This window comes from Peromyscus maniculatus, chromosome 18 (genome assembly GCF_049852395.1).
Source record: "Peromyscus maniculatus bairdii isolate BWxNUB_F1_BW_parent chromosome 18, HU_Pman_BW_mat_3.1, whole genome shotgun sequence".
NCBI classification, from domain to species: Eukaryota; Metazoa; Chordata; class Mammalia; order Rodentia; family Cricetidae; genus Peromyscus; species Peromyscus maniculatus.
This window is the reverse complement of record NC_134869.1, coordinates 2,151,020-2,220,480: the sequence shown is the minus strand read 5'-3', so window position 1 is coordinate 2,220,480 and position 69,461 is coordinate 2,151,020. Positions and strand designations below refer to the sequence as shown.

Genomic DNA, 69,461 nt, shown 5'->3' with positions numbered 1-69,461 from the left:
CTGATAATAAAGGACTATGATCTGCAAAGATGGAATGTTTCCTAAAGACCTACAGAAATAAAGGCAGTTTGTGAACAGGATCTTCTTAAAACTTCCAGTTACATGGCAGTTCAGGAATTGCTATAGCCAATGTTTTGGGTGATGCTTTACAAACATGGTATTTGGATGCAGACAGAACAGTAGAATTCAACTAGGATTTAATCAACTAAGACTGAAAACGGAGTGTCTAGGTTTTGTCATCTCAGTTTGCTCAGTCTCTGCAGGGTAGGCCAAGACTTGAACAACTTTGGTGGGTTATGCTTAGGCACACTCAAGTGTGAGTGCAGTGAGTTACACCTAGGGAGCACTGTTCTACTGTATATTGTTGGGGGACAACCTAGATTACTGCGGCAGGGATCCCATGCCACTTCTCCAGAGCTGGGATTACAAGTGAGTGTCATCACATTGGCATTTTTTATATGAGTTCTCAGAATCAAAACTAACTTAGTTCTCATGTCCCAAACGCTTTGCTGACTGGTCTGTGTCCTGACCCCTCCTCTCCATCCCTATCAACCCTCTCCACACAGCCTTCTTGCTTCCCTGCCCCACCAGTCACTGTGGATAAGGTCAACAGTGATTGCCCTTTCCCAGGTTCATTAGTCACTTCTCTACATCTTAGTTGCCTCTTTGTGGCAATCTTATCTACAGCCATAGCTTTAAGGGCTACAGTAATGCAAGTGGTGCTAATGTTGATCTCCACTTCCGACTTCTCACAGCTCCATACTCGGTCATTTGCCTGTTACTAACCACCCCACAGTTGATAGGTAACTATAGAGGACCACATAGCCTGTAATGCATTCCAAACCTGCTTTGAGAGCAGGCGAGTGCATGCACTACTGTTGATTGCCAGGACAATGCTCTAGAGGTTCCCCACCACACGTAGAATGAACTCCAGCTCTTTAGATGGATCAGTGGTGCTGTTCATTTGTGCTACACTGAATGAAGCCTGTGCTGTCTCTCACGCGTATTTTCAAGTACACACTTGGGACTGAATCTGAGGTGAAGCACGCACTCTGGCATTAAGCTGCCTCTGGTCTTTTTTCTTGGCAGTCCTAAGTGCTTTGGGTAAGTGCTGTACCTTGAGTTTCACTGTAGAACATTAAGTATTCTTAACTTCTTGAGCACTTGTTGCTACTCAATATCCCAACTAAGGAACTGAACAGATTTAGATAGTGAGATAGACTTGCATTTGCTAAGAGAATAGACAAAGGATACTGGCCGCATTTTCATTGTATTTCAGAAGCTGTGCATACTGCATAGTCAACTGGGTGTGCATTACAACCAGTGAGTGTTGCAGCTGTTACAAACTGTACCACTCAAAGTGAGCCAGTCTTGATTTGGGTAATGTTTATCTTGGCACAAGATTTGGAAATGGAAATGGAAACACTACAACTAAAAGTGTATCACCTGAAGTAGATTTTCAAGCTTTCTAGGAAGCTGTGTTCAAGTGCCTGAATGAAGTTTGAATTACAGTTTCCATACCCCTCCCCCAGTCTGTTTGCATTCCTTCCTTGTGCTGTGCAGGGAAAGGTGGGAATCTTTTCTGTTCCCGAGGCTCACCAGAACTGAGATCTTAATACATCTGGACGCTCATGAACCTCAGGTTCATAACGAATATGTGCATTCCTTAAGAGATTTCAAACTGACCACAGAAGTAGCCGGACGGTGGTGGCGCACGTTTTTAATCCCAGCACTCGGGAGGCAGAGGCAGGCGGATCTCTGTGAGTTCGAGGCCAGCCTGGGCTACCAAGTGAGTCCCAGGAAAGGCGCAAAGCTACACAGAGAAACCCTGTCTCGAAAAACCAAAAAAACAAACAAACAAACTGACCACAGAAGTAAGCTCTTAACTAGTCCCTGAGGATGGGTGACACTTGTCAAAGTTAGTTCTCTCTAAAGGAATGTGCTGTTGGCCTCTTAGTGACTCAGGGCTGGTGGTGAGGAATTACACTTTGCTAGCGGCTCTAGGAACAAAAATGTTCATGTACCCCCATCAAGAGTGTGTACTTTGCAGTTCCTTCAAAACTGTCCATGTGAACTATCACACTATATGATGTTTTGGAGTAATAGTTCAATATCAAAGTTACTGATGTTATTTAAACACAATTTATATTTATTTTATATTTTAAAATACAGCAAGAGTCAGAGGCCATCGATTATGAGGTACTTGAACACCACTCAGAAGCTCAGTAGGTCCTGATTGATACTCACTAGTGCTTACAAGCTGAGTTGCTTAAGTCTTTGTGAATTGGTCACTTTGCCTGCTAGAAATAAGCTCCACATCACTCTTCCACACTTAATGACGCCACAGGGTTAAATAGTGGCCTTCCCTGCTTGGCTTGCATTTTGCTTAAGTTAGCCTCAAACTCTTTTTTTGTTCCATTTAGACTTGCTAGATGCCCATCCTTTATTCTGTAGCCTAAAGAGTTCAGCTTTCTTATCCTGTATTGGACTATCTGTGGTGTTAACTCCAGGACCATTGGTGACTCTCTTAGCTGAGCCATGGAGATTCCTTCCTTCAGCAGCGCCTGGATCCTCTCTTCTAGGACTGGGGCAGGGTAATACAGCAGCACAGGACAGTTCACAACCAACTGCCGCAGCTCATCATCTGTGCACTCAAAAGTAGTCTTAGTGAAGGAAATACTGTTCTGGATGCTTTCTGGCTGAAGCTGAAAAAGAAAGCCTTTAAGTTTGGACAGAAGCTGAAGAACTTGAGAGTTTGTGAAACCTTGTCCTTGAAGACATTTTAGTATTTGGTCTACAGCTGTGGGAGAACTTAACACAGCAAATGGATTCTGGCTTAATAACTTGAGTAGCCACACTTTGGCGTTGGCCTGAGAGCCACCTAAGCTTAGGTAGCTGTCCTGGAGAACCCCTATCATTCGCTTGTTGTTCTCTACAGGATTATGGAAAATGCTAGAGGCAGTCGTCAGAAACCTGCTAATCACCACATTTTTTAGTCCCAGCTCTTGAAAGAATTGAACATTCAGCTTCTGGTTCTCCTGGTCCTTGACAGTAAAGAAAGGTTCTGGAAACTGCTCTATTAATTGGATTAGGTGGGCCTCATTTTTGCAGACCGTCTGCCAAAGTTTCCTTTTGGCATTAACAGCAGCAGGGCTGCAGACAATCGCTTCTGGACAGCGTTCTAAAATACTGGCTATCACAGTTTTGTTGGCGCCTAGTTCTTTCAGAATATTTGCAATCTCTTCAACGTAGGTGTCATCCTCTAGAAGCACCCATGCTTTCAGTCTGCGGATCTTCCTGATGTCAACTGAACATGCCTGGAGCCTTTCCACTGTTCTCATGTTTTCCTTGTTGGACTGGCTGTCCGTTTCATAGCTGACACGTGCTGAAGGTTTGCTTTTCAGAGCTGGTTGCGGCTTCCTGAAAAGACACAGCCTGCAGAGCTGGTGTCCTGTCAGCAACCTCCACGACATGCTGCAGCACTGGCTGATCCCACATCCTAAACTGAGAATGTCACACTGTGCCTGCAAGGAAGATGAGGACTTTAGGGAACATTGACTTAGAACAGATACTTAGAAACCTGAGTTCTAAGCAGTAAGAAAAATTGAAGCTAGCAAGGAAAACTACCCCGCTATAATGGACAGCAGTGATTGGAGCGCTACCTCACAGTTCACCCACACACCCTTGCCACCTCCATCTGTTAGGAGAGGCCGCACTGTCTGAAGCACTGTCTGCCTGAGTGAGGGGCTACAACACTTCATGCAATAAAGCAACATAGAATGGTCAACAGGAGAACATGCAGATTTATCCCATACAAGTTGTACATGTCACGGAAACCATTACAAGGAAGACAAGACCCAGAGCAGGGCAGGCTGCGCTGAAGTGGACAAACAGTAAGATTCGAGGAAGCAACTCCACTACGTGAGGAACTTAAAAGCTGAGGTATTTCAGTAAGCCTTGGTCTAGTTATCTTTAAGAAGGGTGGTACTCCTCCAAGTACAGCGAGGGTGCTTTCCCTTAACAATTTCACCTGCTCTGGAACAGAAGAGTCAGGATGACCCAGCACCTATTTTCAAGCGGCTTTAATTCAAAATAGTTAGTCTATGTGCCATGGTATTAAGTATTAATACACCACCTCCTTCACCACTGTGTCTTGTTTCTGGCAATATGCACATGGCTTAGGGTTTGGTAAAATTTTAGTTCCTTGGAGTGTTGGTGTGTCAGCCCTGCTACACAGAGTTTAGTCCTTTGCAGCTTCCTGTGTGTGTAGATTTGACAGGGTCAATGCAAAGACAGCCATTTCCAATCGCTGCCACTACCAATGCCCTTGCCATATAGGCTGATGACAGTTTAAAGAGCTGTCCTATGCAGACGGTCACTCTGGAAGGACTGTTGACTGGTGGTGGTTGCTCACTGCTGGTGCCTATGGAGGCTAACGCTGTCGACACAGTGTGCTTTACTCACACTTTAGTTTTCTTTAGATTATTCCCTGCCATAAGGCAAGATAAAGATATATTTTAAACAGCTTCAATGAGGGCTTTCAGGTTTAATGGAAAGAGGCGTAAGTATGACTGAGCCCAGGCAGATCTGGGTTGGGGCCTACTCCCTTCTCACTGTTGTTACTCGACAGGTTCAGGCCTCTCCAAATCTAGACCACATGCTGGGGAAGGGGCAAGGTTCTGTAGCTGAACTGCCTGTGCCCAGCCCTGGCTTGAACTTATGCAGTGATCTTGAAGTTTGTTAGCTTCAGACTCAGCATAATTCAAACATGCCTCAAGGGAAACTTGTCGGTGAGCATTAAAAAGAGCAGTGCTCTCTAAATGAGAACATCACCACACCTTACAGGGCGCCGCCAGAGTCAAATGCACTGCAAGTACTCTGATACAGCCTGGCACCCAGTAAGTGTCTCATCCTAATAAATGGTAGTTATCACTGGGAATTGCAGGGAGCCAGAGTCTCGTGGTGAAACAACTTTAAACTGAATTTGAATTTGGAGGGGGTGGATCTGGAGAAGGAGTTAGGGTAAGGAGTCGGGTGAATATGACCAAAACACATTGTATATGTGCATGAGCTTCTCAAAGAATAAAACTTGACTTAAAACTGGCTTTGGCGAGATTGCTGTCCTTTCACTGTGAGACACATAAAAGATGCCATCTGTGCGGGCACCTTCGTCTTGGCCCCGCAGCCTCCAGAACATATGAGTAAGAAGCCTGGACTTGTGATGGACCAGTCTAAGCTGCTCTCTTGTAACAGCCCACATGCACTAAGGCCAAATGTTTTCTTCTGCTAAACAAACAAATCCCAAAGCCTGAGTTTAGATAGAAGTGCAGTTTACAAAGGGCAAATGAAGATGTTTAAGTAGGTCTGCTTCCAAAATAATTCCATAAAACTAATACACACTGCAGAGTTGCTGAATTCTGAGGAATACAAGCAGGTGAAAACTTACAATCCCACCATTTATAGGTAACTTAATACTTGGTTATTTTTGAGATAGGGTCTTGCTATATCACTGTGGATGTATAGCCCAGGCTAGCCTCAAACTCATGGCACTCATGCCTCAGCCTCTTAAGTTGGAATTCCAGGCTTGGTGACAGCTGGTCATATTTTACTGGGTTCTTTTTCTTCTCACTTCCTTGTTATAATTCTTAAATATACAGAGCAAAGCTACACATGGGGATTCTGTCTATAATGCTGAGCAAACAGCCAAGGGTTCCTGAAGGTTGGGGCAGATCTTGTGGAGCTCAGGCTCCAGATAAAGTGGCTAGCTTGCTGTGAGGGTCTCACCTTGCACAATGTCAGAACATCAGCGTCCATTTCCATGTCAAGCCACTCCCACTGACAGAGAGGCACCTATCAGGTGAGGCAAAGGATGGGCAGGCTGTGACCCAAGTTCTGCCTCCTGAAAGGTAGAGGAGGAGGTAGTCATCGGGACGGTCTCGGCAAACACGGTTAGCATGAAAGGGGAAACCTGAACAGTAAGTGTACGTTACAACTTCTAAAGTCTCACTGCGGCATTCAGGTGCCGGACAAGCACTTAGAACAGCGTTCGGGACGGGCAGGCGGGCGTGCCGACTACAGCTCACTCCTGCTGAGCGGCCCTGCTGTTTCCAGTTTTGCTACATGCTGAGCATCGGCCTGCATTTCATGTTTGCCCTTTAAAGTGGCTTTCTAGAATCCCAGAAGAGTGGAGAGCCTCAAGGTTGCTCTGCTTACAGTCAGGAAAACCTGGATGACATCCTAAAGAACACGAGCACTATTACATGAATAATTCTTGGTTATTCTGAAATGTGGAAAACAGTTCACCAGTGAAGTGTTTGTTATGAGGCTGACCTTTGGCTAATGTGTTACTTGGGGCCTTATCTTTTCTGTGCCTTTTTGTCCTTGATACATCATAAAAAGTTAACATGTGTAAACTCTATAAGAAAAAACATAATTCTTCTAGAATTGCATTCTCTGGTTCACTTTCAGATGCTATCTTTTAGCATTTCAAAGTAATCACTTTTTTGGGAGAGAGGGAGAGAAGGAGGTGGGGGGGGGGTTCTTATGTTATAGCCCTTTCTGTTTCAGCTCCCAAATGCTGGTGTTACAGGCATGAGTTAGAGCTGTCCTTTTTAACAAGTTGTGGTAAGATGTTAATAAAGGCATGGTAGGATCTCAGCTATTTTCAAATGTGTGATTCAGTGGCATGTGCCCTTGAAACAATAACCTCCATTCCTGCCCTCACATCTGGAAATCTCTACGCCACTTTCTAGCTCCATTCCTGTTACAGGTAGGTCATAAAGTGAAGCCATATCACACATTTTTTCAAATGTCTTCTTTCATTCATTTAGTATAATGTTTTCAAAGTCTGTTCATGTTGCACCAAGTGTCAAAACAAGGCACATTTATTCACAACATTTTTTGTTTGGGTGTCTATGTGCACATATGAGAGTGGGTACCCACACAGAGGTCAGAGGACACCTGCAGGTGTTACAGGTCCTCACCGTCCAACCTCTTTGGAGCAAGGTCTCCCCTAATTTATCATTCCTCCTTTACCTCACATCCGCATGGGCTTTGTTTTCACGGTCTCCTTCCCCATCCTCCAGCGCCTGGCCTGTGCTGCACACCTGCCCTCCTCCGTCAGACCACCGTCATCTGTGGAAAACTCCCCTGCTGCACTGTCTGTGACAACCTCAGTCCTCAGCTCTGATCTGCAGCCTGCTGCTGCCCTGCCCATTGCCCCTGCCCTCTGCCTTGTCTCTGCCTCACCAGGTACACCATATCTGCCTGCAGCTCTTTGGTTTTCTAGGACATACAAAAGCTGTATTTACAGCACTCTAGACTCTGCTAACTGTGTGTAGCGTTATGTATGTATACAAAAATCCCTAATTAAAAAAAAAAACAAAAAAACTCCATTGCTAAAACATGCTCTTGATTCTCTGAGCCTTTGTTAATTGTAATCTTGGTGGCAGATGGCTTTGTCTCCCCTGATGGCTGTGGAGTGATCAGTGTTGATTGCTGAAGGTTGGGATGACTTGAAAATGGACTTTTCAAAAATGCGTTTTGTAAACCAGGCGGTGGTGGCACACGCCTTTAATCCCAGCACTCGGGAGGCAGAGGCAGGTGGATTCTCTCTCTGAGTTCCAGGACAGCCAGGACGTATCACAGAGAAACCCTGTCCTGAAAAACAAAACAACAACAAGTGTTTTGTTACTGGTGTGTGTGTGTGTGTGTGTGTAGGCACCTGAGGTGGTCAGAGGACAACTCAGTGGAGTTGGATCTCTTTCCAGCTTTCCATGGATTCTGGGATTGAACTCCGGCTATTAGGCTGGCTCAGCAAGTACCCTGACTTGCTTAGCCATCTTACCAGCCCTCGCCAAGTTTTTAAATAAGACAGTGACCTTGCTCAGCCTTGACGGGGTAGGGGTAGGGGGGTGGGGGGATAGAGACCGGTCCTGCCCCAACTTAGTATGCCACTTTGTTGACTCCCCAAGGGCGGCCTTACCCTCCTCCCTGAGGAGTGGATGGGGGTGGGATTGGGGGAGGTGGGGGTGTGGAAGTAGGGAAGGCAGGGGGAACTGGGATTGGTATGTAAAATGAAAAAAAAAGTTTTTTTAAAATAAAAAAAAGAACAAGACAATGAAGTCTGCTGCTTCAATCGGCCTGTCCACAAAAGACTTCCTGGTAGCCTCTAGTGCTGTTTGATAGCATTTTCCTCCGAGAACTGTTTCAAACCCACAGCCAGGCCTGCCACACCGAGGGCTTCATCAGCTAAGTCTGTGACTGCAAGTCCTTTGCTGCCCGTCATCGTCACCGGGAATGGATTCCACCTCGGGTACCACTTCCTGTCACCCATAAGAACAACTCCACGTCTGCTCAAGTTTTATCCAATGACTGAACAATGCAGTCACATCTCTACCTCTCCTTCTACCATGTTCTGTTCTTCTTCCTTCACAAGCCCCAACTCCTCAGAAGGCTGAATCTGCTCCCTCCAGCTCCAATCATTGTGACATCCTGGCTCCTCCCACAAATGTTTTCAACAACTGGGGTAGTGAATCCTCTCCAGATTTTCGATGAAGTCCACCCATATCCTAGGACTTTGTACCCTACAAAAAAACTGAAGAGAGGCCAGCGAGACGGCTCGGCAGGCAAAGGTGCCTGTCACCAAGGCTGCTGCTGTGACTAAACCCAGAGGCGAACATGGTGGAGAGACTGGCTTCTGCGAGCCCTTCGCCAGCACCACACATGCACCTTGGCACCCGCCTCCCCCCAACACATTATCTACGGAGAGCAGTCAAGACAAACAGGCAAGTGTGGGCACTCACATTTACAGCTTCAGCTGCATCCTCTCGGTTTCCCACCCTTCTCTGCTCTTGGGATGCTCCCGCTACCACGACTCCCGCAGGAGCCCCTCCGTTCCATCCTTGAGCTGATTCTTGCTGGACTCCTGTTCACACAGCTCTCAATAAGGCAGCTGCCCTGTAACCAGAGCTGATGAGGAGTTCAGTTCCTAGTTTCTTTGGCTTTTGTAGCTCTCAGCGTCACTCGACCACTTGTTTTTCAAAACGTTCTCTTTGACTTCCAAGCTGCTCTCCTCTCCTTGTTCTTAGGACTCCTCAGCCCTTATCTGTCCCCTCTACAGGCTCGTCTTTAGACATTCCAGTGCTAGGAAGGCTGAGGCATGCGTTTCAGGCCAGCCTGGACTACCTTGAGTTTTCCAGGTTAGCCTAGGCTGCAAAGTAACTTGTCTCAAACAAACAAAAAACCCAAAATATTTTACAATTAAAGAAATAAAGACCATGAATTTAAGAGGTAGGTGTGTGTGTGCATTTGGCAAGGGAGGAAGAAAAGGGGAGGGGGAAATGAACATTTAAAAACCCTCACATTTCTGCTCACTGGACCACACTCCACTTCAAAGAAGGCTGCCCATCTGATCACGGAGTCCTACTCTTGGCCCCGGGGCCTTGTATAGAGACGCTCTTGGTAAAAAGGTCATGTCGCCTGCTCTCTACGGTTTCACGTTTCTTAAGCAATCTTGAGGTGTGAAGTACATTTTTATACTTAAAACAGTCCACTCGATAACACCAATTAATTTCTGATCTAACAGTTTTAAGTGAATCCCAATTTTGCAGGCAAAGAACCATAAGCTGGTCAGAGGAATAGCACGGCCAGGGCCTTTTCAACCCGGAGAAACGTTCTGCCCATGGTGCTCCCCCTTGGAGTGTGTGGGGACGTTCTCGGGGGGCAGCTGCCAACCCCGACCCCGTGAGCCGGCTTGGGCTCAGCCCGAGCTGGAGGAAGAGGGGTGTCTCACCTGTGGGCGGCAGTGCGAGCACAGCGGGGAGCCCTGGGCTGAGTTCCCACCCAGCTCCGCAGGCCTCTCCACCCTGGAAACAGATCCCAGGGAAGCCGCGGGGCTTTGCCCTTGGCTGGTAACCAATCAGAGCTCGGGAAACTGGCGAGCAGGAAGCCACGCCCCACCCCCAGCGGAGCCAATTAGACTACGGGATACAGGCCGTGTCGCGCTCCCGTGGGAATCAGCGAGTCACACAATAGGGCTTCTGTTGGCCGGGGCCACCTGGGCTTCCGTCTCAGCTAACTGGCGGCTCGATCGCTTTGCCCCTTAGAGAATGTCACTACTCGTTAAGAGAAACAGTAATTCAGAAGCTGTTTGTAAGATGGAGCCATTCAGAATTCTCAGAATAGTCTAAAACTTTGAAACCTGCCTTTCCTGTCCCGCTCCACCGCTGCTGTAAACGCGAGGGCTGACTTCCTAAATCCGTTCTTCCCTTTTCCTCCTAGATGACTTTGTCCAAATACTCCTGCAAAAGTGCCCACAGCTTTACATTTTAGTCATTCGTCATACTCAAACTCATAAAGCAAACAAAGCCAGAATCCTTCCATCCATCCAACCAACCAACGTTTATGGCCTGCCGCAGCAGGGTCGAGCACGTGGAACCGCAAGACTAGGGCTGTGGGGGGGGGGGGAACAGGAAATAATTCACATTAACAACATATTAATTACAATTAGAGCTACCTTGTGTTGTCTGTAGTCTGCAGAACACGGTGCTTCCCAGGCTGGTGACCCTCCTCATCCCATTTCTAAGGACCTCACACACAGGACTGGGATATACTGAGGCTGCCCTCCCCACCCCTCTTGTGGAGCCAAGGCCTGTGGCTGCGGATGATGTCCCCAAGACCAGTGCTTGACCCAGTTAAGAACTCAGGAAATGTTCATCAAATCTGATTGTAGCCTTGTGGTTTATGCTCAGTGGGCTTGAGAGGAATCAACAGCTTGCCCTCCAGTTTCATGGTAGCAGAGTCCTGACTTCTCAAGATCACTTCTGTTCTGCAGGATACTCTGGAATCAACTGAGCAGCCATTACACAGATGGGTAGGGTATCTAACCCTTCTTGGTACGCCAACACTCTATTCGTGGATTTATTATACACTTTTTTTTTTTTTAAACAAGAATTTGGGATCCATGGTTAAGATGTGCTGTGCTCATTTGGGAACACGAAATTAGAGTAGTACATAGAAAGGAATAGTCATCACATCTGTAATCCTAGCATTCAAGAGATGGACGAGGGAGTGTAACACAAGTTCTAAATGGTCTTTTAATAAAAAATACGGAGCCAGATATTGGGGTAAATGCTGAAATAGCAGAGACAAAGGAACAAGCCACCTCTTACCTCTAGGACTCCTCAGCCTGAAAAGCCTCAGCCAATAGGCCTCTAGCCGAATGCGCTTCCTCAGCCGGAAAGGCTTCAGCAGAAAAAACCTCGAGCTGAAAGGGACGCTTCTGCTGAAAAGCCTTTAGTTGCTGTCTCCTGGCGCCTTATATACCTTTCTCTATCCAGCCATCTCAGTGCCGGCATTGAAGGCATGTGAGCCCCAAGTACTGGGATTAAAGGTGTGTGCCACCACCACCTGGCTCTGTTTCTCTCCTATACTAAGTCAATCTCACATAATCCAGGGGGGCTTTGAACTCACAGAGAGATCCAGACTGATCTCTGCCTCCCAAGTGCTAGGATTAGAGGTGTGTGCCACCACTGTCTGACCTCCATGTCTAATCTAGTGGCTTGTTCTGTTCTCTGATCTTCAAGCAAATTTACAATATATCACCACAAGTGAGGACTGGAATGGGTTCAAGGGCAGCCTGGGCTACATAGTAAATTCCAGGCCAGCTTGAGTTACAGTGTAAGATCCTGTCTTAAAAAACTAAACCACCACCACCACCACCACCACCACCACCACCACCAACAACAACAACAACAAACAAACCCCAAACAAAAATGAAAATGAAGTTGTAAAGTCAAGACTTGGAATTGCATGCTATGCGGTCACTGTTGGAGGGGGTGGAGCAGGGAGTGGGAGGTGGGTAGAACTGAGCACCAGAGCAGGGAAGGCTTCCACCACCGCTCCACACAGCTACTGGAAGAGCATGACCCCACGCACCATGATCAAAAGTAGACACTACCTCAACTGCGCCAACTCTATCAAATGAATGCTACAGACTTTGCCATCATGGCACAGTGCATTTCTAGGGCCTGACACTCAGAAAAAGACTTAGGAGGAACAATGTGATGAGACTACTACTCTGCATATTTTCTATAAGGAATTTACAAAAAATGAGAATTCTGAGGTCTCTATTATATAAAAAATGCATTGAAATTATAATGGTTACAGTGGTTTGAATGAGGATGGCCCCCACAGGCTCACTGTTTGAATACTCAGGCCCAAGTTGGTGGAACTGTTTGGGAAGGATAAAGAGGTATGGCCTTGGAGGAGGTGTGGTAGGCGCTGGGGCAGGCTTGGAGGCTTCAAAAGATTTTTGCCATTCCCAGTGCTCTTTCTGGATCTTGTATTTGTGGACCAAGACGTGAGCTCTCAGCTGCTCTTTTGCTGTGCTATCATGAACGCTAATCCTTTGAACCTATACACATGTTAAATGCCTTCCTTATTAACTGCATTGGTCATGGTGTTTTATCACAGCAGCAGAAAAGTGACTAGGTAATGGTTACAGCTCTTGCACATGTAAAACTCACTAATTTAAGGAAACGAGAAAAAATGTAAGGAAACTGTAAGTTAATTCAAAAGTTAGGCTCCTTCAATTCAATCTTCCAATGTGTGTAGTCATAAGCATTCAAGGACTCAGGAATTGGCTCTTTCCTCTGCTCACTAGGCCACTTGTGTTCTTCAGCATGCCTTTTCCTTTCTTAATAATCTGTCTATACCCAACTTAGAAGGTATGACTCTCTCTCCTCCTGGCACTGCACCTAACCTTACTGTGTTTTCTCTTAAACGCTAATAAAATTGTTCTGAACCTAAAAGAATAATTCAGGAAGCCAAGTTTATAAAATAAATTTATTATTATTTTTGGATTTTTTGTTTTATTTTTTTTTATTAAGAGATTTTCTATTCATTTCACACATCAACCACAGATTCCCCTGTCCTCCCTCCTCCCACCCCCCAGCTTTCCCCTCAACCCACCCCCCATTCCCACCTCCTCCAAGGCAAGGTCGCCCCTGGGGATTCAGCTCAGCCTGGTACATTCAGTTGAGGCAGGTTCAATCCCCTCCTCCCTGCACCAAGGCTGAACAAAGTGTCTCAGCACAGGCACTAGGTTCCAAAATGCCAGCTCATGCACTAAGGACAGGTCCTGGTCTCACTGCCTGGGGGCCCCCTAAACAGTTCAAGCTAAACAACTATCTCCCTTATCCAGAGGGCCCGGTCCAGTTCCATGGGGGCTCCTCAGCTATTGGTTCACATGTGTTTCCACTAGTTCGGCTATTTGTCCCTGTGCTTTTTCCAACCATGGTCTCAATATCTCTTGCTCATACAATCCCTCCCCTCTCTTGCTGATTGGACTCCTGGAGCTCCACCTGGGGCCTGGCCATGGATCTCTGCATCTGCTTCTATCAGTCACTGGATGAGGGTTCTATCATGACAGTTAGGGTGTTCAGCCATCTGATCACCAGAGCAGGTCAGCTCAGGCACCCTCTCGACCATTGCCAGTAGTCTATAGTGGAGTCATCTTTGTGGATTCCTGGGGACCTCCCTAGCACTCTGCTTCTCCCTATTCCCATGGTGTCTTCATTTATCATGATGTCTCTTTCATTGTTCTCCCACTCTGTTTCTGATCCAGCTAGGACCTCCTGCTCCCCTAAGCTCTCTTTAGCCCAACCCTTGCCCTCCATTACCCCCCATCCAGTTTGCTTGTCTAGATCTCATCCATTTCTCTGTTGTTGGGCAATCCCTGTGTCTTTCTTAGGGTCCTCTTTACTAGGTAGCCTCCCTGGAGTTATGAGTTGCAGTCTGGTTACCCTTTGCTTTACATCTAGTATCCACTTATGAGTGAGTACATACCATGTTTGTCTTTTTGAGTCTGGGTTACCTCACTCAGGATATTTTCTAGTTCCATCCATTTGCCTGCAAACTTCATGATGTCATTGTTTTTCTCTGCTGAGTAGTACTCCATTGTGTATATGTACCACATTTTCTTTATTCATTCTTCAGTTGAAGGGCATCTAGGTTGTTTCCAGGTTTTGGCTATTACAAACAATGCTGCTATGAACATAGCTGAGCATGTGTCCTTGTGGTATGATTGAGCATTCCTTGGGTATATGCCCAAAAGTGGTAGAACTGGGTCTTGAGGGAGATTGATTCCCAATTTTCTAAGAAACTTCCATACTGATTTACAAAATGGCTGTACAAGTTTGCACTGCCACCAACAGTGGAGGAGAGTTCCCCTAGTTCCACATCCTCTCCAACATAAGCTGTCTTCAGTGTTTATGATCTTAGCCATTCTGACAGGTGTAAGATGGTATCTCAGAGTCATTTTGATTTGTATTTCCCTGATGATTAAGGATGTTGTTTTTTGTCTTCTGAGGCAGGGTTTCTCTGTGTAGCCCTGGCTGTCCTGGAACTCAGAGATCTGCCTGCCTCTGCCTCCTGAGTGCTGGAATTAAAGGCATATGCCACTATGCCTAGCTTAAATAAAAGAATGTTAATACTTCAGTCTCTGGTAGGGTTCTTACGACTTGACCTGCTTATTAGAGGAGAACCCTGTATTCAAGGACAGTAGGACCTGGAACTCTGAGACCTTGTTTTTCCTTTAGTGACTCTTTCTGGCCACAATGTAGACCAAACTGGGGCAGCTTTCAGAAAAACTCTGGAGAGAAAATATATTGCTAAAAAACATCACGTGGCAGCTGTGTTCCAATGCCAGGATATTCTTATAAGCGAATCTGCTCCCCGACAGCGACAGTGATGGCTCTCAGGCCTCGGACTTTGGCAGTTCTGCACAGTGCAATCAGGTGGATCCACTCGGGGATTTGGTGAAAGTCAACTGAATGGCTACTGTTTTGAACAGTGCTGACAAGAAAGGTGAGGCCTTGTCTTCTTCACTTTTTTTCTTATTACTGGAATTTACTGAGCAGTATTAATTTGTTAGCCAGTATATATTTTTAAAAAGCCTGTCATATAAAAACTCAAATTTATACTTTTAGTTACCTTTAAAATAAAATTACACTGATTCTGTGTGTGTGGTACTTCCCAGGGCCTTACACACTCTAGGCAAACTCTCTACTACTGACCCCCACCCCACTATGCTGAGTGACAGGAAAGGGAAAAGCCAATGGTTTTTCTAACAGCCTTTAGGATGGAGGAGGGTGACTGGGCTAGGCTGTGTGGCCCACAGTGCTAGTGAGCACTTTACACAAAGCTGACTGTACAGCAGATACTGTTCTTATTCCCATTTTAAGATGGTAAACTGAGGACAGAAAGCTAACAACTGGGGAAAGACAGGCTTTGACTTCGGAGCCCACACTGACTGCTGCCTCGCACAGCCTGACGTACAGTGATAAAACCCATTATGTGATACAAACAAATGAGATTTTACACCTTCCTTCCAGATAATTCTGAAAAATGCCCTTTTGCTAGATTGATAATACCTATTCTTTTATTATTCGTCTCTGTAATTTGTATCACACCTCACACAATTATCTTACCCAAAACAAACAAAAAGAAAAAATGAACACTGAGCACACAAGATTCATATTTGCATATACTTTAATAACAAAGTCACTTTAGCTATAAATGAAAAACAGGGAGACAAAAGACGGAGCACACCCACAGTGTGAGTCAGAACAGCTGCACACGCGTTTGAACACAAACTGTCCGTGAACAGAGGTCCTGCCCACTCACTCTGATGACATGATTTTCTAAAGCATTGTTATCAAACCCTGCAAAACTAGGTTAAACAATGATGTCAAGAAAAATGTGTCCTAAAATTTTAACAAAGTCTTTTAAGAAAGTCTAAAAACATCCCATTTTCCTGCAATGACTCTCAAAACTTGAGTTTTATATCAGAATATCTGTTAACTTTAACTTTTACCATACATGAAAAATTATCAAAAATATACTGATGAGTCAGTCTATACTAACTGTGACTATATTTACATTAAGCAAATCTTTTAACCAAGTTCTTTATATACAAATTAGCACTTGTCCTATGTGATATTCATTAAAAAGTTAAAAACCACAGAAATGTTTTTAGAAATAATATGTTCAAAATCTGACTGTTTTCCATGAATGAAGGACATTTTAAATAATTTAATGAAGAGTACTGACTTTCCCACCAATTTCAGCTGCGCCAGAACTCCTCCTGCAAGCTTTCTGTGATTTAAAGGGGGGAAAAAACCAATTAAAACTTTGCTGCAAAGAATTAAATAATAAAAAATGATGAGCATTTACTGACTTTAACTTCAAGAAATTTATAATTAGGTGGCATTAAAAACTAAGTGATAATGTAAACAGTTTAAGATAACCAAAAATATGAAAAATCTTTAAAAACTGGCAAAAGTAGCATATAAATACTTCTCTTGTTAAGTCACAAAACAGTATCACAAAGTCAACTAAACCGGATGCAGGTGCAACGAGACACTTCTAACAAGGCCCAGCGCTGCTCACGATGAGTGACTTGGTTTAGAAGCAGCACCGGAGAAGACAAGTGCGTGAGCTGAGCACCTGGTGTGCTGGTGCCATCCTAGGACCACAGCCAGGGTGAGGCTAGCCTGTGCATGCGTTCAAGGGTAGCCTGCACTACACACTGAGACCATGTCTCAAACCCCTTCCTCCTTAACTATCAACATTTAGAGTAAGGGTTTGGGGTGAAGGTTTTAGAGGGAGTATGTTCAAGTTACTGAACTGAGGGGCTCCTTTTCCAGGCTATAGTCCTGTCTTAAGAAAACCACAGCTCTTCAAGTGGAAACAGTGGGTTCAGGAGCATGACTCCGAGCGCAGCGCTGTGTCCTGTACAGGGGCTTCTCTCCTGTCCAGGCATTAGCTGGGTTTATAACACTGCATACATGCCAGAGAATAGATGGGTTAATTCTATACTAAAGCAGGGAAGACAAACACCCAAGCATTTACCATATCAGTTACTGCTCTGTCGCTGGACTTTGGGACCAACACTCTGTGTGTCTTCTTCCTGACTAGGGCGCTTCCCGTTGCCGAGGCCAGGGCCCACGGAGCTTCTTCCTACACATTTACAGAGGCACGTGTGAGGTGGGCCAGGGGAGGGCTCAGCGTGCTCGGGCGCTCTGCTCTTACCTTGCTTGTGCAGGTGAGGTTGCTGACTGTCTCCATGAGCGTGATGTAAAATCCCACTTCCTTGAGAGCAACCTGTATTTCAAACAAAAGAAAAGGACTTAAAAACTTAAGATGTACATAATAAAAGACTTTTTTTTCTTAGTATTTGAATTAACTTTTCTCAATCTTAACTCTGAGCCAAAAATCACAATCTCAAAATCAAGAAAACTTAAGTCCACGCTGATTGTTGACAGTTCAAGGCAAAACTACTGGTTGGATTTTCTTCTTATTTTGTGTGTAGTGTTTACATGTTGTGTATTTTTGTGTATGTACATGTCATGCATGTGCTCGTATGTGTGGAGAACAGAGGTTGTTAGGTGTCTTTCTCTACTGCTCTCCACCTTAATTTTTCAGACAGGATCTCTCACTGAGCCCAGAGCCCACCAATTGGCTAGACTGAACGGCCAGTGGGCTCCAGGGGCCTCTTGTTTCCTGCCAGTGCCAGGGTTACAGACATGCATCACCACACCTAGTTTTACATGTGTGAGCCATAGCTCTGTCAAGTGAGCCATCTCCCTATTTTATTTTTAGTTATGTTTGTATGTGGGGATGTGTGTATGAGTGCAAGTGCCCACAGAGGCCAGAGGCATCAGAATCCCCTGGAGCTGGAGTTACAGGCAGTTCTAAAGCACCCAGAGTGGAGGCTGGGAACTGAACTCGGGTTATAGCAAGTGCAATATGTGCTCCTGAGCCGTCTCTCCAGCTTCTGTCTTCTAACCTAAGTTCTTTACCAGACGGTAACTGGGAATGTGAGCACACATGGGCAGCAGTGAGAAAAGGTCCTCGGCCTTCTGTCCACCTCCTCTGTCAGAGCCCTTCACAAATGCACTTCACTGGAGATAAGGGAATAGGGTCTTCTAACTGAGAGTTAACAATTCAGATCACAAAGACAAGACACAAACATGGAACAGTTACCTAAGCAATTTTATTAACCCTTTCAAAAAGAAATTGACTTCTTAGCACAGGAAAGCTTTACAAAGCTTTTTTTTTTGGTCAGTGTGCCCAGGTTATGAGAAGTATATGTAAGCCAGGTGTGATTTGTAACCCCAGAAATGAGGGCCAGTGGCAGGAAGCATAAAAGTTCAAGGGCATCCTTGTCTACCACATAGTGAGTTCAAAGCCAGACTTGGCTACATGAAATTGTTTCAAAAAACAAAACCAATCAACCGACCAAAACTGAAACAAGCCGAGCGGTGGTGGCACACACCTTTAATCCCAGAACTTGGGAGGCAGAGGCAGGCAGATCTCTGTGAGTTCAAGGCCAGCCTGGTCTGCAAAGTGAGTTCCAGGAAAGGCGCAAAGCTACACAAGGAAACCCTGTCTCGAAAAAACAAAAAACAAAACAAAATAAAAAACAAAACTGAAACAAACAAAAAAACTCAAAACACAGCTGAGAGAAAGAGAGAAAAAGAAAATACAAGCTCATGGCCCATAGGGTAGGTCAGCTCAAGATTACACTTAGTTTTGCTGGGCATAGTGGTGTATACTTGCAATCCCACACGGGGAGGTCAAGGCAGGGAGACTGTCACAAGTCTGAGGTCAGCCTGCTTTACACAGCAAGTTCCAGGCCAGCTATGACTAGAGCAAAACTCCTTTAGTAAAGAAACGAATGCTAAAAAGACTACTTCTTTCTTTTTTTTCCTTTGGGGCTGGAGAGATGGCTCAGAGATGGCTGTTCTTCCAGAGGTCCTGAGTTCAATTCCCAGCAACCACATGGTGGCTCACAACCATCAATAATGAGATCTGGTGCCCTCTTCTGGCCTGCAGGCATACACGCAGGCAGAACACTGTACACATAACAAATAAATCTTAAAAAAAAAAAAAAAGAAGAAAGAAAATAGACTCTTTTCTCATACAGTCTATCCTGATTCCAGTTTCCCTTCCCTCTACTCCTCCTAGTTCCTCCACACCTTCCCTCCCCTCCAAATCCACTCCCTTTCTATCTTTCATTAGGAAATAACAGGCTTCTAAGAGATAACCAAGCATGACAAAATAAGATAAAACAAAAACCATTACATCGAGGCTGGACAAGGAAACTTAACAGAAGGAAAAGAGCAGGCACGAGAATCAGAGACCCACTCGTTCTCACAGTCAGGAGGCCCATATGAACACTAAGCTGAAAGCTATAATATGTACAGAGGACTTGGTACGAACCTGAATAGGCCTGTGCATGGTACTTCAAGACTACTCATTTCTAAAAGATGCTCATCACGTTTCTTTGAATAAAGAATTCCATTTTTTCAGGTATTCATATTTGGAAACTGGCTACCTTGGATCACAGAAAACAGCTTTTATCCATCTCTGGGAAAGGCTATCTCTATACTATAATAAAGAAGCAGGCCAGGGGACAGTGGTGCACACCTTTAATCCCAGCACTCAGGAGGTAGAGGCAGGTGGATCTCTGAGTTCGAGGCCAGCCTGGGCTACAGAGTGAGTTCCAGGACAGGCAATGTTTGATTCTGTCACTCACAGAATGACGACTTTCTAATCATACTGAAAACATACAACACGTGACGTTGGAGGGACCAGGGTCACCGTGTTTAGGACGTGCTGCCCTGCATTACTGTGCAGCATGATCTGCACCTTCACGAATCTACATTAGTGTTTTAATGTCACTGACGCGTCCCCCTAAACACAGACACGCGGTAAGTTCATGCTCTGTGTATCACATTACAATAAAAGGTAACCAATACATGCCTGTCCGAGACAGGGTCGCTTTATGCATGTCTCACTCAGGCTGACTCTGACCCCTTCTGAGAGCCTTCCTGAGTACATGTGCGCATCAGTTCTCCTGATAACAAACACGTGTTGACTAGTGCTCTTCCTCACACCTTCCCAGGTGACCTTATCTGAGTTTTGTGCAGTTGCGGCAGGTATGAGGGACACAGCTATTATGAAGATAGAGGTCTACACCGCAGGGCTCAGACCATAAACTCTCATTACAATGTTATTAGGACACGGTGCTGATGCTGAGGAGGGAAAGATCAACTTTTCAGTAAGTCTCAAAATAATAATAACCTTGGTTTCAGTTTCTCAAGTTCATCAATCCTATTCCTTCATCAGATACTAAGTGATAACCTCAAAAACAAAGTGCTGAGTAAACACAGCTGGACCGCACCCCCCTCTCCCACAGAAACAGAGACAGACGGACGGACAGATAGACACACACACACACACACACAAATCCCTATGTCTTTCAGGGTCTTTACTGCACAGCTATACTTTAAAAATACTGACAGCGTGTAAGATATAAGCAAATGAAAATAACATTTTTTCTTCTTTGGTTTTTCAACACAGGATTTCACTGTGTAACAATCCTGGCTATCCTGGAACTCACTTTGTAGACCAGGCTGGCCTTGAACTCAGAGAGCCTCCTGCCTCTGCCTCTCGAGTGCTGGGATTAAAGGTGCACAACACCTTTTATTACACACTTCGTGTGTGTGTGTGTGTGTGTGTGTGTGTGTGTGTGTGTGTGTACACAACCTGTAGGAGTTCTGTCCTTCTATCATGTGGGTCCTAAGGATCAAACTCAGGCGGTCAGGCTTGGCAGCAGGTACATTCCTGTGCCAACTTGCCCTCCTGAAAATAACTTTTTAAAAAGCATTCCCTACCAGGATGGTGATGCATGTCTGTAACCACACATTCAGGAGGCCGAAACAGGCTGCTCTTGAGCTTGAGGCCAACCTGGGCTATCCAGGAAGACATTATCTTGGAAACAAAAGCAGCTTCTTTCTGGACTAAGGTGTGACTCAGTTGGTAGACTACAGAGCATACAGACTGTGGTGTTGATAACAGCACTGGAAAAAAAAATCTTGTTTGGGAAAATGTTGTAAGGGCAAACTTGATCCTTTATGTTATACAATCAGTAGCACAGAATGGGGTTTTTACTCATAAAATTCTGACTTGAAAAACTAATAAACAATTGGGCAAAAACTACATAAAACACTGGAAACTGTCTGGCTACCACAGGGAAGTCACACACAAGCGACAATGGCTGTGACAGCATGCACAGTCAGGGCAGCTCAAATCCCAGCGGGGGGGGGGGGGGGGGGGGGTGGGGGGGGAGAGAGAGAGGGGGGTGGGGATGGGGGTGGGGGTGGGGTGTTCCGAACCCCTCCTTGAGGAGTAGTGGAGGAGCTCCCGCCACTGACAGCTGCTGGGAGAGGAGTCAGCTTTCCGAGTGTGCGGCTCCTGAGGGGCTCTTGAGCTCTACCTAAGCATGGCCAGCACCACGTGGACTCAGCGTGCTTTAAAAGGAGCACAGGGACTTGGAGTAGTGTGGGTGAGGGGCTGGAGGAGAGGGAAGGGGGCGGATTAGATTAAAACACTATATGCATGTACAAAATCCTCAAAAGAAGATTCTGAAAGGAAATGCACTGAAATTGTAATAGGGTCTGTGTTTTGGAACCATACAAGGCATCCTTTCTCTTTTATACTTTTCTGAATTTTCCAAATTACACTGAAAATTCTTATTTAATTGTTTCCCCCTAAAGTGAATCATTTATGCCTACTGTTTATTATAGGTCTATGTGCAGTATGGGAAAGGAGCATGTAATAGGCCTTCTAGCACACAGTTACCTAAATGGCTGTGGTGGATAATACTGTCACTATGACAGGATCTAGAAGCACCTGAGACGTAAGTCTCTGGGCACACTTGTGCGCAGCATCTTTCAATATGCTGGGGTCCCAAATCAATAAAAGGATACAGCAAGCTGAGCAGCAACATCCACCATTTGCTTCTCCACTGTGGATGTCATATGACCAGCTGCCTTAAATTCCTGCCACCATCACTTCCTGTCAATGGCAGATCCTATCCTTGATTGTGAGCTAAAATAATTCCTTTCTCCCTTACATTGCTTTTGTGAAGATATTTCATCACAACAAAATGAGTAACTAATACAATGGCTGAGAATGTAGTATAAGCTTCCAGTTTTTGTTTTTACATTAATTAAAATTATTTTGAGGGGTATGTGTATATGTATGTGTAATGTATAGGGGTAGATGTGATGTGTGTGTGTGTATGTATGTGCACAGGTACACACATGGACACCTGTGTGGCGATCATAGGACAACTTTTAGGATTTTTTCCTTTACCCAGTGGGCCCCAGGGACTGAACTCAGTTCATTAAGCATCTGGGAGAGGAGAGCTTTCGATTTTTAAACAAATTTCTTATGAGATCTCATTTGCAAAACCAAACACCAAACTTACAACTTATTTATCATGTCCATAATCCCAGCACCCTGGAGGAAAAATGAATTTGAGGCTGGCCTAAAACAAACTGCCAGGCTCTGTCTCAAATAAAAATAGGAGCTGGGTCAGGGATGGACCTCAGTTGGTAGAGTACTTGCCTAACATGCAGGCAGCCCTGGGCTTAATCCTCAACATCTCATAAGAACTGGGTACGTGGGGGCTGGAGAGATGGCTCAGAGGTTAAGAGCACTGGTTGTTCTTCCAGAGGTCCTGAGTTCAATTCCCAGCAACCACATCATGGCTCACAGCCATCTGTAATGAGATCTGGTGCCCTCTTCTGGCCTGGAGGGATATATGCAAGTAGAACACTGTATACATAATAAATAAATTAAAAAAAAAAAAGAACTGGGTACGTGTCTGTAATCCCAGTACTCAGGAGGTAGAGGCAGGAGATTACATGTAAAGCAGCCTGGGGTACATTAAGACCCTGTCTCATAAAAACCTGGACACATGTCTGTAATCCCAGCACTCAGGAGGCAGAGGCAGAAGGATCTGAGTTCGAGGCCAGCCTGGTCTACAGAGTGAGTTCCTGGACAGCCAGGACTACACAGAGAAACCCTGTCTCAAAAAACAAAGACAAAAAACAAAAAAGGAACCTATTTCAAAAGAAACAAAGGTTCTTGAACTTTAAACAGCACAACAGTTATTAAAACCATTACTTCTCATGCCTATCAATTTCACCTGACCACATAAAAACAACTGCTTGTAAAGAATTATATTTGCTATCAGTTTTCCAGATGCCAAGTTCATTTTCCTAAACAGCACTTTTAAAAGCGCACTGAAGTGAAACGAAAGCATGCACACTCCACAGGTGAAATGTGAGTGACAGGCACGAGCACTCAACTGGACAAACACATCGCACCCAGGAAAAAGGCTCTTCCTACTCTCCCTATAGGGCTACTCTGAACAACTTGAGTTTGAGCTCTTGCTATGGAAGGGTATATTGGTGTCTGCAGAGCTGGGGCATAAAAGATGTTGCTTAGGGGCAAGTGCAAGGACTGCCCCAGGACATGCTGAGTTTTCTTTGCAATAATAACCCGAGAGGAGTCAGAAAACCAGGAAGCAAGGACGCTGAGCACTGTTGCCCCAGCCCTGAGGCCTGGCTAGCAGCAGGGGAGTGGGTCACAGGACCAGAGATCTGGGGTAAACCTCACATGTCACTGGTTTTAAGTAGCGCTTTGTTTTAAAAGTTAATTTAGCATTGTGCAACCACAGCCACATTTCCCTTCACACCTGGCAGGTCCCCCACACCCACTGCATTCACTTCATTCCTATGCCCAAGGTGAACACTACCTTGCATTTTACTGTAAAGCAGTGGTTCTCAACCTGTGGGTCAAAACCCCTTGGCCCAAATGACACTTTTGGGGGGAGGGGCTGCATAAAACCATGGAAAAATACAAATATTTATACTACGATTCAGCATTACAGTAGCAACATTAGTTATGAAGTAGCAATGAAAATAATTTTATGGCTGGGGGTCACCACAAGATGAGGAACTGTATTAAAGGTCACAGCAGTAGGAGGGTTGAGAACCACTGCTCTAAAGGTAACATTAGCATGATGTTGTTTTTCCTGTCTGGCTCAGTGTTTTTGAGACCATACATAGGACACATGTATTAGCATACTGTTCTTTTATAAATAAGATTTCATTGTATGGGCATACTACAAGTAAAGTTGCCATAAACAATCAATTGTTAGCTTTGTGGGGAACACATGTTTTCTTTTGGGAAACTAGTTAGAGATGGGGTTGGGGTAATACAGTAAATTCATGCTTGCTGTAAGGAACATGTAAGGCCTAGGGTGAACAACCCTGGTCAGGAGTGATAAGCAATAGAATGATGTAAGTAAACCACGAATGGAGTAGTGATAAGCTATAAGCTATGTGTGGAAACCCAGCCAGGAAAGAATATAAAAGATGAAGCCTCAGATCCGACCAACAGAGCTCGTCAGGCCCTCGCGCGAGACGACTCTCCTCTGCCAGAGACGTGAGATCCTGTCCCCAGTGCAGACGTGGCTGACCTGAGGAAGGCTGACCCAAGATCCAGAGGAACAGACGTGGCGAGTCTGGACCTGTACACCTGGAGAGGTACTCCTGCTTCCATTTGGAAGACAGGATGAATAGTGCTTGTAATCTTACTGTGTGAATAAATGAGTGTTATACCAAGTCTGAATCCAGAGTGATTATTCCTCCCCCGTAACCGGGGTATGTGCTCGCTACACTTGCTTTTTCACCAACAGCTGTTTCCAAAGCACTGCTGCCATTCTGCACTCACAGCTTGCAGGTTTTCCTCTGTATTTGTTTAGTCTTTTTCACAGTATTAGCATTTCTCCCTACTCTAGCACGTATCCAGGAATCAATCATCTTGCCCCCCAGCTCGCCGGGTAGCTGTTCACTCTACGTGGGTGTGTGTCAGGCACGACCTCACAACACTTTCAATCTGCATTTCTCTGATGAATAATAATGCTGATGAATAGACAGTTTTTAACAGAAAAAGTTACACGAAAAATTAAAACTAAATCAATTTGCTACTAGAAAACAGATGGTGGTTATTTCACTATAAAAACTAAAGTACATTATGACATAATCAGGTCTATAGCTAATTTCCTGAGCATAAAAAAGTGTAAAAACAAAACAAAAAAAATGTCTTGCATTTCAGAGATTAAGAATTTTCCAGTCATTAAAAAAAAAATGTGTCTGCTTCAACTTGCTATGGCATGCTTTGCTGACTCCCAAAGGAGGCCTTACCCTTTCTGAGGAGTAGATGGGAGAGAGAAGGAAGGAGGTGGGGGGAGGGAAGAGGAGGGAGGGAAACTGTGGTTGGTATGTAAAATAAATAAAAAGAATAAAGCAAAAAAAGAAAAAAAAAAGAAAAAGAAAAAGAAAAAAAAAATCCTCCAAAGAGAGCTGCTGTGTAGCTCCGAGGTAGAATACAACCTCAAAGGCCACTGAGAGTCGGCACATGGACGGGCCTTGGGAGGCTCATATGCTAGCAGCCCACAGGAAGGAAGGATGGAAGGACAGACGGGTGCTGGGCATAAAGCGATGGAACCGAAAGCATGTAAGTCTTTTTAAGGGGGGTGGACACCTGACAGGAGAAAGGCCTAACTGTGCCTTAAAAAATTTCTGAAATGATTCTTTGTTTTGAATCTAGTTACTCAGCCTCGTGCGATTTTTTTTTTTGGTTGTAACCCTAGAAAACTAATATGATGACTCAAATTTCTAATATACACTGACTTTTAAAAAATACAGATTAAGGATTTTAGTTATGTTTGTCTGTGTGTCTGCTTGTCTTTCTGTACACAGTGTATGTGCAGGTATCTGAGGAGGATGGAAGAGGGTGTCAGATCCCTGAGGCTGGAGTCGCAGGCAGTTTGTAAGACAGCTGGTGCATGCTCTGGCAACCTGACTTGGGTCCTCTGCAAGAGCAGCAGTGGTTAAGAAATTAACTAAGAAACTAACCAGTATCACAGACAAGACTTTGTAATTAAAACTTATGTGCAAAAGGATGAGGCAGGTATACGATAAATCCTTCAGCTACTCTCGCATCTTTAACATGTTACCAATGGATGTGTATGTGTACCCTTGTGTGGTAATTGGAATGTAATTGGCCCTCAAAATATCATAGGGAGTGGCACTATTAGGAGATGTGGCCTTGCTGGAGTAGGTGTGATCTTGTTGGAGGAAGTGTGTCACTGTGGAGATGGGCTCTGAGGTCTCATATATGCTCAAGATACCACCCAGTGTCTCGGTTTACTTCCTGTTACATGCATATCAACATATAGCAGCTACCTCTCTAGTACCATGTCTGCCTGCATGCCGCCATGTCCCATCATGATGATAATGGACTGAACCTCTATCTGTAAGCAAGCTAGCCTCAATTAAGTGTTTTCCTTTGTAAGAGTTGCCACAGTCATGGTGTCTCTTCACAGCCATAGAAACCCTAACTAAAACAACTTGTATGCATTGCATGCAGTACACAAACAATTTATGATTTTAAAGACAGCTTTGTAAAAAGCAATGCCTGTTCCAAGAAGGTTCACTGAACAGTGCACTGTGTATTACCAAGTACAGAAACCTTTACTTACTTCCACCAGTGCTACAGCTTGGGACGTTTTCTCCAGGAGCATAGCCCATGAGCCCTCCATTCCCGTTAGGATTAGAAGGGACGGATGCGAGAAGACCTAAAGGGAAACATGGTCCCATTACGTTGTGACCACAACAGAATTCAATGATAGCTCCTCAGCTGACAAAGGACTGACATACCTAGCCCTCTGTACCGGGAAAGCTGCTGATAGATCTGCTTCATTCTTTCAATATTCAAACGGCTTGCCTCAGCATGGTTCACCATTGGTTTGGGGTAATTGACTCCTATTAAGCATTTGGCTACCTTCTGGATACCTTCTGGTGCATTCCAAGGATCGTAGATATACTTTGCAGGGAAGCCTCTCAGGACAGGCAAATAACGCCTTTTGGGAGAAGAGAATTTTTTAATGAACTGAGCTTAAGCACATTACAACAAAATACGAACTACGGATGACAGGAAACAAATCAGTATCACTTAAATGATGTGTTTACTCTTCTCATCTCTGCTGCCCATCGAGAATACAAAATACCTTGAATTCAGAGGTGAGCCTGCCTCTGCCTCCCGGGTGCTGGGGTTAAAAGTGTGTGCCACCACGCCCCGCAAGACTAGAGACTACTCCTAAGTGCTGCTGAAGCAGGAAAGCTCTTCCCCGGAGTCCGTACCTGATGTAGTCTCCGTTGGGGTCTGTCCTCCGCCCGAAGCCGACAGGGCAGTAGCAGTGGAAGAACTGCTGGAAGAAGGAGCTACAGGACAGCCACATCCAGCTCCCAGCGTTTATGCTCCAGTCGGCGTCAAGCAGCAGTTCTTCAAAGACCTTCAGAAGTCACAGCGACCAATTAATGTACACACCTGTTTACCCAGAGCAGCATTCTTTTTTTTTTGTTTGTTTGTTTTTCGAGACAGGGTTTCTTTGTGTAGCTTTGCGCCTTTCCTGGAACTCACTCTGTAGCCTAGGCTAGCCTTGAACTCACAGAGATCCGCCTGGCTCTGCCTCCCTCCCGAGTGCTGGGGTTAAAGGCGTGTGCCACCACCACCCGGCCCAAAGAAGCATTCTTAAGGTCACTGTAGATCAACAGTCAAGACAAGAGAATCTGAATAGAACTGTAAAACTAAACATTCCAAAGTTTATGTTCTGTTCGAATCAGCAATTGCAGGAAAAGAATACACTGGAAATACAGTTTTCTGGATAGAATTCACTTCCACAACTGTGGAGGTTTGAATGAGAATGACCCCCACAGGCGAACATGGCGCGCGCACACGCTCGCTCACGCACGCACGCACGCACGCACGCACGCACAAACGTTCTGTAGTTGGTGGAACTGTTTGGGAAGGATTGGAAGGTGTGGCCTTGGAGACAGGGTGTCACTGGCAGTGGGTGTAGGTTTCAAAAGTCCACTCCATGTCCCGGGTGTGAGATCTCCCTCTGCTTCCGACTTGTGGATCAGATGTAAGCTCTTACCTACTGCTCCAGGTCCATGCCTGGCTACCTGCTGCTCTGCTCCCTGCCATGATGGTCACAGATTCTACCACCCTCGGAAACTGTCACCCCAATAAAATGCTTTCTTTTAAAGTTCCTTGGTCATGGTGTTTTGTCATGAGACTAGAAAAGTAGCTAAGACAAAAACCTTGGAAGTGCGATTGTAGGGAGAATAAAAATTACTCAGATCACTGACTTTTAAAGAAGTGGAAGATATTAGTAAATTAAATTTTTTTGTTTTTTGTTTTTCAAGACAATGTTTCTTTGTGTAACAGCTCTGGCTGTCCTGGACCAGTCTTGGTAGACCAGGCTGGCCTCAAACTCAGAGAGATCCACATGCCTCTGCTTTCTGAGTGTTGGGATTAAGGGCATGCGCCACCACCATTGGGCAGTAACCCACTTTTAAGAAAGCAAAAATAGCCAGGCAATGGTGGCGCACGCCTTTAATCCCAGCACTTGGGAGGCAGAGGCAGGCAGATCTCCGTTAGTTCAAGGCCAGCCTGGTCTGGTCTACAGAATGAGTTCCAGGACAGCTAGGGCTACATAGAGAACCTATGCCCCAATAAATAAACAAACAAACAAACAAACAAACAAATAAAACAACTACAACCAAAACAAAACAAAAAAGAAAGAAAGCAAAAATATTACCAAGTAAACCACAAAGAAAAGTCTAGAAGTCTGGTATACTGCAGACAAAGGGAGCATGCCAGTATAAGGTACTATGTAGTTTAATTTCAAATTTTCTGATCTAAGAGAAAATATAACTAAATAATGGATTAGTAAACTTGTTAAATAGGTACTAGGAGATATATGAGATGAAAAAAAATATCCTCAACAATTAAATAACAAAAAACAGGATTAGAAATAGTACTTGAGGAGGTAAGATGGCTCACTGGATAAGGGTACTTGCTGCCAAGCCTGATAACTGAGTACAATTCCCAGAACCCACATGGTGGAATGAACCAACTCTTACAAGTTGTCCTCTGACCTCCACACATCCACTGTGATGCACATGAGTGTATGCAGGCATGTGCATGAACCTGCATGTCTGTATGTGTACGTACACACACACACACACACACACACACACACACACACACACACACACACAAATAAATGTTAATTTTAACAGTCTTGTTTTTTATAAAGAAACAGTCTTAGAATTGGCAAATTTTATGAGGTAGCAACAGGTAAACCATTTGTAAGTCTTATGTATAACTATATGGTGATGTTAGGAAATGTAGCATGCTCCAATGTCTGGTTAAAGGCTTACTAAAAATGGTAAAATGAGGTAAGAGGACTTAGAGCTTAAACTTCATGTCATGGGAACTCACTGTTTCTACGAGCTCATGGGTGAAACTCATCTATAAATATCTATCTATCCAATAAATTCCTTTTCTTACTCTTAAAGACAGGCCTACCATGTAGCCCAGACTGGCCTCGGGTTCCAGATCTTCTCATGTCTATCATGCTGCATGGGATTACAGACCCGCACCACCACCCACGGCCAGTGTGCAGTGTTGAACAGTAATAGTTTTCTTAATGGGAGGCTGGCTTAACCATAGAAAAGACTTTTGGTTAAACAATTTAACTAGCTCCTGTCTGAGTTTAACGCCTTGCTCTCAAAAACTGTCTCTCCATTGTGGGCATCATATACTTTATCCACTGAAAGGCCAAACTACAAAACAGACAAGTGCCCCACCCCCACATCCCACCCCGCCAACCTCTTCCCCATCTCAGCCTGCAGCCCAAGACGGACTTCTCTTTCCTGGGCCTCCCAGGCTGCTCACATTTCAGACAGGCACTAGCCCACCTAGGTGTAGGGCAGACTTCCAGATGCTTCTGTCACAGCTACCTTAGTCAGAACACTCACCTTCATCCCTTCTTCCCAACTGATCCACAGGTCACCACGTGTTAGGAAACACGCAACCGCATGTCTGGCTAAATGGTGGATCCAGCCCTCCTGCCGCAGCTGCGTCATGATGGCGTCGATCCATGGAAAGCCTGTCCGGCCTTCTGCCCATTTGGCCAGAGCCTCGGGATTCTTATCCCATGGGATCTGAACACAGATGGGGTTCCCTTCCATTTTATCAAAGCGTGGGTTGTTTGTTGCTGCTGTATAGAAAAATTCACGCCACAGAAGTTGCCCATAAAGAGAAAGGGGAGGAGAACTATTTTTCTTTACCTGCAATTAAAAAGCATAGAAGTATTATCAGAAAAAAATATTAAAAGTTATTTCAAAAAATATGCTCTAACTTCAGATAATACCTTTTTGTAGAGATCTGTTAGTTTGAAATAAAATAGCCGACATGATAAACAACCAAATCGGAGATAAGGACTGAGTCCAGTTGGGCTTGCAAGCAGGGAATTTGCGTTCATTCGAGGTCTTTCAAAGTTTGCCACCCAGGCCTGGAAACACAGAGACGATCACATTAACTTCTTCAATCATGTTAAGAGTGTCCAGAATTATGCTAGTGAGACAGCCCTGCAGTTTGTAAAAGTACCTGCCACCAAGCCTGAAGACATGAGCTCAACCCCCCAGCAGCCCTGCACGGAAGGAGAGAACCTACCCTGTGCCATGCGTATGCTGCCCCCCCCCCCCCACATACACTGGGTTCAAAACAGAATTTGAAAAGTCACGGACCTTGAGGAATATGTTATTATTCCAGCTACAAAGTTCTGATTTAGTAAGTTTAGAAAGGGACTTAAAAGGTGAGTTTCCTTTTGTTGAAGCGATCCATGTGCAACATGCTCTCATGTGGATTAAATGACCTTCAGATTCCCAGCATCAAGCATGAAGCACCTTCCATGTGTCTCTTTGAACACGGAGGTAAAAGTGGAATACAACTCCGCCCTATCCACTGTTGCCTTTCCCAAGATTTCAGATGCTTACAGCATCTGATAGTTGGAAAACAGTAAAAGGAAACTTCCACAAGTAACCTATGGGTTCCACACAACTTATTACAGTATACATCATAACTCTTCTATTTTACCATTAGTGACTGCATTAATCCTGATGTGTCTAACTTACAAACAAGCTTATTAAAAGTGATCTGAGGGTATATGGGTGAGGGTCATCAGTAAAAGGGGTTTTATAAAGGGGGGTAGATAAACATGAACAATACATGTGTGTCTTGTTAATTTGTATAATCAGTAAGTGTTAACAGTAATAATAACAAAATAAATAAGTGAAATTACACCATAACCTAGCCATAAAGGACACACACAGTAAATAAAGGGATTTGCATTATTATCTGTTTTCAGGAGTGGCTGGAGTCTTGGACAGGGGAGCATTACTATAGGTACAATCGTGCTCTAGCTCCAGTTATGGTCAGCTGATATAGGTGGGAAGAACAGAAGCAACACCATGCAACAGGGGACATAATCAGAGGAAGGAAAAGGCATTTCAATGGTGACTGACGGTGACTTCACAGCTGTCAGATTCGTGCTGCTGTTTTAACCATTCCATTCCTGTCAGTCTTTTTCCCACGCTTGTGCTTTGTTTTACAGCCTGTGGGTAAGGCGCCCTGGATGTGCCTGATGTCATGTAAACAAGACTGACATCATTTCCGACGGTTCATCTGGCAGTGTGGGCAGGGGACATATCTGCACAGTACCTTTCTTTCCAAATGCCTTTCCAGACGGGTGAGTGCTTCAGTTTCTCCTCCTGGCCACACTGCAGAGGACAAGCCATCTGTATCAAAGCCTGAGGGGAAAGAGAGAAGAGAACCAACACCATTACTGTCATTACTATGATACAGAAATCATTTTGTATCTGACCCCATATCTCTGAGAAAAAAAAAAAAAAGCACAAAATACATCTCTACAGGCTTATACTGGCCTACACAGGACTGCACAGAACTACAGGGCTGCAAAGGCCCACACAGGCCCACACAGGCCCACACTGGCCCACACTGGCCCACACCGGTCTCACCCAACGTGAGACTCCTACCCCAGAGACCACAGTTCAGCTCTTATCTTCAGGATGCACATCTTCACACAACAGCGGAATATACACATTTTACAGAATATACAAAATATTTAGATTATTAGGTTTTTCCTTTATTTTCCTCTTTACTTTTCTTCCAATAAAAATACATTAGAAGTAAAATTTCCCAAGTGATTTATGATTATTATCTCTTTTAAAATATATTTTTAAATTATTTGAGAGTGTCATACAATGTATTTTGATCATTCTCACTTTCCTTACCTACCCCCTAAAGCTTCCCTGACCCACCCATCCTGACTTTGTGTTCTTTTTTGTTTTTCTTAACAACCCATCGGGTCCACTCTGTGCTACCCATATATTCTGGGTGGATTATTAACCTCTAAGCACCATATTTATAAAGATTTGTACCCACCTAGCTCTTCCAGAGAAGGGACTCCGTATTTCTCATCATGGTCATCAGACAAAGGGGTCATGCACTTTCCTATCACATCTGAAGTGATGGTCTCTGCGGGCATCTCCAATGGCTCCATTTTGCTGACAAGAGTCTGGAATCTTTTATAAGTTAGAGGTGGTTGTCCACCATTGAGTTCTATGATCCTATTACAAGAGCGAGTGAGACAGAGTCAGTAAATGACAACACACTCAAAAAGGCGTAGTCACAAGATTTATTAAGACCTTTTGAATGTTAGCTTCTGATATGACTGAAAAATGTGTTCAAAATAGTTAATGAATCTAAAAATCATTCTCTTGAATTCTTAGATATCTACGGTGTATCAAATAATACAGTATGCAAATATCAAAACATTGACATCAAGTACTTAGAACTACGAATAAAAAATAATAGTGGTTCAACCAGCCTGCAGGTTGTGTCGATAAAAACACACATAAATGGAGAAGTGAAAACTGAACTAGTTCAAGGAGTCTCAGGTATCAAGAAAACTAAATTGCTAGTAATTACAGCAAGAGATAATCCAGTAAAAACAAAATTTGCTGTGTGTATTTGAGGTCCACACCACGAGGCTACAGAAAACAATCAGATAATCGCCATACTGAAAAGCAGACGAGCACGTCTGGAGTCTGGTATTGTTTCGTGGCTTGAATAGTCAAAATCTACTTGTGTAGCCAAACTTCCAAGTCATCGGCATCTCGTCAACTACAGCCTTATGTGTGCCTCCATCTCCAGACATTCTCACCTGTGTGCCTGCTCCTCCTGTCTCTCTTCTCTGCCCCCATTTCCTCACCAGCCTTCACTAGGACTGCACTGCTGCTTGCTCCTGGGTGTGCCCTTGTTAAAGACTTCAGCGAGGTTTGTCCATCGCACAGGAGCAACCCCATCTGAGGTTCTGTGGTTTCAGTTACTTGTGTTCACTTGTGCTGTACAAATATTATGTCTAGACTCATGGAACTTATTGTAGCATACTGGTTTAACTGTTCAATACCATTGTTAACTTCCTACAATTTATAGTTTACAAACCAAGCTTTATCATGGTGTAATATTTAGACAGACAGTGCAGTATACACAGGGTTCTAAGTAATTGGTGGTTTTGGGCATCCACCAGGACTTTGGAATGTCACCCTCATGAATAAAAAGGAAAATACTCAGGATATATGCACCCCAAATTCTGAATCATTTAGATTTAAGTACGTTATGTAGTTATTGCCGACCCCTAGATACCTCAATCTAGTCATACTTCTAGGAAAAGAGCAGCCAGCAGCATTTCCAAAGGTCTGCATTAAGTCTAGACACTGTTTCAGAATAATTATGCCTTTTCATTCCAGCTATTTGCTTACAATTACAGGTTAAATCCAGTTTTGTCATTGGTTAAATAAATTAGCCAAGATGACATAACTGATAAAATTGCTAATCAAGTATCTCTCTATCCCAAACATTATGTATTTTTCTTTATACCTTATATATTGATTATTGACTACGTTTACAGAAAGAAACCATCAGGAAAGCTAGTCTCCTTGCTGTAAGTAAAGTTTGTTTTGGTTTAGTGTCTTGAGATTACACACAGGACTAAAATGAATTTTGCTGAATGCAATGATGCTCCAAAGACACTGTCAAGTGTCTGCTAATTATCTACGAGCAAACTCACAGAAAACATTTTAACATAACATATAAATATGACAGCCTTTAGTATATACTCACAATCCACCCAACAAAACCTAATTTTACAACACAGCTAAGTCTCCCACTTAGAAGCAAGTTCTATTATCCTATTTTGCCTCATTGAAATTGGTAAACTAGAAGGCACATTTTAATACCAAAAGGGCCTAGCAGTTCTAGGTTAATAACAAGGTAAGACATTTGTTTGAATCAAATCATAATTTTATTCATCCACTTGCAAACAGAAGTCAATTTGGTTTGTTACTTATAGAATTAGTTTTGTTATTGGTAAAATGTGTAACTAATTTAAAAGGTAAATTATTTAATAGGTACATAAGTTGTATGCCAAAAGTTTCTGTGAATGTACACGGCTTATAAACTTCCTGAACTCTTAGTGCATATTACTTCCTAAACTCAATTTGGCCATAGAATCTTTGCTGTTTCAATAAACATGCCGGCAGACAGGGCATGCTACCATGGTTCAGAGGACTCTAGCTGGGCAGTCATATTACTTCGGTTTTCATCTCATCTAATAAAAGGACAAACTAGTATACACATAACATAATCACACAAAACATATCAAAGTAAATTATGGGCATGTGTCAAACAAGCTGTAAATTTAAAAATACTGACAGCCCAGAAAGGCAACAGTGGGCTGAGTTAGTAGTTGAATAAAAATATGTAAACAGCATTTCTTAGTTTAAAACTGAAATGGTAAATATTTTTATCTTATGCCCTATGTCTACAATTTTGGTATTACAACTGAGTGAATAAAAATCATAGCAGCTAAGCAAAATGCTAAGGGCTTGGTATATACCCATTTAATTCTTCTACAATTCTGATTCTCTATTATTTCCATTTTATAACCTTACTCAACTATGTACTTAAAAATGTCTAAGATAGCAAATGTCATTCTGTATTTTCTTGTACTAGAAGGCACAGCCTTACTTGTCCAGGTCGTACAGTGTGTGTGAAATGCGCACGATGACTTCCACTCCAGCCTCCGTGGCCAGCTTTTTGATAGCTGCATCTCGTTCCTTCCCAAAAGGCTCAGAATCATACTCAATGGAAAGTTTAGTAATGTTCCACTCCTAAAACAAGACAAAAGAGGGGTAACAAAACATCACAACTTTATGTTCTTCTTATGAAGTCTACATCAAACAATTATACATAAACCAAATTTTAAATATGCAGGTGGAAAATATACAACCTGTCAATGTGGAAATATGCAAATGACAAATGTATGCTAATTAGATTTCAGGCACTGTGCCAGGCCTGAAAAAAAATCTAGGAACACACTTAAATGTACTCTTTTTACTGAAGTGCTTAGGCAGCATTTCTTTCAATTACTTACCTTCTTTAATTCTGAATGAAACCCACCTCCATTTGGCACTTTGCAGATAAGGTTATTATTTTTTCTAAAAAAGGGGCATGCTCAGGTTGATGGAGACAGAACACGTGAACTTATGCCTGCTGATTCTAAGAACTGCTCTTTAAAAAACCTTAGCTGATATGGTATGAACTGTTTCGCTTAGAATGACTTATTTCGGACTATTAAAAATGTTGACAGTGAACATTTTTAATGGGCAGTGGTGGTGCATGCCTTTAATCCCAGCACTTGGGAGGAAGAGACAGGCAGATTTCCAAGTTCTAGGCCAACCTGGTCTATAAAGTGAGTTCCAGGACAGCTACTCAGAGAAACCCTGTCTTAGAAAAAAAAAAAAAAAAAAAAAAAAAAAAGTTGACAGCAGAAAACTTGGAACCAGCAGTAAAAACAGCAACTATTGACTGTTGTTATAGAAATAACTTACATCTCTTTACAGTTATTATAAATCAGGAAACTATGGCTTAAGAGAATTAAATGATTTTCTCAGGACAGTAGTCAAGTTTTGATTTCTAAGATCCATTCTGATTTATTCCAAAAAGGAACAGAAATCCTATAATCCTACTATTATTTAACTGATTAAACGATACCACATTGTAATGACCAAAGAAAGGTGTTACCAATGGTGCACTGTACATTATACATTTTGCAGCTGATTACCTTTCATAAAGATTTTAATTTTTTTTTTTTTAGTGTGTGTGTGGGGGTGCCATGGAAACCAGAAGAAGGTATCAGATGTTCGGGAGCTAGAGTTATAGGCCATTGTGAGCTGTCTGATGAGCCATCTTTCTAGCCCAGTATATACATTTAAAGCATATTTGGGCATTTATCCTATTTTCCTAGAAATAAATCCTTGAGAGAAAAAAGATGGATTACACATAAGCACATGTAAAGCTTAGATGGCTGGGCACAGTTATATATTTATATTCAGCTGCTCTGATTTATATTCCCATCAGCACTACCCTAGAGTGATTGCCAGCTGTATATATTAGTTATCTTTTAAAGATGTCTTTGAAACTACTAGGAGAAAAATAAATCATTTATTGAAGTTCTGAAATGTAACAACAGTTAATAATTGTTTACCTTCAAGAAGAACTGAGAAGAGAAAATATTTATTTTGCTGTCTTGTTCATATTTGCTAGTACAAATGTGCTATTTTTGAAATTTAAGAATAAAATGTAAATGAAAGTAGAAAACATCGTGTATACATATTTAAGCATTTGTTTCATGCTGAGGTGTACAGGACTGAACGCTGAGATTCGCCTAGAGAAGACTGCTCACTTTGTAGACACACTGCTCCCCTAGCCTGCAGCATGTGGTAGTGAGCAGAAAGTATGGAGCACAGTGAGCCCCACGCATCACGGCTTCTGGTGTGCGCTTCTGTGCACTGTGTCCAGTGTGCTCTATATTCTGTTCTAACGGTGTGGCTTCTCAGAGCTCCTTGTAATTTAACAGCAGCAACCCTTTACTGTGTGAGTCACCAAGAACTCTGCCCAACAAGTATCTTGCAATTAGTTTTATGTATTTTTTGAGAAATAATATTTTAGATGTTAAGTGTTTGAGGTGAGTCAATAAATAATACTCCCTGCTATTTTTGCTTTTTGAGTTCAGGCACATAAGTCAGAGAGCTAAAGGTAAAAATATAAGCAGCATTATTAGTAAAGCCTAATTGGAGAAAATATTACTAGGTTTAAGGATAAGTCAATTTGCTGATAGTTCACTACTGAACTGGACAGCAGTACTTCACATTACTCTGTTAATCACAAGAAGCACCTCCCTTACATTATGGGCTGTCTGTCGCGCTAAGAGAGTATACAGAAGGAGAGGATAAAATATATGTGGAAGAGAAAAGGAACTGTTTGAGCCATGCTCACCCAGTTCTTTCTCCTAAACTCATCAATACGTCATTCATTTCCTCCCTGGGAATGAATTAGTGAACATTTCTCTATAAGAAAACCTGAAAAGCCAGGGAGAAGAACATTCCCTGAACATCAAATGTATTAATTCACACACCAACTTTTCCTAGGAAGCTCATTCTCTGAAATATCCTTGTGAAGAACAACCAGCAATGGCCACTGAAAACACCTAAGTCACAGCAGCCAGCAAAGGAGAATGCTTACAGTGTCCAGCTCACGTCACCATGCAGGACACAGAGGGGTCGGTGCTTGCCGATGCTTCCCAGGGCGTCTCTATTTCACTCATCTCCAGTCCTTTACGGTCTCCTTTCCTCTACTTCATGACTGGCTTAATTTATTCCTTTTCCATCTTTAAGGTGACAAATTAGTTCTTTGTCTCCTTCCTTTCTATAATAATATTGACAACTATGAACTTTCCGAATATTGCTGGGGGGGGTATACTTATTTGGTAATTTCTTGCTACTTATTTTGAATTTAATTCTGTTGAAGTCAGAGAATGGAATTTGTGAGACTTCAACTGTTTGTACTTTTCTGATATCTATTTTATGAGTGAGTGTGGTCCATTTTGGTGAATGTTTTCTGTGCATCAGAAATGCATGTCTATTCTGTAATTCCTGGACATCCTGTTCTACAAATACCAGTTACAAAAATCTGACTGATGACATATGAATAGATCCAAAGGAGTTCTTCGTAACTGGCACTTTAGTACAAATTTCTTTATGTAACTGAAGAAAAAAATCAGAACAAATAAGGCTCGCTCTCTGTGTGTGTATTCACGCACCTATATTACGTTAATTAATGAATGCATTTTAGCACGTGCGTGAGAGAGCGCATGTCTTAACGCCCATGGAGGTCAGAGGGCAGCTGCAGGAGTCAGTTTTCTCCTGTCACCATGTGAGTCCAGAGACCAAACTCCAGCTGTCAGATCTGGTGACAAAGGCCTCTCCCTGTGGAGCAGCTCACTGACTCTGTGCAAGGCAGCTTGATACAATAAAAGGCTATTCTACCCAGAAGAAAATTTAAAAAAAAATACGGATTTAAATTTATTTTTATTTTATGTGTATGAGTATTTTGCCTGCATGTAAGTTTTTCACAATGCATGCCATGTCCTCAGAGGCCAGAAGAGGGCACTGGATTCCCTGGAACAGGAGTTACAGATGATTATGAGTTGTTATGTGGGTACTAGAAACCAAATTCAGGTCCTCTGGAGAATAGTAAATATCTTACTCACTGAACCCTCTTTCCAGTCCCAGTGTGAAAACCCAACACAGTACAAGAGAAAAAGTTTGTTTAAAAACAAAATAAAAACCTTGGTATTTGTAACAACCCAAATCTTTGAAGACATTTTACTCATACCAAATAGACTTAAGAGACAGACTGGGGAGGCAGAGGCAGATGGATCTGAGTTTAAGGCCAGCCTAGTCTACAAGAGTTCCAGGACAGCCAGGGCTACACAGATAAACCCTGTCTTGAACATCCAGGGAAAAAAGCCATTTAAACAAATGCTGTATCAAACAGCTGCAGCATAGGCAGATATATAGCTAGGAAGTGTCTGTGCAGTTAAATAGGAAGGGAGAACATAAAAGGACTGATGGGAAAATCAGTGTCTGAGATGCTTAAATGAGCTAACTGTATGATCTCAGGCAATTCGTTAATCTCAACTAGACCAAGCTTTCCACTTGAGAAGTTTTCACTGGAGTAAGACCAAGAGATCAGTAGGATTCTATCAAATCAAATCAAAACAAACCCCCAATACTCTAACTCTCTATATATTACTGGTAAAAGGTCAGTGCCATACTCCTTTGACCCAGGAAGCCCTTGCCTTACTTTTCCTGTTGCGGTGATAAAGCACTCTGACGCCAGCAACTTAGGGAGGAAGGGTTTCCCGGCTCACAGTCCCTGGACGCCTGTTTAATCACATCACCCACAGTCAGGACGCAGAGAGGGGTGAACTATGCTCCTTCTCAGCTCCCCTTCTCCATTCACAGTCCAGGATCCCAGCCAAGAAACGGTGTCCCCACAGTGCATGGATGGGTCTTGCCACCTCAATTCACACAGTCAAGACAACTCCCCCTCCGTTATGTTCAGAGGCCCATCTCCCAGGTGTTTCTAAATATCATCAGATTGACAATGAAGATGAACCATCTCTGCTCTCTTAAAAAAAATACCTCACACACACACACTCAAAAAAACCATCAATGTGGACAAGGAGGTTCACTGGCAATACCTAAAGTATTAGCAAGAGGCCTAAGGGAAGAATAACTAAACATTCAGTAGAGAACCAGCAAAAGAAATTATAATACACCTACACATGTTAGTACTATAGAGCCATATAAAAGACTCAGGAAATAATGTGAAATGTCCTCCAACATATGAATAAAGCACAGAACAGAAGACTGTGTATGTGTTCTCATTTGACTGCTAAAGCAGAGAACAATTGACACACACATGAGTGTCTAAACACACATAAATTCTTGTTCACACATAGGATATTTCTATTTGCATACACAAGAAATGTAAATAGCTACTGCTTTGCGGGAGAGAGAACTAACAGTCTGAGGTCAAAGAAGGAACTTTTCATTTTAAGCCTTTCTAATGTCTAATTTTACTATTAGCACTGTCACTAAAGAAAGGTCACAGGTTTTTTAATTAAAAACACTGTTTCCTCTGGGCAGCACAGTAGAGCTGATCCTGTTGACAGGGGCGCTGGTGAGCCAGCCTCAAGAATGTGAGCATGGGAGAGCTGACCCCGCTCCTCACCTGCATGCGCCCCAGCCTCCCTTGGCCAGCAAGAGACCTGGCCTTGCCCCCTCATTGGCTGCAGCACTTGGCAGAGCTGGCCCTGGTGGTATGGGTGCAGGTGAGAGCTGGAGAACGGGCTGCCCCAGCTACCTGCTGCACTGGTGAGTCAGCTGGGGCAGTGCTGGAGAGCTCACCCTGATGGCGAGGATGAGGGAGGGCTGGAGGGCAGACCAACCCAGCTACCATCCAGGCCCAGAACCAGGGCTGGGAGTTGGCCACCCCACCCCCCACCCCCTCTGTGAACTGCTGGAGCATGTGAGGGGGCCAGTCCCGCAGACCCACAGCTGTAGGACCTCCATGACACAGGACATCCAGGGGGAGCCCCAGTGAGGACTCAGTACTGATGGGGTAGCAGAAGCCAGAGGCCTCGAACCAGACCAATGACTCACTGCAATGAACACTTGCAAGGAAAGATGTGTGGAGGAAAGGGTGTACTCTGTGACTCACTGTGCCACACTCCAGCTTCCATGCCAAGATTTTTTTTTCTTTCAACTTTTCTTTTCTTTTGAGGGAGAGGCTGAAATGGCAGAGGGCGGATACAAAGGGACGGGGAGATGAATGGGATGCATGACGTGAAAACCACAAAGAAGCAGTAAAAAGTCAAAACTTATTACTTCCTATGCTTTTGCTAAAAAAGGCCTTATTTACCAAATACTTTATTTTCTCTGGCAAAGATTATTATTTATGCATATATTTTTCAAATTACCTTGAAAAGCCTGGGAAACACATCAGCTGGCTGTCCACGAATCACAAACAGACGAGAATTTAATTTTCGTAGATTGGAATCAAGATCCTCAAGACACTGAAGCAAAAATCTAGAGAGAAAATATTATAGATCTTAAGATATATATTTAAAAGGTATAAAATATCAAAATAATTAAATGAACTAGTTTCATTGTTCAAACCTGATAAAATGAAAAATTTCTTATAGAAAAAAAAAAGCCACTTTGAAAAATCTAGAAAATCTTTTATTGGGAAAAATGGAGACATTCTACTTGGTAGTTTTGGATATCTGAATAATTTAAGAATCTGGGGTGTGGTGTGGTATCATGGTGTGGTGTGGTAGGGTGACATGGGGTGGGGTGTGTAGTATGGGGTGGTGTGGTGTGGTGCTATATACCAGTAAACAGAGCATTTGAGAGATGACTGTAGGGCCACAAAAGACCCTGACACAGAAAACAAAGAAGCAAAAGGAGCAAAAATGAGTACTTTTCTAGAGGATATTGCAATCACCTAAGAGAAGCCAGAATGTACTTTTTAAAATCTAATAAAGTTTCTAAAATAAGAAAAAGGTCCGGGCAGTGGTGGTGCATGCCTTTAATCCCAGCACCCAGGAGGCAGAGCCAGGCGGATCTCTGTGAGTTCTAGGCCAGCCTGGACTACAGAGTGAGTTCCAAGAAAGGCACAAAGCTACACAGAGAAACCCTGTCTCGAAAAAACCAAAAAAAAAAAAAAAAAAAAAAAAAAGAAAAGAAAAAGAAATAGATAGATGCTAAATCATATGGCATTAATTCGTGACTGTAGAGAATACTAATTTGAAACAAACAAAGGTTTCATGGAGTGGGTGGGACTACACAGACTTTTTCAGTGAAGTAAGCAGAAATAAAGTTTACATATGACAGACATCTGGGAAAATTCTGGAGCAGTGGGGAAGACTCCTTACTGTGCATCTTCTATTGTGAGGAAACAATTTCCCAGAATACGTCCAAAAGGGATGCCTACTCTGGAGAGTTCAATCTTACTGTCCAGCTAATTCCATCCAGATTCTGTTCCTCTCAGCTGGGCAGATCACACTTTGTCTCTACTTTGTTTCTTCTATGTTCCTCAGTTAAAGTTTCTTATTTGTTTGCTTTTCCACAAGCTACATCCTCACTGAGAAGTAACTGCGAGGAATAAGCTTAGTGGAAAGAAAAAACATATTGCAGAAACACATGATACAGTATGCTAACCAAAAGCTAAATGGAGCCATGTTGAGTTATCATAGCAGCCACATGCCCCTTTCTCCAATGGCCAGCAGTCACCATCCCAACACAGACCAGAACATTCCTATCACTGCAAGGTTACACCACACAGTGCTGTCCTGAAGGCTGCTGAGTCTAGAGATTAGCTTGTGTTCTTTGTCCACTCTCATGCCACCAATACTTCAAAGTCTTGCTGATGTCATTAATAAGTATACTAGTTACGTTTGACATGTTTCCTCTTTAGTAACCTCTCCATAGCTTTGATTGTCACAGGGATATATCCATGTAGACAGGAATGGTAGAACACTCTTATCATTTCATCTTAGGAAGTCTCATGGTGTTGTAACACCTGAACCCTACCCCAACTCACTACTACAATAGCTATCTATCTATTTTGAGAGAAGGCTGCTGTTAGTATATGCACAGTGATACAAAAACATCTGCGGTTCATAATATTATCCACAAATATTCATAATCTAGTAAGTGAGAAGGGTTTATGGGTAGTCATGTAATTTCATGTGTTTTCTTAGCAAGATTTCTTTGGGGATTGAGGGGACATGGTCTTGTGTAGTTCAGGCAGGCTAGCCTTAAACTTGCTGTTAAGTCAAGAATGGTTTCTGATCCTGAGTGCTGGGATTCTAAGTATGTGCCACCATGATAAGTTTCTTTATATGGTGCTAAAAATTGAATCCAGCACGTGAGGCAAGTACAAGTATTCTATCAATTCAGGTACAGTCACAGCCCCAAAAGGGATATTTTATTTTTTTAGATAATGGTTAAAGATTATTTATTATTGTGTGTATGTGGCTATGTCAGTAGATATTCACGTTTGTGTGTGTGTGGGGAGTGTGCCTGTGCATATCCACAGGGGCAGAAAAGGGTGTAGTGCCCTTCTCTAAAACTCTCCACCTATTCCTTTGAGGCAGGGTCTCTCCCTGAACCTGGAGCTCACATTTATCTCTGCGATAGTGGCAGCTAGCAGGCACCAACAATCTTGTTTTTGTCTCCCTGAAGCACTAGCATTACTGGTACTTGGGGGGCACCAGGCTTGTTATGTGTTTGCTAGGATCTGAACTCTGGTCTTCACAATTGAGCAGTAAGTGCTCTTAACTACTGAGCCATGTCTCCAACTCACCACTCCCCAAGGTATATTTGAGATATCTTAGATGTAATAAAGATCATCAAAGAATTTTTTGATTAAAAAAAAAAGGAACGAACTAGTTTACTTAAGTAGAAACAGCACAAAACTCAAATGTCCTGTAGAGACAATCCAAGGCAGAAGTAATCTCTAATCACTGAATCCACATTTTCTACAAAAACTGGAATAAGAGTTCTTCATACTGAACTTAATGGTGGCATATATAAGCGGTAAGGTGGGAAAAGAAAGAAAAATACCAAAAGGATATAACTAATTCATAAGATGAATAACCAAGTCTAGATTAACATCATATGTGTGAATTCATATTCACACACCCACAAGAACACATCATAAACTTGTAGATACCACAAACACAGAAAAAACTATATGTGTATTTCTTTGGTTAAATAAAATTTATACTGTATGTATCAATTTATGTTAAGCTGTGCATAAGAAAATAACTGGAAAGTTACTTACCAGGGTACTTATTATATCTACCCCTGAGGAATAGTTTTGGACACAGATAAAAAAGCACTGATCTCAAAAGTGATTCCAGCACACATTCCTCTGGAGTAGGAAGGGTGGGACCCTATCTCCTGCACCCGATTTACTGGTGCTAAACACCTTTAGAAGGCAACCAGTAATTTTGTGTTTCCCAGCATGTACTGCATACATGTTCCATAATCTTAACAAGTCTAGCAGTAAGTATTATACACCTGTGGAAAATCTTGAATTTCCTTGTCTGTAACTGGAGTGTAATAGGACACATATCAAGGGAATTTTGTTAAAGCTGAATAAGTTACCATATGTGAGGCTCTTAGAACAGTGTCTGCACACGGTGAGCACTATTATGTGATACTGAATACTTGGTCTCCTCCTTGCTACTGACTTCTATTTTTACTACAATAATTGTAGTTTTATCTCTTGCTTGTATTTGCTGTGGTGTCTTAAAATAGATTTGCCTATCTTAAAATAGATCTGCCTGTCTTAAAATAGATCTGCCTACCAACAATCTCAGTCACTATAATCCATTTCAGTACACATTATCAAATCATTGTAAGGCACACATTCTTGTACAAAGGTCTTGAAGACTCATTCTTTACTCAATAAAGAGCAAAGCATTTTTTCAGCCACCATCCAATGGTCCCAGGTTCATTTTCTACCCCACTCCCCCACTGCTTGAACTAAACCAAGCTACTACCCTGTGCTGTACACAGTCATTCTCTTGGAACTTCTTTCTTCAGTCTGAAGTATTTTTGCCAATTTGTGTCCTGTATGAAGTTTAAATCTTACTAAGTCTAAAGTCTTAGAGCTGAAGTTACTTTCTCTGTTCTCTCAACTGTCAAGAAGAATGTATTTAATCCTAAGGAAAGTTCAAGTCATTCCTTATAGCACAAAACTCTGCATGCAAACATGTATACACACACACACACACACACACACACACACACACACACACACACACACACACACACACCCCACCCCCTTCTGTAGATTTCCTGTATCTGATTCTCAATTCTATGACCTTCTTCACCTAGGTTTTAGTTTCTGTACCTGGCAAATGTCATCACTACGTGTCTTGCACAGTCTATTGAAAGACTTGAAGTAGGATAAGATGCTAGTAGGCTTGTTGTACATAGCTTTTGAGAGGATCAGAAACACGTAATCAACTAGTAGCATATAGCTAGTATTCATTAAACAGAAGCTGTTGTTACGTTCCCTTCATAATAATTCCTATTATTAAGGTAGGTGGGGATTACAGGTGCACACTTGTAATTCCAATACTCAAGATATGAAGCAGAAGGATCCCAAAGTCAAGTGCCACATAGGCAGACCCATCTGACCCAGCTTAAATAAAAAGAAAAAAGGAGCAATATTTATTTCTGAAAACAAAACCCCATGTGTGTGTATATATGTAAATACTTGGGCATGACAATAGAAAAGAATGAATTAGTTGGATGCCTAGGCCTACACAGAATCTCACTGAATGTATAACTTCATCTGAATGTGACTGTGAACCAAGGTTTGGTCTTCCCCAGTGACAAGGCCAATGCTATACAAAAATACTTATTTACTAAAAAGGTACAGTACAATTAAAACTCAAAATTGACTAATTTCTAAGCCTGTAATTCTGTGGTGGTATTATATAAAAATAAACTTTAAATAGTGTAGGTTCAAAGCACCAAGTCACTGATTAGTGCAATTTCCTTTTAGTGATAAATGAAAACCATTATTTGAAAACTACACAAAATCTAACCCTTCGTCCTCAGCTTGGAATAATATTACTCAGAGTTCAGACTGTGTGCTCCAGAGAACACATCATTTCAACATTCATATATTATAAAGATATGTGCCTTAAAATAGCATTTAACACTGAGCAGACAAATCTGGCATATACTGCAGAGTTGTGTGCTCCCATTTGAAGATTTAGCTAATAAAGTAACAGACTGGCTTTTAAATAGGCCAAATGGCAGTTTACTACAATCCCCCCCTCTATAGGGCACAACTTAATTACAGCACTGAATGAAGAGACACTAGCGCACCTCCTCACGTCAACGCTCTAAGGACTTTCCTCTAGACACCACGGCCTTCGCTACTCTAGAGGCGCACATGCAGTAACTTCCTTACCACAGCCAAAGATGATTTCAACATGAATCAACAGAAATAGTTTCTAAAGTAGGTCATCACTATAGCAACCAGTGGGTGGTTTTGCATACTCCCATCACAATGACCTACTTTCTAGTCTGTGCTAGAATAGCTTATATAACTAGTATTTCTAGTTCTGTCTATAAAATAGTCTGAAAAAGGCCATGGCGAGATACAACATAATCTCACTGCTACTGAGAACGAGGCATTGTGAATTCACATGTGCACGCCAGAAGACAGCCATCTGTTGAACCACTGGAGCTTCCACACGGTCTTATACACTCACCAGTGGAAACTACTCTTAGAATTTCTAAACCAAAACTATACAGAGTTGACCCTACAGAGCTTACTCTAAGAATATAAACTAAAATCATTAAAACCACATCAAGAACATCTCCTCTACATATGAAATAAAAGATAAATTTAGAAAAAAAATTAAAGATCTGGACCTACTATTATAAATTAAAAAATGGAGTTTCTCAATCATACCCCAAAGTATTTTATTAGAGATTTTAAAATTATAAATTGCAATTTGCATTTCTAAGTATGGAATAAGGTTTTTATATATTCCATTTTTAAAAACATTCTAACAAATTAGTACTTTCATTTAGTCTGTCCACTGTGATGCACATTTTCTTCAAAGACAGTACTTTAGCATTTAATACGATAAAATGTATATCATACATAAAATGTATATTCTGTACTTGTTAGGCTCAAAATTAAGAGCACAGAGCAACAGACTCATATAAGGACACGAAGTTAATTTTTATAGTAAATACTTTGTTTAAAATCGTAAAACAAAATTTATAGATATCCCCCTCAGACCTCCCCCCAGAGAAACCACTGAGGCAGAACAGGGCTTTAGTGTGGGTGCTCAGGCATGTCCAAGATGACCACGGGTGCACTACAACAGCTGAACCCTTGCACAGCATGGTCCACTTCTCAAACCTCAAAAATCAAGAAATTAAAGAAGTAATGAAGGAAAATCCAAAGCCAGGCTTACAGTGCACACTTAACACTTGTAATTGCGGTACACAGGCTACTGATACAGGATTTAAATTCAGTGCCTACCTGAGAAACACAGTGAAACCTTGACTGAAAAAAAGACATTACATAATAATTTTAAACTTAAAAGCTGCAAAAACAGATTGGTGCAGTTGTGTCGCTGGTATCTTAAGCAAGAGGAGCACTATTGTTACTGGTGATGGGATTCCCTGGAGCACTAAGGAAGCTTCCCTAATGTGCACAGGTAGTAAACACGTAGAACAGTGTTTTAACACCTGGTGGTTTGACGGTCAGTGAACTGAGGCTTCCGTTCAGAAGATGGGAAAGTTTTTACTGGGGTCTAACGGGAGACAACACGTTACTGTGTGAGGCAGCACGAGGACACCACTCACTTGTGGCCTCTCTGCACCAGCCCCCCAGCTTCCTTCAACCACATTAACAACCAAAATGCCTCTGAGAACCTCCAAAGTGCCTCCTGAGGAGTGACAGCTGATTTATGAGAGGGGTTCTAATGTCCACAGAACCTGGAAAGGACCTGACCATGCACGTGACACACAGAAACACATTACAGTCTGCTATGGTGGAAGGTAACACATGTAGCACAAATGGGTAATAGTGATAATCAATGAAAATCAGAAGGGAGAAAACACTGCTTGGCTTTTCCTCCTTCTCTAAGGCAGGAAGACATTAAGTTTCCAAGGATACAGTGATGGTAGAGGAGAACCTTTAGGATCAACACAATTTAATAGAGGTAGAGAAGGAGAAGAAGAGACCTGGATTTTCCCACAGGTTTATTACTTTCCAATGTCCAGACAATTCCTGACATAATCACCAACAAACAAATCACCAAACAAATTAAGTCATGAGAAGGATTTTAAAGGCTTGACTCACTAGTCAGTGAAGAAGTATGATAGGGAAGGAATATTTGTTACAGGTCTATTTTGCAAGTTGGGATCTCATGTACATTTTCCAAAGCTCAGCTATGAATTGAAACAAAGGTTTTCATTTGGGGACAGTGAGGTGGCTCAGTGGGTAGAGGCACTTGCTACCAAGCTTGAGGAACTGAGTTCAATCCCTGGGATCCTCACGGTAGAAAGAGAGAATGGATTCCTGTAAGCTATTGTCTGGTCTCCAAACACAAGCTATGTAGTGCATGCTGGTGTATGTGTGCAAGTATGTGTATATGTGCATGCATGTGTGCACACACAAATAAATGTTTAAAAAAATTAGATTAAAAAAAAAAAGAATTTGAGCCGGGCATGGTGGCGCATGCCTTTAATCCCAGCACTTGGGAGGCAGAGCCAGGCGGATCTCTGTGAGTTCGAGGCCAGCCTGGACTACCAAGTGAGTCCCAGGAGAGGCGCAAAGCTACACAGAGAAACCCTGTCTCGAAAAACCAAAAAAAAAAAAAAAAAAAAAAAAAAAAAAAAAAGAATTTAAGGGATGGAAAGATGGCCCACAGTTAAGAATTTAAAAGGGATGTGTCTGACTCCAAAGCTGTTCTCTCCACATTATATAACAACTACTTTTCTATAGCATATGTAATAATACAGTGAAGAGACTAAGTCATCTTATCCTAATTCTATTTTTGTGTCTACTTAGACAATTCCAGACCTCTAACCTAGAGGTCTGCCTAGGCAACACATTTGAGGTTTCCATGGTCCAGATGTATTAACCAAAATAATTAATGTAAATCAAAATAACTAAAGAAGGTATATGTCAAAATAATTGTCATGTCATATCTGAAATAATTACTATGCTCTGCCAGGAATGACCATCGCAAGGTTACTCTGACCCTTATCTAACTTTGATATAAATTATGGTCATTGTGGCTTTTGTCTTTAAAGATGCTGAGCTTGGGCAGCAAGAGACTCTGAGGCACGAGCCTGCTCTTCGTCACTGGCTAATGAAAAACTCATATAATTTTAATTGCCTTGATGAGCATGGCTGTTGTCTGTATTTCTTACATGGTTGCAATAACATTTTAGAAAAACTAACCTGACAGCTCTCTACAGCGATAAGATGACTAGAACAGCTTTCTCTTCCCTCAGGTGGGGGATGATCAGCACTGTATCGGCTCATTGTTTCTCACTGTGACAAAGTGCCTGCAGAAACAACTTAGGAGAGGAAGGCTGCGTTTGGGCCAGCATTCCACAGATCTCAGTCCATGTGCATTTTGCTTAAGTTAGAACATCACAGTAGACAGCATGAGGTAAAAAGCAAGTGAGGCAGTAAGGACAATGTCTGGAAAAGAACTATCTTTTCAGGGCACACCCCACCCTACTCCATGATGTACTTCTTCCAGTTAGGCCACATATCCTAGTCTCTACCACTTCCCAGAAATTCCATCAACTTATGAATCTATCAATGGACTAATCCATTTATAAAAGAACGTCATATTCTAATAGCCTTTCAATAGTGTCACAAGCCAGAGACCAACATCTCAATACCTAAGCCACAGTGGGTGTCAGGTAAATGGAGAGTGAAGAACTTCAGTCATGTCAACAAGCTACACCCAGACTGCTGAGGCATTTCTACTCACAGAAGAAACCTGACGTGTGTGTGTGTGTGTGTGTGTGTGTGTGTGTGTGTGTGTGTGTGTGTTAAGTTAGGAAAGAATGATAGGTGCCAATTAATCAGGATGCTGAAGCAGGAAAGGCAATCAGAGAAAATATTATGTCTAAATCAAGAAACCTCATGAAAGTTGAGAGTGGTGGGGAATGTGTTAGTGGAAAAATGACTACAATAAGCATCATACTTTCTAAAATAATGTGTATGTCCCTCAAGTTTTACCATTTCAAAATGTACTAAAAATCAATGCCAAATGAAGCCTTTTACTAACCTTGTTAACAGTACATTGGGTTAAGATACTCTAACAGGAATAGCTAATAAACTGACAAATAAGAGTACTGAACATTTCTTAAAGTAATTCTCTGGGCTGCTCTAAAAGCAGGTGCTAGAGTTAGCATTAGCCTGAGGATTTCTACAAAGCCCTGGAAAACTTGAGCTTAATCCAGGTTTGGGAAAACAATAAATAAAAGCCTAAGGCTCATCAGAGTAAGGAAGCTAATAATAGACCCTCTTTATCCAGTCAGAGCTCAAAAAAGCTTCACTCCCAGTTCAAATGTAAATATAGTAAATATTAAGTCACAGAATAAGTCAGCATAAAAAAACAAAACGGCCTATTTCTTCCCAGTCTCAGAGAGAAGCAAAATTTACCCTTGAGTGGAAAGCGTGAAACAGCAAGTTTCCAGTGGACAACAGCAGCATCGGCAGAGTTAAACACACCAACGCTGTCAGCCAGTCAGTATCCTGTGCACTCTGTGGGTTTTGAAGTTCTTTTGTATGTGTGAGTGTGTGTCTGTATGTATGCATGTATACCATGTGCTTGCCTGAGACTCATGGGGCCAGAAGAGGGCACTGGATCTCCTGGAACTGGAGTTACAGATGGTAGTGAACCCCCATGTAGTGCTGGAAACTGAACTTGGGTCCTCTTTAAGAGCTCCAAGTGCTCTTAACCACTTAGCTGTCTTCTCCAGTGCCAAGAAGACCACTTCAATAAGACATTTTTCCTAATCCTATAACTCCAGTCTATATAAAAAAAAAAAATCAGAAAACCCAAACTTAAGTCTATTCTACAAAATATAAAAACAATATTCAAAACCATGAAGGTCATAAAAAGTAGGAAAATCCTGAGAAACTGTTAGAAAATAGATGAAGGAAATATTTAACTAGACTCAATGTCATACTCTGTATAGAATTATAGAACAGAAAAAACAATAGTAAAATCTGAATAATGCCTGGACTTTAGTGAATAATGTAGAATCTCAGTTTTGACAAAAAAGATGTATTAATATTAGAGAGAGCTGGAGATAGAAAGCACAGGAGTTTTCTGCATTATTTGGCACATTTTCCATGTATCTAAAATAATTCAAAGAAAGTTTTATTGACAAATATCTGCCCGAGAATGTGTCATCTCATTGAAAATTCAAGGAATTGGGCTGGAGAGATGGCTCAGTGGTTAAGAGCATTGACTGCTCTTCCAGAGGCCTGAGTTCAATTCCCAGCAACCATATGGTGTCTCACAAACATCTATAATGAGGTCTGATGCCATCCTCTGGCATGCAGGCAAACATACAAACAGAACACGGTATACATAACAAATAAATCTAAAAAAAGAAAGAAAGAAAATTCAAGGACTACGTGACAGAAAACACTTCAAGCAAAGCAAGCATTTAGAGCAGTGTCAGTTCTGTAGCAATCTAAGACAGCTAAAGTCTATCTATGCCTCTCTGTGACACCCTCAAACATGAATGCAATGACCCCCACCCCTCCACAAACATGCACGCACAAATAACAAATCCTTTCAGATTCTTAACTTCAATACATGCTACAAAGAAATCCCATCAAAAGTTCCACGAAAAATCAATCACAAAATAGAGGAGAATCACTTGAGTTGCAAAATAAGAGATCTGAAAATAATTAAGAACTTTTTAGAACTTATAAAAGGTACCAAAGAGAAAGATTTTGGCAGATGTTTGGAGAAGAAAATCAATAACAGAAAACAGAGATATGGAGAGGGGAATGTGAGGCCATGGGAATAATAATTTATAAAAGGCTCAGATCTGAAAAATAATAAAGACGCACCTAAAACTTGTTGAATGCATCTTAAGTGGTACTGTAGTAGTCAGCTTTACCTCACCACAACAAGATGTCCAAGACAACTACCACACTTTTGGAGGTTTAAGTGTAGACTGAATAGCCCTCTGTGCTATGAATCACTGTGGGACTGTGGAGGGACATGAGTTGGGGCTCGGAAGAAGAAAGAATGAGAGGATGAGTGTGGACCTACATTCTTCCAGGACTTCCTACTAGACCCCTCCTCCTAAAGGCTCTACCACCTCACAACAGCACCCGCTTGTGCGCCAAATCTTCAGCCATGGAACTCGGAGGAGCACACAACCCAACGTCTACACCACAGCAGGAAGGAAGGACATACATCAGCTTAAATACTTACTAGGAAAGAAGACTTTAAATTAAGTTAGAAAAACAGCAGGAACCTCTAAAAAAGTAAAAAACGGAAATTATAAAGATGTGAAAATAGAACACAAATTCATACTAGAAAAAGGTCAAAGGTATCATATGAAGAAAGTAATATAGCCAGGCGGTGGTGGCACATGCCTTTAATCCCAGCACTTGGGAGGCAGAGGTAGGCGGATCTCTGTGAGTTCGAAGCCAACCTGGTCTACCAAGTGAGTTCCAGGAAAGGCGCAAAACTACACAGAGAAACCCTGTCTCGAAAAAGCAAAAAAAAAAAAAAAAAAAGAAAAAAAGAAAAGAAAAGAAATATAAACAGTAATACAAAAGTAATATACAAAGTATGGTAGCTCATGCCTACAATCCCAGTATTTGGGCAGTTGAGGCTGGACAGTTTTAGGCCATCCTGGGCTACAGAGTGAGACCCTGTCTCAACAACAAAATAAAGAAAAACAAAACAAAATAATATAAACTTCTAGTTAAGAATAATTAAGAAAATAAGAGGGCAAAATAAGCAATATTAAGGAAAAAAAGGCATAATCTCAGATACGGATGGCTTTAAACTTTAGAAGATAGTGTGGAGAAATTTTATGCAAATTAGTTAAAAATTTAAGGGCCTGGGGGAGATGGTTTACTCAGTAGTCATGAAGACCTGAGTTTGATTTCCAGTATCCATGGAGAAGTTTGTCCCAGTGCTGTGTGCCTGCAATCCCAGTGCTGTGGAGGTGGAGACAAGAGGATCATCCAGTCTAACTCGATAAGCTTCAGGTTCAGTGAGAGACCCTGTCTCTGGAAAACAGTTTTACAGGATGCTCAACATTGACCTATGGCCTCCATATGCAATCAATCTCTCTCTCTCTCTCTCTCTCTCTCTCTCTCTCTCTCTCTCTCTCTCTCTCTCTCTCACACACACACACACAGAGTCCATGTAGACAAAAATGAAAAACTTAAGATGAATAAGTTCTTTACTAAACATGACTTGAAGAAATGTAAAATTTACCAGAACAGACTCAAGTGCAATGAGAACATGTGAAAGATCCTAACAGCTATGAAGAAAATCAAAGTCGGGTGCTGGCACACAGAGGCAAGAGAACTGTTGACAGACTAGACCAGTGTGGGCTATAGGAAGTAGGGGCCAGCCAGGGTTACATAGCCACGCAAAACAACAAGCAAACAATCAGAGCTGGCATGGTAGTGCATGCTATGATCCTATTACTCAGAACGCAGAGACAGAAGGACCAGGAGTTCAAGGTCAGCCTGGCCTGCATGAGACCATTTCAAAAAAACTGGGGAAAATTTTTAAAAAATCAATAGTTAAAAAATTACAAAGAAATCATAGCTTTATAGGCAAGTTTCTAGCAAATATTCAAGGAATGGATATTTTAAATTTTACAGAGGTTCTTGTTTCATACAGAGGAAAGATTAAAAACTAAAACTTTCTTATTCCTCTATGATCTCAAAAAACAACACAGCTATTTATAATCTAGAAATCATATCCTTGTCTAATTTTAGACACTCCTGCATTGTGACTCCCAAAGTCAGGCTAAAGCAAGTGTAATGTACACTTCTAGGCTTTAGAGGACTTACTATAACTAAATAGCATCTGCCTAACGTGCTGAAGAACATGCTGTCCTAGATCTAAGTCTAATGCTTTCTGTAGTCTGACTTGAAATTGCGGGCTTTCAGATTAATAATAATAATAAAAATATTCTACTTTTAAAAATCCATAACCAGTTTAAGTTGGTTTATTGAAGATTTGACAAATGGCCAAGATCTTATAATGAAAAGTTCTTCATTAGGGAAATACAAATCAAACTACAAAGAAATATTATTTTTCCCTAACTAGAGTGCTGTTATCAAGAAGATAAAAATAACAAATTCTGGCAAGGACAAGGAAGAAGGGGCCTTTCGTGGACTGAGGCAAATGGCCATTGCACCAAGAGAATAATCCAGCTATCCTGAGATGGTATGTGGGAGCTGAAAAGCTGGTTCACAGAGTATAGAACAGAATGATGATGGCTACAGAACAAAGCGAGGAAGGAGAAAGGAATGGGGGGGGCGGGGGAGGAAGACTGGAAAGCAGGTATCAAAAACCAGCTATACAGAAGGAACAGCGCTAGTGTGGAGTTGGTGGTCCATAGATTATCATAGTTATTATATAGTCATAAAGAGCTAAAAGGGAAGAATTTAAAGGTTCTCAACATGAAGAAATAATAAATGTTGAAAGTGATAAATATGCTAATGTGATTTGGTCATTACATACTGTATGCATGCATAATGATTATATGCTATTATCATGTCATTTAATTTTTTAATTGAAATAGGCTGGCATAAAACATTTTACAAAACAAAATAGAGCCAATGAGACACAAAATATAAAGACATAAAAAATATCTAACACATTAAAATGGATTTTTAAAAGGAAAAAAGAGAACAAATCATCAATGTATTCAAAAAGATAACAGGTGAAACATTTTCTAGACTGACAAAAGATACTGCCACATAGGTTCAGAAAGCCGGACACATCGATAAGGAGTTAATAGAGTAATACACAAACTGTCGCTTAAAATATTGTACAGCATCAGAGAAAGGGAATATTGAAAACCAGACAAAGATAGTATGTTGCCCTCATAGAATTAGTATTGGGAGCAACAGTTGATCACACACATCTATTATGCAGGGGAAAAAAAATAACTGCATCTTGTAATACTCCACCACAGTGTAAAAAAAGATGGGCTCTGGTATGGATGGAAAATTGATGACTAATGCTAAATGCTTGATTACTAGTTTGTGGGGCAAGCAGGAGAATTTTTCAGAGATAGGGCCTTGTCATGGGAAAAGGACTATTAAGGGGGACACTTGTGACCTGACCTCGTCTCCCTCTTGTGGCTTCCTAGACGATGTAAGGTCACTGACCACTTTGCTCTAACACACATTCCCTTCCATGCCATTTTACAATGACCTAGGTCTGATCCATGGGGCACAAGAACCATGACCTGAAATGTCTGAGACCATGGTTATCAAATGCAAAAGCACAACTTTCCTTGTTGAGCTGATTCTCAGTGTCCTGTGATGTGATGGACTTGACTGCAGCATCTTCAGACAAAAGATCCTCCTAGATTCCCTAGATCCTCCACCACAGTGAACTCTAAAGTCAGTCCAGATAAACAGAAAGTGATCCCAAGTTTCTATGCGAGGAGGAATAAAGAACAAAGAACATGCTAAATATGGACAGAAGTCATCCCTGGCCTTATAAATAATGAGGAGCCAAAGTGACTACAAACATGTACACATCAGAAGGAGGTGAATCAGTGTACAATTTAAATGTATTTTATTACCCAATAAAGGGACAAATTATTCATTAGCTGCAGACATGGATCTATATGCATTTGATAATAAACAGTGAATAGTTAAAATAATATATACTTTCCAAACTAGTAGAAAGATATTAATAAAATTTAAATCAGTGAAATTAAAATAATAGAGATAAAGCAACAGAACAGGAATGGCAAAAAGAAAACATGAAATAAGATGATTGACATACAGCTGCAGAGATGGCTCATCAGTTAAGAATACTTGCAGCTGGTTCAATACCTAGCACCTACATGGCAGTGCCTAAGTGTCTGTAAACCCAGTTCCAGGGGATCCAACACCCTCTTCTGGCCTCCCTGGGCACTGTACACACATGGTGTATGGACATACATGTAGGCAAAACCCAAACACATAAAAATATATAAGTAAATAATTTTAAAAAGATGAATTACATAAATTCAAATACCTTAGTAATAAAAAACATAAACAGGCTAAAGAGGGGCTTTAATCAAAATAAAAACTATTCAAACAACTAAAAAAAAAGTAAAACCTTGCTATTCATAAGATATAAAACACAGGCCCTAGAAAGGCTGAAAAATAAAATATGAAAGTTTGTTATAAAAATACCAAAGAACTTGCTATAGTGTTATTAAGTTCAAAATAATAGACAGCAGGAAAATATAATTGCTTATATATACAACTATAAATCCTAATATAAAAGCAAAAGGCTTCAATTTGCCAGGTAGAAATATTTCTAATATTATAATGTCAAATGCATAAGGTACCAATTGACACATCTTCACACAGAGACAGATCCATGACTAGGGATTTTTACTCTGATAATAACTGACTGAGGTGGCTAATCTTCATTGCCAATTTTGACATCGGGTGTGGCCGTGAAGATGATGATGAAGACCCATAGGAGATTCTATCCCATGGGCTGGGACCTAGGCAGAATGGAAGGGAAAGAAAGTGGTGGCATTCCCACCTCTCTTGCTGGCTTTCCACCGTATGAACTGCTCTGCCCTGCCCCTTGCCATGGTGGACTGACACTTCTGCAACCAACTCCTCCCTTAAGTTGTTTCTGTCAGGATTCAGTCATAACAACGAGAAAGTAAACAATACACCGAGATAAGCACACCAAAAATAAGTGGAGAAGATTTGGACAACACATGAACAACTCTGGCCTAATTGGAAAAAAAAATTCAAGCATATCCTCCTTAGGAACCATAATGTGTGTGTGTCTGGAATATATAAATATATTTCCATATATAAGGTATACATATAAGATATTTTATCTGAGTGTATGTTAGACATTGAAACTCAAAACATTGTCAAAGAACTGAAATAAGGCATAGCATATTTTATAGCTTCTTATATTTAAGCTCAAAAATAGTATCAAAAAGGTAACTGTACTGTTATAAATATTAAGTATATAATCAATGTTTCTAAATCACTAATCAAAGGAAACAAGTATAATAAACTTTACAAAATAATTTGGAAATTCTTAACAGTAAAACTCACATAAAGAGAATGTGAGCTACAAACTGTAAAGTCAAGGAAAGGAACACTTACTACATAATGCTGACCCTAGAAAAATGGAAAAGCCCCTTCTCTGCCCCCTCACTGCCCTCCCCTCAGGAAACCTCCCATGTGGGCCCTGTTGTACAGTGTGACTCCTTCATGCCACTTTTAAAATACAACATTTGGTGCTGACTCAGACAGGCTCTCCTCGCAGTCTGAGAGGTGCCTGCCACAGCCCGACTTTCTCACCTAATGGAGCCCTGGGACTCTCCATCCAACACTGACAATTGCAATCATGTGGCTCTCCTTCATTTTGGCTGGTGACCTCATCATGATTTCTCGTGAGCTCCAGAGAGTCTACTTGGATCTACCTCAAACAGCATCTTGCCAGGTCCAAGAGGTGCCAGACGGTTCCACAGAACCTGAACAGCGAAGGACGCAGACAGCACCCTAGTTTTCTCAGGTCCCCCAAAGATGATCAATGCCCGCAGGCCAGCAGGAAGCAATCTTGAGAACATGGTGCCCTCATCCCGCCTCACCTGCTACCCCTTTCTAACGCCTCATCTTTTTATAATAAACAAAAGGGAGGAATGTTAGCATTCAGGCATCTGTACTGGCCTGTCCTTAGGGTCCTGACAGGATAGACCTCAGCTGCAGCCACCAAAAGTACCCCGTGTGTGCATTCACTACGTTTCCTTATAAAAGGAGGGCCTTGCCCACCTCCCATCCCTCTCTTCCTTCGCTCTCATCCCCAGGGACCGGTCTCTGCCCCCTTCTCTGCCCCTTCACTCCCCTCCCCTCAATCAACCTCCCATGTGGGCCCTGTTTAAAAAAAAGAAAAAGAAATAATTAAAAATTTATGATAAAAAAGAAAATGAAAGGGCAAAATGAGTATAGATGATATATACATTTAAGTCAAACACATAAAAAAGTCAAATGTATTCCATTTTAAATAATAACCAGGTGATTTAGGCCAGTCTTGGCAGTGAAACAGAAATTACAACAGATATACAGAACTCCTTCCGAAAGGCAGCTAAGAGCTGACAGACGGCAGGGAGTCACAAACTAATGGTGGGCAGAGCGTGCAGTCAGCTTCTGCCCTGACAGGGTGCCGATCCCAGAGGACCTGGGCTGCTGGCTCCGCCGGCTTCACAATGCAAGGACAGCGTCAAGACTTAGGACCAGAGTAGACATGAAGTCTAAATGAAGACTTTGGAAACACTAAGCCAACAGTGCTAAAAGCCACACATACATAGTAGGGAAGGGTGAGGCAGAAATAAACCCGCCTCCACACTTTATGGTGAGATTTCCTTGGCTCATGGGGGAGGGGTAAGCTGGAAAACATTGACCAACTCTAGAGTGGATTTGCAGCCCAAAATTTAATTTTCAGTGTGCTGCAAGAAAACTTAGAATGTCCTGGAATGGAGTAAGTAACTCTACTACCTCTAAGAAGTTTAAACTCTATCTGGTTTAAACATTTTCTGTACCGCTGTATGTTTCCATATTTTTTTCAAAGACTATATGAAAATATTCAATGTGGCTATGGGTTGGGTTTACCTGTAAAGGAGCAATCATCCTTGATAGCAACAATGGAATTTAAGAGCGGACACAGCATTTTTAATAAGCTGAAAATAAACCCAGCAACATAAAGGTCTATCTTCATCAAAATAGCCTTCAATAATTAAAAAAATACGTAAGACACATTTTGACAAAACATTTTTCTTCAAAAGTTGTCACTGAAGGAAATTCTAAATTCTATGTTTCAGGCTCAAGTAAAAAGATCACAGATGATTATAAGGTATGCAAAAAAAAAAACACAAAGGAAAGGAAAGCACTGGATCCATGCCTTCCAAGTACTCACCCTATAGGAAGAAATAGTTACAGAAGCACCCAACACACTATGAAGAACTGTACATTATTCTGTAACTATAAAATCTCATCTAATTACTTCCACAGTGAAACATGGTATTTGGGGCAACTCGAATCTGTGCTCAGGCCAGGTTACTCACATTTGGTTGCAAAATAAACTCTTCTTCCCTTTGAGGTGAAAGCTATTTTTATGACAAATGCAATATTTAAAGCTCCCTGTCATCTTATAATCATAAGAGGGAAACCAAGAATACATGAGCTTCCATTATTTCTTTTTTCTTTCTTTTTTGAGATTAGATTTTTCTTTGTAGCCCAGGATAGCCTCAAAGTCTCAACATTCCTTCCTGTCTCAGCTTCTCAGATGCTGGGTCTATGTATAGTCTCGACTCGTTTACGAAGTAATGTCAGAGAGTAACTGGCAGTCTGTGAATCCCTGTCTAAATGACCTGGAGCTAATCTCTAGGTATCTGCCTGTTTCCACACAGGAATGGCAGGGAGACTGGAGATCCAAACTCAGATCCTTATGAACATCTGAGCCATTTCTGCAACCTGATTTGAGGCAAAGTCTCATCTGGCTCAGGCTGGCCTCAAACTTCCGATGTTGTGAGGATGACCTTGAACTCCTCATCTTGCCTCCAATTCCCAGGTGCTGGGATTACAGGTATATGCCACCATGCTTGGCCTTTTTTTTTTTTTTTTTTTTTTTTTTTTTTTTTGGTTTTTCAAGACAGGGTTTCTCTGTGTAACAGAGTCCTGGCTGTCCTGGAACTTGCTTTGTAGACCAGGCTGGCCTTGAATTCACAGAGATCCTCCTGTCTCTGCCTCCCTAGTGCTGGGATTAAAGGCGTGCACCACCACCACCCGGCTTTGGCCTTCTTTTTTTTTTGAGTAACATATGTAATATAAGCCCATATTTATTTCCCTATTCAAACTCTATTTCCCACTCAAACTTCTACCTTTAAATGTACATAAAGAGATAACGGAAATATTTAAGATGTAATTTCCAGTTGAGGGATCAAGTTTTCAAGCCTCTTCGTACTATTTTGATTTGCTTGGTTTCTGCTATAAAGAAATATCATTTTTTTTTTTAAAAAAGTCATTGTTTTAAAAGCCCTAACATCATCTAAATCTTAAGACTATTTAGAAATCCAAAGACTAGCCAGAATGGTGGGTGGTGTATGCCTACAATCGAGCACTCAGAATGTCTAGGGCAGGAGGACTGCCACAATGTCACTTTGGCTATATAGTGAGACCCTATCTCAAAACAAACAAATGAACACCCTGCCCAGTATGCAAAGAATAAAAAGAAACCTAGAGAAAAGGAAAGTAATCTACAGCAATTTCTGGGGCTCAAAAATGTCAAAAAGTGGTAAGTGAATGGTGGTCGTCAAAGAGTTAAAAATGCAGTTAATTCCAAACAATTAAGACTAATGTGGCCATAAAAGTTTAATGTAACTACTGAAAAATATTCTAGAAATAAAATAAAACATAAATGTGGAGCTAAGATGTGGAGACAGAAGATGGAAAAGAGGGTAGAAGAGATGGCTCAGAGGTTAAGAGCACTGACTGCTCTTCCAGAAGACCTGAGTTCAATTCCCAGCAACCACATGATAGCTCACAACCACCTGTATTGAGATCTAGTGCCCTCTTCTGGCCTTCAGTCAAACATGCATACAGAACACTGTATACATAACAAATAAATAAATCTTAAAAAAAAAAAGATGGAAAAGAAAACATGTTAATAGGTTTATTTTATTGAGGGTAAGGTCACAGACACTGCTTCTTAATTGTTAAGATAAAATTAGATTTAAATATACAGTTAGAAAATTAAAGTAACCACTAGTAAAACAAAAATAAAAGAATATAAAATTGTTAATCTACCAAAAAAGGCCAATAAGGATAAAATACACTTAAAAATAGAATAAGAAAAAATACAGAGGGAAAACATAAGAATAAAATTCTAAAGTCAGTGATAACAATAAATGTAAAGGGATTATATTTTGCTGTCAAATATTAAAAACTCAAAGCAGATTATTCATCTATGGTATAAAAGTCACACAAGCTGGACCTGGTAGCACAGGCCTGAAATTAGAGCTCCTTGGAAGGCTAAGGCAGGATTTCTCTGTGTAACAGAGTCCTGGCTGTCCTGGAACTTGCTTTGTAGACCAGGCTGGCCTTGAACTCACAGAGATCCTCCTGCCTCTGCCTCCCTAGTGCTGGGATTAAAGGCGTGCACCACCACCACCACCACCCGGCTTTGGCCTTCTTTTTTTGAGTGACGTATGTAATATAAGCCCATATTTATTTCCCTATTCAAACTCTATTTCCCACTCAAACTTCTACCTTTAAATGTACATAAAGAGATAACGGAAATATTTAAGATGTAATTTCCAGTTGAGGGATCAAGTTTTCAAGCCTCTTCGTACTATTTTGATTTGCTTGGTTTCTGCTATAAAGAAATATCATTTTCAAAGTTCAAAGCAAACCTCAGTAACTTAGTGAGATCCTATCTCAGAAAATCAAAATGAGGCTGAGGATGTAGCTCAGCCATATAGCCTATGTTTTCTGCTTGTAATCCCAAATACTGCCTGCAACCGCCTCCACCCAAAAAAATGTAGCAGAAAGAGGAATCATCATTTAAAAGGAAAAGGAAAAGCAAAGATAAACTAGATAAATATAAACAAAATTATTCAAAGCCAAAAGTACTCAATAAAAGAAATAAGGAATAAATTACAGAAGGATTTGTAAGCCACAGTCCATAGGATGAATGCATATAATCCACTGTTTGCTTCTGTATGGCTTGTAAACTGAAAGTCATTTATATATATATATATATATATATATATATATATTTTTTTTTTGGTTTTTCGAGACAGGGTTTCTTTGTGTAGCTTTGCGCCTTTCCTGGAACTCACTTGGTGGCTCAGGCTGGCCTCGAACTCACAGAGATCCGCCTGCCTCTGCCTCCCAAGTGCTGGGATTAAAGGCATGCGCCACCACCGCCCGGCCATTTTTATATTTTTAAAGGGTTGCATACAAATACAAAAAAGACCCTACTTAAGGTTTACACGCCTAAAATACTCACTGTGTAGTCCCTTTAAGAAAAAGTTATCGGGTTTTTTTTGGACATTTTGTATAACAGGATCAACTAAGACTGGAAAATCCATAATATATAGAAATTTTGCTCACAGTCTAGAAAGTCTAAGATCCAGAGACCAACATCTGGCAAGTGCCTGCTTGCTTTATCATCCTATTGGAGAAAGTGGAAGGAAAGACACTTGCATATGCTCACACAAGAAAGGAAACCCATTTTAATATCACAGCTCTTATGTTCTAATCTCTCAACTCTGTGACACAGGATTAAATGTACAACACCAGGACATTGGGGAACACATTAAAACCCAAGCAGCTGCCAACTTAGCCTATATACTCTAGGTTGACAAAAGGTGTAAGATAGCATGATTCATTAACTCACTGATTTACAGAGGCCTCTCTGTGTTAAGGAAATCAAACTTTAATCATACATACTTTTATCACTTAGCATATCCAATATGTTTTCTTTAGCATGTTAATATTGGCATGTATAACTTTTCTATATTAGACAGTTGAATTTACCAATTTTTTATTGTTTTCAGAGATATATGTTAGAAAGGGGTTTCCACTTTAGCTGTATTTTGTTTAAATATCCTCCTACTTTTGAGTTTAAGTCTTCAAGAAATTAGCTTTCCCAAGACCTTCTGTGACCACGAGAAAATGACCAAACTCTAACAGCAAGACAGCAGAGATCAATGGAGGGAATTCCTGAGGTGTTGAGGTGTGGGACAGAGAGAGGACAAAAGGAGGAAGATGAGCAGAGCAGGTGACAGTGCTTAGGAAGACTTTGAAACTCTTCTTGCTGCAAAGACTCAACCTGCCCTCTGCTGAGCCCCTGAAGATGAAGTCCAACCGTCACACACCTCCCCCACCCCCCACTATTAACCAGCAGAGCCTGGGGAAGAATACACACATTATCATCTCTGCATCTGTAGTCACCTTAGCTCTGGGGTAAGGCAGTGTCCTGTCCAGCAAATACTGCCTTGCTACAGATAACCACTACCTCTGGCCCTGACAACCTTTCCACCCCCTCTTCAGAGACATCCCTGAACCTACAGAACAAGGAAAAGGAGACCTTATAAAATGGACACTGCTGAACTACACATTACCCAACTCTTCTGTATCTTAGATTAAGATACAATGTATCCAGCAACACCTCCAAATTGTTACCATGTGACCTTGGATATTTCAACATACATTGTCATCTCATCTAAAAACAGCAATAACCCACCTTCCTCCTTCATGTCTATGCTCCAAACAGGGCATAGTGCCTGTGGTATATGATGCTGACAGAGCTTTTATCTTGCTGAAGACTTGACAGGTTCTTAATATTACCCATCAAGCAAGAGACTGAGTTGCTTTTCCATATCATCAAGTATCCTTTTGTTTCTGGCCTAGAACTAGTAAGAATGAATGCTGGATTTGATTAAGTGTTTTCAACATCTCTGGAAATGATTTTTTCTTTGATCTACTTACTTATATTAACTATTATCAACAATTTATATGAGTGTATTTCCAGTACTGAATTATCCTGCATTCTTGAGGTGAGTCTAAGGCATATTTCAAGTGTTTATATTCTATTTAACAAATCTTCATGTGGTTTCCTTTCATTTTCACTGTGTTTGGGAACCATTTTGTGTTTAGGAACCATTTGTATAGAACTTAACCTGTACTTAAAACTTAAGACAGAACCCTGTAAGTGCTGCTGTTTCTTCTGGGTTCACTGTTTTAGAGAACAGATTTTGAGGCCCGCACAAGACCTTTCAAGATCTGGCTACTAACACTCCTCCTGGAGAGAGAGTGGGGGTCACAAGGATCATGAGGCCCCTCACCAGGGCCATCCTCTTCCTGAGGATATAAAAGAAGCAAACAAGTGATTGGGGTGGGACTTCCTACTGACATAGCTATCTGAGTTGACCATGCTCCTGTAAATAAATCCAAAACACTCATTGGTTCAACAGGCTGGATCTGGATGGGATCCTTTCCTTGTCTGTCAGTGCCCTCCTGAGAAGTCAGTGGATGTTACTTTATATCTCTCTGGGAAGTCGCTCAACAAACCTAACTACGAAACTATCTGGACCCTGGGCCTCATGCTTTTTGTGAAGGTGATCCTTTTTATATTACTATTATTTATAATTTTATAGAAGGTTGTTTTGTTTGTTTGTTTGTTTGTTTGTTTGTACTCCACTGCATCCTGTCCTCTAACTTTCAGCAATTTTTTTTTTTTTCTGGACAGGGTTTCTCTGTGCAACAGCCCTAGTTGTCCTGGAACTAGTTCTGTAGACCAGACTGGCCTCGAACTCGCAGAGATCCGCCTGCCTCTGCCTCCTGAGTGCTGGAATTAAAGGTGTAACTGAAAGTCATTTTTATATTTTTAAAGGGTTGCATACAAATACAAAAAAGACCCTACTTAAGGTTTACACGCCTAAAATACTCCCTGTGTAGTCCCTTTAAGAAAAAGTTATCGGTTTTTTTTTTTTTTTTGGACATTTTGTACAACAGGATCAACTAAGACTGGAAAATCCATAATATATAGAAATTTTGCTCACAGTCTAGAAAGTCTAAGATCCAGAGACCAACATCTTATCATGCTAAGTAATGACAAATAAAATAGAAAAGCAGCTAGTAAATCTAAGACACAAAAAAGAAAAAAATCCAAATGCCTATTTGCAACAAGAGACCGAACAATAACTGTATTAAGAGTTTAAATGTGCTATATATTACAGTAATACATATAAAAACAGAAGTTGTAGATTAAAAATAGACATTTGAAGAAAATATGAATATAAAGTTAAATAAAGTAGAAACCATAGGGTTGAAAAGTATGCCAAAGATGATCTATATGTTTCCTACTGAAATCATATACTAAGAAGGAAAAATGGGTAAGCGTGTAGGCACACTTGTAGCTTTAGTTATTAAAATTAAGAGGCCTTATATGTGATAGCTTCAATTATGTGGTTAATGTTTAAATAATAAAAGTAATGTATTCACTGAAAAAAAAATTTAATTTGTTTTCTGAGATTGGCTTTAATACAGTCCAGGCTGAGGACCACCTTGAGTTTCTGATTCTCCTAGCCTCTTCCTCCCAAGTGCTGGGATTATTTATAAGCCACACCTGGCTAGCAGGTTTTCTCAGTCATAACTTTAAGGTATGCATTAGTATCTAAGTTAAATAGAGTAACTGCCTCATCCTTAAACTCTAGATCTAGAAAGGAAAATTAAACCAGTATTCATCAGGTGACTACTATAGTCGATATGCTATGAGGAATGCAGACCCCACCCCATCCTGTTTCCTCAGTTCCTTTAGGTCCTCACACTCAGCTTTATTTTCCTATTACACACACCCCTGCACACACACATTCTGTCTTCTACAGCAGAGACTTTGGTTTATTTCCTGCTGCAAATCCCCTAGGAACAGAGCCTTCTATGAATAGGAAGAACAGCAATCAATTTTTGAGTAAATGAAATTGTAGCTTCTCTTCAGGAAGGTACAATCTGCTAAATGGAAGAGAGAAATGAATACCTATTACACCTCTATGGTCTGAATGTTGCATTTCCATCCCCACAAACTCTTTGATGAAACCTAATCTCCAATGTGATGGTATTATGGGGCAATCAAGTTAGGAGAACTCTACCCTCATGAGTGTGATTAATCCCATCATCAGACCTGTGAGAACCTTTTCATCTCCTCCACACTGTAAGAATATACAGAATATGCCATCTATGAAGAAAAATGCCCCTGCTAGGTATCAGATCTCCTGGTGCTTTCACCTTGAACTTCTTAGCCTCTGGTGCTGCGAGAAATGCATGTCTATTATTTGTAAAGGACCCAATCTAACGTGTTCTGTTATAGCAGCCCAAACCAGCTAATGATACCAAATATCCATTAACAAAACAGTACATCCTAAGAATGTATAGGACGCAATACTAAACACAGTGTAAGAGTTCAGAAGACTGCAACATCCTAGACCAGATAATGAGGGTATCACACAAAAAGTGACGTTTGGGCTGAGTCTTTTTAAAGTTCACAGTTTAATGGTTATTTAAAGGTGCACAGACATAACTTTCAGGATGTTTTTAGACCCCTGTGCCATAGCTACTCACTCCCAACTTCCCAGTTTCCCCAGGACTAAGTCACCACTAAACTGCGCTCTGTCCCTGTGTATTTATTTGCCCATTGTATATACTTCATATAAGCACAGCCATATGATATATGAAATCCTAGGACTAGCTTCTTTCACCTAGCATGCTTTCATGGTTCACCCACATATCATACAGCATGCATCAGTATTTCATTCCTTTATGGCCAACTAACAGCACGAAGTCCAGCAATCAGCAGATGGACATTTGGGTTTCATCTTCTCACTGTGGTAATAAAGCTCCTTTTGTTCTACTCAGCCCCATAACCAATTTGCCAGACCATTCTGTACAAGCCGTTTTCACCTTGTATCTAGATAAATACAAGTGTCCTAAGTGGTCTTCTCACTTCTTGTCTTCATTCCCCGATTCAGTGTGTTCTCAGAATCACAACTAAGAACATTTTTCCCAACTTAAGTCAGATCACGTCACTTCTCTGCTCATAACCCTGTAATCATTTCCACTTCACTGTGAGCAAAAGCACAGACCTTGGTAAGCGCTAAAGCTCTGTTCACTTGGACCTATTACAACTCCGACCTCATTACCCACTACTTCCCCATTCACTCTGCTCCGGTCATTCTGGCTGGCTGTTCCTTCCAAAGGTCAAGCACATTCTCACCTCAGGGCCTTTTCCTGGAATGTTCTTCCTTTAGATAGCTGCATCTCATCACTTCTTAACCTGCTATCACGTTCCCCACCATTTTTACATCCATCAACGTTTTCCCCCTGGTTCTGAGGACTGAACCTCACACATACTAGGTGAGTATTTGTCAGGTGAGCTATATCCCCAGCTAAGTAACAGTATTTTAAATTGGGGCTCCATCCTATTCCTATATACCTCGTCTCTTTGCAGTACTTCTCATCACCTATAAGACTACAAACACGTTTTCCTTTCTCAGACATATGCCTGAAGAGGACAGACTTTGTTCACAGCTCTCTCCCTCACATTCAAAGCTATGCCTGGCAAATACGCTATCAATAAATCTGCCAAACTAATGCTCTCATTTCATTCCGCCGCACGACCATCTATCCTGTTTGTCCAGGAAGAGCTTATAAAATGTCCCGAGGGTTTCTTCCAGTGTGGATTCCCTAGAAGGATTATACTTTGCCTCGAAAGAAAAACTGTGCTTTATCTTGTCAACCACAAGGAGGAGTTGAGGAGAGAGCTGAGCAAAGAAATCAGGTAATTCTTTCCCTTGCTTTTCCTCCTCTAACCTCAAGGGGGAAGAAAGCTGGATCTGGAACCGGCTATAATAAATGAATGGTTTTTCTCCACATTATGCGTTACCTAGACACACACGTCAACAGTAAAGATTACAACCCTTCCATAGGCCAAAAAAATCAAGGCCTGGGAGTGTTTAATTCCTCTACTTCACAAATCGGGGAAAGAGTTCCCATCAGCACAGACATAACTTACGATGAAGACCAAGGTGTCCAGGTCGTCAGTAGGCTCTCCTATTAAGTCTGTACTATTTAATATGGACCCCAGCTACAATTCTTACACCGTGTACGCAATTCGGTCCCTGGACTAAACCAGTTCTCAGATCTGATGCTAACTCCTCAACCCCCGATTCGTGTACACCAGGACCCATTTCCCAAGCGCTTCGGACTCACCGCCACCTGTTGATGCCCACGTTGGAGGAGCCGGCGAACCAGGGGTCGAGGATGTAGACGCAGCGGATGGTGTCCGCGCCCTGGATGCACTCCTTCAGGGCGGGGTTGTCGTGGAGCCGGAGTCCCTTTCGGAACCAGTGCACGGCGTTCACCCCCATGCCCGGGGCGCGGCGGGTCACCCCGACTTCCTTTACCGAGAGCTTCAAGGGAGGGAAGCCGGGCTCATAACCGACACCTGCGCTTCCAGGAGAACCTCCGCACGCGAGGAGTGGGGAACGGACGGCAGAGAGGGGACGGGAGGAGGCGACGCCGGGGCCGGGCGCGGAGGCGGCGAGCGCGCAGCTGGCAGATGAATGGAGGCTGCCGAGGCGCCGAGGTCCACGGGCGACGTCCTTCAGGAGCCCGCGCCCGCGGCCAGCGTCCGGAGGACACGCATACCTTCCAGGGCCTGCGACCCCCGGGGCGCAAGCGAGCGCGCGGGGCTCGAGCCGCCACGACGGCCCGAGCTGGCCGCGGCAGCCCCGGGAGGCTCGTCACGGAAACCTCGCCCTTAGCGAAGGCGGCCGGCGAGCAGGCGGCGGCGCGTCCCCAGCGCTCTCCACGGGCGGACACGAGCTCCCCGCGGGCGGCGCGCGACGCGGCCTGTGCGCCCCGGAGTGGGCCGGGAGCTCGGATCGCGCGGGCTGGCGCTCCAGGCCGCTGGACGCTCGCCGGGCCGGTCACCGGTCCCGAGGCTGCCCGGGTGACTCCGCCGCGTTAGCGGCCCCCGCCCCGCCCCCGGCTCCTCATTGGGCGGCGCGCGCCCCACGTGACCACCGGCACCTCACGTTTCTGAAGTGTGTTTACTACGCCGGGCCGGGACCGCGGCGGCCGCCGCGGCGCCGGGTGTTTCCGCGCCGGCGGGGGCGGCTCGGCGCTCGGGAACCTCAGTTCTCGCCTGGGAGCCGGGCTCGCCGCCTCTGCGGGTCTCCGCAGCCCCAGGCCGCGGGCGGGGGAGGCCCCAGGCCGCGGGGAGGGGGAGGAGGCGTAGTCCGGCTCCCGGGGGCCGGGAGCTGCTTCCATTGGCTGAGGCGCGCCGAGACCCGGATGAGCACGGGGCTGCGGGGAGCTCGCCGGCGGGCGCGCGCGCTGCTGGGCACGGCGCGCGTGCGCCCTCGCGCTGTACTCGGAGGGGCCCCGGGCCGGGAGCGCGCCCAGGGTTCTTCCCGTGGGGTGGGAGGGAAGGCTGGGGCCGGTTCGGGGCCACCCTGGGAGTTAAGGCAGAGCTGGGTGAGAGGTCCGCTAGGAGAGCCACCGCGTGCTTCACTCCCACGTTAGCCGGAGTCCTCTGCTCTGGAAGGAGCGGGAAGCGCCCCTTGAGCCTTTTTTTTTTCCTGCTTGGCGCGGGCACCTTTGCACAAGCCCTGGAGAAGGCAGATCTGGTACCGGATCTTCAGCACTTCCCGGCGTTTCATAATACTGTCGATATATCGTCAGTTTATCGACTCTGGTCTATTACACGAGGTGTAGTTTAAGAGGGCATCTTGATTAGTTTTTGTTGTTGTTTTGTCAACTGCAGTTAATCTGGGAGGAGGAACCTCAACTGGTAAAGGCCTCCCTCAGGTTGCCTGTGGGGGAGTCTGTAGGACTGATGTGGGAGTCGAGCCACCGCTAGGCAGGTGGTCCTCGGGAGGTTGTCTAAGAAAGCAGGCTGAGCAAACCAAGGGGGAACAAGCCAGTAAAGAGCTTTCCTCCGTGGCCTCTGCTTCAGCTCCCTCCACCAGGGTTTTGCTGTGCATTCCTGCCCTGACTTCTCACCATAACGGACTATTAACTAAATCTGCGACAAACCCTTTCCTGCCCAAGTTGGCTTTGGTCATGGTGTTTCATTCAAGCAATTGAAATCTAACTAGAACACAGGGCTACGTGTGCACCTTTGCCAGACTTTCCAGCAGTAAGCCACATGTCATGCCTTAGACACACAAGGCCCCTTTTGTTGAGGCAGGGTCTCATGTAGCACTGGCTTAATTTGAACCTGC

The 69,461-nt window shown here is 42.4% G+C and overlaps 2 protein-coding genes across 7 annotated transcripts; both read right to left on the bottom strand.

Moving 5' to 3' along the window:
• Window positions 1–2,128: 2,128 nt before the first annotated feature.
• On the bottom strand, window positions 2,129–9,921 carry Mterf2 (mitochondrial transcription termination factor 2). 5 transcript variants are annotated; one of them, XM_042263544.2, is made up of 4 exons: window positions 9,794–9,888; window positions 8,805–8,970; window positions 5,785–5,899; window positions 2,129–3,524 (listed from the first exon to the last, which is right to left on the bottom strand). In XM_042263544.2, exons 3-4 carry the CDS (start codon window positions 5,818–5,820, stop codon window positions 2,319–2,321), a joined length of 1,242 nt encoding a protein of 413 aa, XP_042119478.1. In that variant the 5' UTR covers window positions 5,821–5,899; window positions 8,805–8,970; window positions 9,794–9,888; the 3' UTR covers window positions 2,129–2,318. The 5 variants fall into 5 exon arrangements, with proteins under 5 accessions (XP_042119478.1, XP_042119480.1, XP_042119479.1 ...); XM_042263546.2 differs by having other exon boundaries at window positions 8,805–8,958; window positions 9,794–9,882; XM_042263545.2 differs by lacking the exon at window positions 8,805–8,970 and having other exon boundaries at window positions 9,794–9,901.
• A 5,613-nt stretch (window positions 9,922–15,534) lies between these two features.
• Cry1 (cryptochrome circadian regulator 1) lies at window positions 15,535–68,204 on the bottom strand. 2 transcript variants are annotated; one of them, XM_006986962.4, is made up of 13 exons: window positions 67,444–68,204; window positions 40,814–40,922; window positions 34,954–35,096; window positions 32,308–32,492; window positions 31,564–31,652; window positions 30,215–30,355; window positions 29,820–30,131; window positions 27,132–27,283; window positions 26,649–26,851; window positions 26,471–26,566; window positions 17,095–17,166; window positions 16,915–17,022; window positions 15,535–16,158 (listed from the first exon to the last, which is right to left on the bottom strand). In XM_006986962.4, the coding sequence occupies exons 1-12, from the start codon at window positions 67,599–67,601 to the stop codon at window positions 16,919–16,921; spliced, it is 1,764 nt and encodes a 587-aa protein (XP_006987024.1). In that variant the 5' UTR covers window positions 67,602–68,204; the 3' UTR covers window positions 15,535–16,158; window positions 16,915–16,918. The 2 variants fall into 2 exon arrangements, with proteins under 2 accessions (XP_006987024.1, XP_076410568.1); XM_076554453.1 differs by having other exon boundaries at window positions 15,536–16,158; window positions 16,915–17,018.
• Window positions 68,205–69,461: the final 1,257 nt, after the last annotated feature.

Bases quoted from the DNA above. Each gene is read 5' to 3' on its own strand.
- Mterf2 (XM_042263545.2), bottom strand. From the start codon at position 5,820: ATGGAAATGGACGCTGATGTTCTGACATTGTGCAAG. The intron at 3,525-5,784 runs GTGAGACCCTCA...TCTTCCTTGCAG, and splicing joins ATGTTCTGACATTGTGCAAG to GCACAGTGTGACATTCTCAG.
- Cry1 (XM_076554453.1), bottom strand. From the start codon at position 67,601: ATGGGGGTGAACGCCGTGCACTGGTTCCGAAAGGGACTCCGGCTCCAC. The intron at 32,493-34,953 runs GTAAGGCTGTGC...CTCTTGTAATAG, and splicing joins ACACTGTACGACCTGGACAA to GATCATAGAACTCAATGGTG. The intron at 30,132-30,214 runs GTATTATCTGAA...TTTTAATTGCAG, and splicing joins TAACAGATCTCTACAAAAAG to GTAAAGAAAAATAGTTCTCC.